We start from the raw sequence: 51,014 nt of genomic DNA, 5'->3' as shown, positions 1-51,014 counted from the left end.
AAGGGGACTCGCGGGGAAGGGAGGTAAGCGTGGAGAGGGGTTTGGGGGACAGGGATGTGAGAGACCGCCGGATGGGGGTGCGGAGGGACTTAGGGGGAAATGAGAGAAGCTTAGGCGGGTACGGGGTGATGAACAAGGAAGGAGAAGCTTGAAGGGTGCAGTCGGGGTGGGGTTAGAATAGACAAAGTAGTGGTTGGGTGTCTTAGAGCACAGAGAAAAGAGACGTTCAATAAGAACGACCGCGGACCTTGGAGTAAGAAGGTTCTAGTGTCCTCATGGGTCCAAAAAGACACACACTACTCCTGCGGCTAAATGGGCTCCTACTTTGCCTGGACTTTGCACTCTCGCCACCGGTGACCTGAAAGCCCCTTCCAGGTCCCGAGGTCATGGACTTGACTTTGGCACTGCCCTGTCTGAAGCCAGCACTGGGACTGCAGCGCTGTTCTCGAGAGCACTTTTGGTGAAGCAAGGGAAGCAAACGCACTGTGGGGATGGATGAGCGAAGGGGTGGGAGGAATGGATAGATGTACGGACCGAAGAATGTATAGCTAAGCCCGGGCTTACAGGCTGCCAGATCTGGGCTCGTAACTCAGCGGAGGAGAGTACAAGCACGCCCGCTAGAGAGAAGCAGGAGGTCACTGCCCAGGAGTCCAGTCCTGCGTAAGTGGCAGGAGGTCCGGCTGGGGGCTCCGCCCCTCCAGCTGCCAGAGGCCCGCGGGGCCTGACAAAGCCCGCCGCCCTCATTGGCTGAAGGCTGCCTCGCGGCTGGCCGCTCCGACCACGCACAGCCAATCGGTGCATTGACATGTAAATAAGTAGCTATAAAAGGGGCGGGGCCTCGCGGGCCGGAAGACTCGGGAAAAGCTCAGTGGGGCCTCCTGGCTGCGACCCACCTCGCAGAGTGGTTTGCACTAAGGCGCCGGGCGCCGGGCTCCGGGCGCTGTTAAGACCATGGCTCCGTCCCAGGCGCCCAGCCGGGACCGTGCAGGCCAGGAGGATGAGGACCGCTGGGAAGCACGGGGGGACCGCAAGGTGCGGACCGAGGCTGCGGGTGGACGGGCTTGGGGGAGGCAGCGCGGGCCAGGGGGCTCAGTAGCCGCTTCCCACAGGCCCGGAAGCCCCTGGTGGAGAAGAAGCGTCGCGCTCGGATCAACGAGAGCCTTCAGGAGCTGCGGCTGCTACTGGCCGGCACCGAGGTGCGGCGGGAAGGGTGCGGGGGTTGGGGGCGCTTCGGGGTGCAACCCAGAGCACACAGGCGGACTCAACTCCCTTCCCCTCTGCTCAGGTGCAGGCCAAGCTAGAGAACGCCGAGGTTCTGGAGCTGACCGTGAGGCGCGTGCAGGGCGCGCTGCGAGGCCGGGCGCGCGGTGAGTGGCGGCGGGGATCGAGGGCGGGGGCGCTGACCGGGCACGCCTGCCACCCAACAGCGGGACCCGTCGGCTCCCGGAGCCCCGGTCCTGTTCATGGCGAGGGCTTTCCCCAGAGCAGGACACGCTAATGTGTCTCTTGAGTGAGCCCCGAACCCGCGGAGCGGATCGTCCGAGCCACCGTAGTCACTGCTCACGGTGCGGGATGCTTGCTCTCTTCTTCCCACCCTCCTGCACAGAGCGGGAGCAGCTGCAGGCTGAAGCAAGCGAGCGCTTCGCTGCTGGCTACATCCAGTGCATGCATGAGGTGCACACGTTCGTGTCCACGTGCCAAGCCATCGATGCCACTGTCTCAGCTGAACTCCTGAACCACCTGCTAGAGTCCATGCCGCTGAGCGAGGGTAGCAGCTTTCGGGATCTGCTGGGGGACTCCCTAGCTGGGCTGCCCGGAGGCTCTGGGAGGAGCAGCTGGCCTCCAGGAGGGTCCCCAGAATCCCCATTGTCCAGTCCCCCAGGTCCCGGGGACGACCTGTGTTCTGACCTAGAGGAGATCCCGGAGGCTGAACTAAACCGGGCGCCTGCTGAGGGGCCGGATGTGGTGCCTACATCCTTAGGCAGCCTGACCGCAGCTCGTAGGGCCCAGAATGTGTGGAGGCCTTGGTGACCAACACTTCCCAGGGACCTGTGAATGGTGGGCTGCCATCCTTAAGTTTGCTTCCTCCCTGGGTATCAGATGAGGTGGAGACGGGCCAGGATGCTCCCCTGGTATGTCCTCCCCACTCTCCAAAGGATGGATTGTATGGCAACCCTGATGGCCAGCCCCTGCAGGTCCCTAGCACTATTTTTTGAGGGAACCAATTTCATGGACCCTAGAGCTCTGGATGGGGGCGTGGGAGGGGGACACTACAGAAAGAAGGGAGACTCTTGTAGAGCTGCCAGGGCTCCCTCATGTTCACCTCTCCCTTCCTTTTGGGCCTTCTGATGGGTCTAGGGCAGAAGTGGCCAATCGAGTCTGAGCATTAGTGTCCTGGGCAGGGGACACACAGGCCATAGCAATCCTGACCAGAATAGAAGTTCAGATTTGCTACTTTAGCTACGAGATGGGGGGGGGGGCAGGCATATTCTGCAGTCATGTAACACAGTTGTGTGTGTGAGTTTGGTTGCCATCGGATGCTCCAATTGAATTGAATAAAGAACTTTGGAGTTAGTTTGCTCCTGGTGTACTGTCATTGATGTGTCCGATGTGTGAATGTTCAACTGCATCCAACACTAGTGAATGCCTTTTTAAAGGGCCCACCCTTTGTCAGTAAAGTGCATTCGTGTGATAGACATGCCCCACTGGCTGCTGGCCAGGTCCTCTGTGCGCCCCCACCCCCCAGGAGTGTGTGTCCTAGGATTCCACTAGCATCGGGTTTGTCTCCAGGGTAACTAAGCTGTAGGGAGACAACCTGTCCATGTACCATTCTCTTGGGAGCTCCCAGGACTAACGCTGGGGACTAGTTGCTTGTTCTTTGCCTTGGAAGTGTCTTTCAAAGGACTTTGAAAGGCCTGGCTTCAGTTCGTGAGCATGGCACAGATGTCAATCTTTCCTTTTTTAAAAATGTTGTGGATGTGCTTATAAACATGTATAAGGAAGTCAGAGAATAATTTTGGGGAGTTCTCTCCTTCCATTATGGTTTTCCAGGATCAAACCTGGGTCCTTGGGTTTGATTGGGAAGCCTTTTTACCAACTGAGCCACACAATGGATCCACTTGTCACTTTGCTTAGTGGGTATTTCCTCTGCTGCCTCTGTAGAGGCAGGGAGTGCTTGACATGAAAGTGCCTTGGGCCCAGGCACCTTGGGCCTGAGGTTAGGTCAGACCCTGGAGGTCAGAATCCTCAGGAAGGAGGAAGTGGATAGGGTGGGTATGTAGGATGCCTACAGATACTCAGTTGGCAGCAATCACTGGCACCATTAGAGAGCCCCCTTCCCTCTAGGACCCCAAAGTACATGGTTTTCACTAGGCTGCAAGCGGGCAGGCTGGCACGTGATGCTTTAAGATTGTCATCTTAGGTCATGTGCCTTTAAGAGCATCTTTCTCAAAAGCTTCAGGTCCTCCAGTGTTTCAGCATTTTGGGGTTCATCTCTATGCTAGGTTGGAAATCTATGCAACCTAATCTTAGCATTGGGCTGAGCTGTGGGCAGCTGGAGGAATGGAAACATTATTCCTGGGATTATTTTCTTTACTTCAAACTAGTGTAGAGTTCCAGAGGGATACAGATAAGGGGCCCTCTTGCATGGCTTCTATCATTATCTAGAAACTGTGGCACTAAGCTCTGATGCTACCTGATGCTACCTGTGAGGGCATTAGCCAGGGATTGCTTGAAGGAGCACCTCACTCTGATGTCAGCACTTGCATCTTTCCACAGGCCCCTGGTCTTACTCCTTTTGCAAGGAGACCTGGAATAAATGTGCCAGTGGGCCCAGGACCCACTCAAGGTCAGAAGCCACTGACTGAGCTCCAGCCCTGTGCTCCTCCAACCCAGAGCCAACCTCTTTGGGATCCTTAGCCCACTGTCCCTCAGAAGTGGAAATGGCTTCCAGAGTGACAACTACTGTTGGCCTCAGCCAGGAACTGCCTTTATCTAGGACACAGCCTAGGAGCACAAGTTCCGTTTTCAGCTACACCATTATTTCATTCACCCTGCCTCCCCTCTCTGCAGTCCCTAGGTTCCTTTCCAGGCCCCCTGCTAAAGGATTTGATGCTCTAGTTTCCCCTGAAGATTGCCACCTTGCCCCAAACCCCTGATCCTGTATTTTCTATAATAGCCAAAACAAGTGACCACAAACTTGGTGGCTTAAAAGAGCTTGCAATACCCAGCATTTCCATAAGTTGGGAGTCCAAATCAGGGTTTCAACAGGCAGGATTGTGCAGTCTGATGCCTATTCTTGATTGCCAACTTGAGTACAGCTGGAGTTAACTAAAACCCAAGCAGCTGGGTACACTTCCGAGGGATTTTTTTTTTCTTAAAAAAATCCTTTGAAGTGGGAAGATCCACTTTTCATCTTTGGAGATAGGAAGATCCACCTTTAATCTGAGCCACACCATCTTGGTGGCAGCCTGTGTATGAAGGACATGGAAGAAGGAAGCTTGCTTGCTTTGCTTGCTGGCTCTCCCACGCGCTGGCAAGCTCATCCCTTCACTGGCACTAGAACCTACTTCAGGATTCCAGTGTATAACTGAAGACTAGCTGAGACATCCAGTCTCATGGAGTGAACGACTGCTGGATTCTTTGGCCTTCCATTGGTAGACAGCCATTGTTGGACTAGCTGGACCACAGTCTGAAAGCCATTCTTTTTTTTTTTTTTTTTTTTTTTTTTTTTTTTTTTTTTTTTTTAAGATTTACTTATTATATGTAAGTACACTGTAGCTGTTTTCAGACACACCAGAAGAGGGCGTCAGATCTCATTATGGGTGGTTGTGAGCCAACATGTGGTTGCTGGGATTTGAACTCAGGACCTCTGGAAGAGCAGCCAGTGCTCTTAACCACTGAGCCATCTCTCTAGCCCCCTGAAAGTCATTCTTAAAAATCCCCTTTATATATCTCTATCAGTCTATATAGATATAGATTCATTCTATATGTTCTGTTCTTCTAGAGTACCCTAATACAGATTTTGGTAGGAGAAGTGGTTCTAGAACAACAGGAGTATATGGATGGATTTTTGTTTGTTTGTTTGTTTGTTTGTTTTTTGTTTTTTTGTGACAGGGTTTCTCTGTATAGCCCTGGCTGGGCTGTCCTGGAACTCACTCTGTAGCCCAGGCTGGCCTCAAACTCTGCCTCCCAAGTGCTGGGATTAAAGGCGTGTGCCACCACCGCCCGGCTTTGATGGATTTTCTTAAGTGTATGGGACAGGCCTTCCAATCTGCTGACACCAAAGCCTCTCCATCTACTTTCTGCTCCTAGCAAGTTGGAGAGCGCTGAAAGCCCGTGATGTGAACTATTTTACAAACTTAACGAGACATGTGCATTTGATTATCCTGATTCACCAAATTATGAGAGGCAATAGATTTGGCGAGCCTACCTATAAAATTTTAACAATTTGTGGAAAAATAAGGACAATGATGATGCTGGCTGATATCCTGGCATCTTTTGATAAGGTGACCAAGGAAAAGAATGGGCTCCATGATCAAACTAAGCAACGTCTAACATCTCAGAATACATTGAAGGACAACCATGAACTCCAAGATAAATTGACCAGCTCTGGATGCACATAAATAATCTAAGGGTTTCTAAGTGTGCCCTGGAAGAGAATCTTCTCTCAGGCAGTGACAGAGCTCAAGTATTAGGAAAAATCAAACCAAAGCGCTCATTCTAAGGTTGGCTGAATTACAGCAAAAACTCAAGTCCCAATCTCAAAGAGTGTCAGTAGTTAATGGGAGGGTGTTAACTGGTAAAGAGTGGGCTCCTGCACCTAAGGATAGAGATGTGTGGGAGGGCCCTATTGAGGCTGAGAACACTGAACCCTCAGATTTTTACAAAACCAAGTAAAAATCAGAACCCTAGGAAGCAGTAGTCTCTCTACCCTCAGGAGATGTATGCCCACCCTGAAAAACTGTTTTTTCCACATTTTGAGGAAATTAATCCTTCACTGTCTCCTAAAATAGCAATGTCAGGTAAGATAATATTGATGTGGCCAAAGTAGCAGTGATGGAAATCTGTTGTTGTTATTGTTGTTGTTGTTTTAAAAAAGAAAGAAAGAAAGAGAGAGAAAGAAAGAAAGAAAGAAAGAAAGGGGGGAAGAAAAATGAAGGCTGGAGAGATGATTCAGTGGTTAAGAGTACTGACCGATCTTCTAGAGGTACTGAGTTCAATTCTCAGCAACCACATGGTGGCTCACAACCATCTGTAATGGGATCTGATGCCCTCTTCTGGTGTGTCTGAAGACAGCTACAGTGCACTCATATACATTCAATAAATAAATAATTCTTAAAGAGAAAGAAAGAGAGAGAGACAGAGAGAGAGACAGAGAGACAGAGAGAGAGAGAGAGAGAGAGAGAGAGAGAGAGAGAGAGAGAGAGAGAGAGAAATGAGAGCCAGATGGTGGTGGCGCACATCTTTAATCCTAGCACTTGGGAGCCAGAGACAGGCAGATCTCCCAGTTCAAGACTAGCCTCATGTACAAAGAAAGCAAGTTCCAGGACAGCCAGGGATACACAGAGAAACCCTGCCTCAAAAAAATAAACAAACAAAACAAAACAAACAAACAAGCTCTAGGCAGCTCATCAGAGAATGGTCTCCAATGTACCCCAACACACACAAGCCAGATATGCCAACTACAAGGGACCCTTCCAGTGACCCTGCCTCCCTATGCCAGGATCTTCTGGCCTGGCTCTATCCTTGCTGGCCTAGCACCCAGGTTGATCTGGCTAAACAGAACCGAGGCTGTGACCAGCTGCCCGCCATTCCTCCCAAGGGACATTTGCTACAGAGCCAGCACCAAGTCACTGTCCTTGCCACCAGTGGATTTGGGTGTGAGGCTTTGCTATGCACTGGCCAGTCCGAGTTGCAACTTGACCTGTGCCCCTTCTGTCTGTGAGGGAATCCTGCCTGCAGATATTAGTGGCATCACTGAGAGCTGAGTTGCTTGGTCGTTAAGATTCATTTGCTGTGAGATTCATTCCCTCTTCGCTCTGGGTGAATTAAAAAAACAACAAAACACCTGTCTGCATCTCTGTGACCCCCAAAGTCATGCTCAAGACACAGTCCCATCTCCATGTGCAACATAACCTCTCCTAGGTTGTCACTCTTATCTCTTCATCCTAAAATTCTACCCCTGTAAGTGTTGCAGCTTGGAAGGGGAAGGCTTCCCCTATACAAGTATTACAGCTCTGCTCCAGCTGTGGGGGAGATCCATCCCTGATGCCAATGAAACAGTTCCGGCAGGGGGAGGTTTCCCAGAGAAAAATGTTACAGTTCTGCTCAGAGTGGTATCCTGGCAGTGAGGAGCTAAGGAATACCACAAAGTTACATTGTACAGAAAAGTCTCACACAAGAGATTTGTTGGGGGCGGGGGGTGGGGGAACTGCTCAGGCAAGAAGCATCAGCGAACTGGACAGAAGGCAGGGTTTATATTGTGTTTCTGTGACAAGCTCAGGACTGGTGGGACTGGGTTTCTTGGCCTTGTCCTTGGGGTTAAGTCAGGGTCAGTGTGTTTTTTCCTTTGGCCCCTTTATCCTACCACCCTCTCAACTCTACCTTGTTGCTCCCCCTACCCATTCACCCAGGAGCTCCATCTATCTACCTTCTCTCCAAACCAGCAGCTTCCTACATCCTGACCACTTAGCACTATGTCAAATGACTATCACAAACTACCAGGAACACCATTGATGGTTGCCTGAGTGCACTTCCCAGAGTTCCTGTGGCTGGCAAGATGGCTAGTGGTAAATAAAGGTGCTGGTCAGTATAAGCCTGATGTGAGTTCCAGCTCCAGATGGAAGGAGAGAACCTACTCCACAAAGTTGTCCTTTGACTCTCACTCCTCTCTCTCTCTCTCTCTCTCTCTCTCTCTCTCTCTCTCTCTCACACACACACACACACACACACACACACACACACACACACGATAATCTAAAAAATATATTTTTTAAATCTTGAGCTGCCAGGAGTAGTGGCCCAGACCTTAATCCCAGCACTTAGGAGAAGGAAACTGTGAGTTCAAGGCCAGCTTATTCTACACAGAGTTCCAGGACACTCTGGGATATCTGTCTCAAAACACAATAATAACTAAACAAACACATAATTAAATAAACAAATAGTCTTAAGAGGCCGGAGAGATAGCTCAGTGGTTAAGAAAACTGGTTGCTTTTGCAGAGAACCGCAGTTCAGTTTCCAGCACTCACAAAGCTGCTCACAAACATCTGTAGCTCAAATTTCTGGGGATCTAGTGTCGCCTTCTGGCCTCCGTTAGCACCAATCACGCACAAGACATGCGCGCGGTGAAGCAAACATGCAGGCAAAACATGCATATATAATACTACTTTTAAATTAAAAAAAAAAAAAAAACCTTGCAGTCATCCGCGATTTCCTTTCTTTTCCTGTCATCCCACTTTCTGTCGGTCCACCATTTGTAAATTCATCTCCACTGTGTTCCTTGCCATTGTGGGAGCCCATCTTGGGGAACCCGGGGGAACTGAGAAATGGAAGGGCTTGTAGCACCACAGGCGGGGAGAGATGAACGGTAGGTTCAGAGTCTGTAGGCTGGACCCAAGTCTCGGCCCCGCCCCTCCCGAGAGCTGCCCGGGCCCTCCTGTGAGAGGCAGTTCCCGTGCGCTCCCAGAGACCTGTGCGCGAGCAGGTGCCAACGGTGCCAACGATGCCAACGGTGCCAAGGGCCCCAGAGGGACTGGCAGCCGAAGGAGGAGCAGCCGCGTTCTGCTGAGCCGCCGAGGGATCAGGCTTGTCAGAGGAGGAGCGCACAAGGCACTGCATCTCCGAAGCTCCTGAACACCCTGGAAGTGGTTTACCGTTGGTGGGTGCCCCCCTCGTCTCCAGGCCCAACCTCTTCGACTTTCAACCATCTTAGCTACGTCTATAGCTACCTAGGTCTAGAACCTTCCCCGTGATCTGCCACAACTGAAGTTCCAGCTTTCTTTCCTATCCCCCTACCTCGGAAGCTTGTTCTCACCCCCAAGGACCCCCTGCCACCCAGCAAGCCAGTCCCTACTCCCCCTCCCCGCCCCCCTCAATGGGTGAGCCAGAAGACATAGTGCAGCCCTCTTAGGGCGGGTAACTTCGTCCTGTCCTTCTGTTGCAGGCTCTGAGCAGCCACTCACTGGGCAGCACCTTAGCTGCTGTATTCACCATGCTGAAGGAGGCTGTGGGTATCCTGCCCAGAGAAGCAGGATGCCTAGGACCATGCCTACCTTCACCAAGGTGAGTGCTCTGTGGGAGGAGGGCCAGGTTGAAGAGCCTGGGAATGGGAGGTTGAATGCCCACCCTTTGTTTCTCCCTCCGGTGCTCCCAGACAGTGTCTGCTGGTCTTGAGTTGAGTGGTAGTTGAGCTGAGAATCCACAGAGACAGCCCTGGGCATCCTATCTTACAGAGGGATATGGGGATGCTGGACAAAGGCAATAAGGGGGAAGAGAAAGACCATTGCCTATGGGATGGAATGTAAGCTTCAGGATTGGCCTTGAGCTCAAACTTCTGTTTGTTTTCTGTCTAAGGATGTGGTGGGAACTTGAAACCTGAGACTTCCAGAAGATGCTGGCCACCAACTGGTGCCTCACGCAGAAACCCCACAGGTCCTGCCAGCACTGGACCCATGCTCTTTCTCCTGTAGCTTTGCCTTGGCTCAAGACCCATCTGCACCAGTTCTTTGGTCCCCAGGAGTTCCTTTGGAGGCCTGGCTGTCCCTGTGCTCTGCAAGAGCAGACAAGATGTGGGTCTGGTTGGGCCCCAAACAGGCCTGAACCTCTGCATGAAGGAGGAGACTGGAGTCTCTCCAGCCAACAAATCACCGGAGCTAGCCTGTTTCTCTTTATGACCAGGAGGAGTTTCAGCAGGAAATTCAGCCTAGTCCTGGGGAGGGGGCCGGTCACAGCCTCTCACTTAAGAATGTAGTTTCAAAGGGGATGAGACTTCCCAAGCATCAGTGTGTCAGACACAAGGCCAGGGCAGAGTAATGAGCATGGTGAGAGTTGAGGAAAAGCTGAGATGCCCTCCGACAGGCAGGCCCCAAGGAAGGCTGCCTGAGGGAAGTGGCCCATTAGCCCTGCAGGCTATGGAGGTGGTTAAGAGTGTGACAGAGGATTGGCTTTTGATTTTAGATTTCCTCAAGTCAAGAGTGTAACAGAGGGCTGGCCTTCTACTTCGTGTTTATGTACAGTCAGAGAGTGACGGGACTGGGTTTGGATTTTAGATTTCCTCAAGATAAAGCTCCTGCCCTCCAAACGTGGAAGGGAAACGGACATTCGGGAAGCAGCTTCGCCTTGGAGGGAGCTGGGCTGTGTCAGAAGGGGTCGGCAAGCCTGCCTTTCTGTGGCCCCACTGAGCTCTCCTCCTTTCCCACTGGGTACAGAGCTTGTGCCTTCTGGACCTTGATCCCGTGAGGCTTCCTGGCAGCAGCTTCCTCAGAACCGGAGGTCTAGGTTGACTCCATCCCATCCAGTTGTGCTCCCTACTGTCCTGCGGTGGAGGCACCAGTGGGGCAGTATGAGAGCAAAACTGGGAGATGGCACCCGTGCGCAGAAACCCTCAAGGGGTTCACCCTGGGTAAGAAAATCAGCCAGAGATGTCTGATGCTGTGTAACAAACTACCCCACAATTTAGAAGCTTAAACATATTACAGGTTCGGTGGTTTAGGATGCCCAGCAGTTAGTGGTGTCTCTGGTGGTGTCCCACTCACAGGCTACAGTCAGAGTGTGCTCTGGCCGTGGTCTCTGTTATGATGGCCCAGTCAAGAGGAGATGCTGTCACTCTCAAAGTACAGTTGACAAGATTTCAGTTCCTTTCCAGCAAACCCACAAAGGGTCTTATTTTCTGCTTTTTGGCTGGCCTCTTTATTGCACAGGCCTCTCCACAATGCACCCCTCAATATGATGGGTGACTCCCACCAGGTTAAGCAAGCAAGAGAGAGCAAATGAAGTGGGCTCTGCCATCCATCTGGTTTCATAAGGGGGAATTCTGGGATGTTTTGTGTTGAAGGCCATACATACTAAAAGGGAGCAGGTCCACACTGGAGTACATACACCAGGGAGGGGAACGTTGAGGACCACCTCATGGGTCATCTCCAAGCCTGCCAGGACACCATCCAAACCCTGTCAGTGTCCTCACCTGGGCACACTACTGTGTTCAGTATCTTGTTACCCTAGTGCCACATTTTTAAACCCTGAACTATAATACCCTAAGATATAACCGGGGAGTCAGAGGTACACATTTGTTAGAGCTGCCTCTGCTATCTGTGGACCCCTTTCTAAGACAGCTGATCCCCTTGAATTTCCCTGAGCGGCATAAGGCGTCTAAAGCCTGCGTTGTTAGGCTGTCACTCGAACAAGCTTGGGCCCTGCTCTGAAGTTGATACTTGAGAGATCCCTGAGACTGGGAAAACTGATGGCTAAGCACATAGAAAAGTCTGCCTGTGTCCTTGCCCGTATCCATAGGGGTCACATAGATAAGGCTTAAAGATCAGAGCCCCTATCTTGGGAGAGCACTTCTTTATCCTCCTAGACAAGATCAGGTACCCTCATCCTAGAACTCCCTAAGGTTTTGATGAGGTTGGCACTCCCCGTGCACCTGCCCTAAAGCCACCAGTTCTGCCACAGGGTGTTACATCATCCCATGGCAATCTCTGGTAACTTTGTTTTTTTATTTTAGAATTTCCCTGCTCAAGGTTTATGAAGAGCTGGCATCTTTGGTTATTTTGTCTATAGATGTAATAAACTCAAGACCTGTTTGTACTGGGGGTAAAATATACGGGGGATGAAACCTATGTTATGAGAAACAGTATCCTCTTCTGCCTGAAACTTCTCTTTACTGGTGAACCTCAACTCTTGATTTGCTTTGACAACAAAGAAGGAATACTGGAATAGCCAGAGATGGAATAAGAGGTCCTTGATTTTATTACCCTGTACCTTCCCTTGCTCAGTGCCAAATTCCTTTCTGCCTCTGTCCTCCTGCTCCTTCAGATATCTGAACCAAAATCACCTTAGCCATCGATAGACTCAGTAGGCTGGAAGGAACTTGGAGTTCCTTCACCAGCTCCTCAGTAGGCCAGCAATTGAAGCCAGACATGGAGCTGTCTTAAGCATACAGCAAAGTTGAATCCACATTGTAGATATGCCCCTGAATGGACCATTCTGCATTTGCAAGACCCAACCACTCCACATCTGGTCAGCCCCAGCACTAAAACAGTAATCACTTGTGGCTAGAAAGGTAAAATAGCATAGCACTTGTGGAAAAAATTCAGTGGTTTCTGACTACACAATGACCATGTGATCGTGTGTGACAATCCTAGGCATATATGAGAGCTCTAGCAGTTTTAACAGCTGTGTCCATAGAACTGACAGTATCCCAAAGGCGGGAGCAACTTAAGTATTCATCAGGTAACCACAGATGTAAGCAAACATGACCAGTCCATGCAATGGGACATTATTGATGGAGAATGGCGCTCCGATATATGTGCACATGAATAAAACACTAAATGAAATAAATGCTGAACAAATAGTGTGGGATTCTAACAGGAGCCTAGGAGGCAAATTCAAATTCACAAGATGGGGAGCACGACAAACTGTCAATGAGCGTTACCTGGAGCAGTCACAGTGGGGAGTGAATGTGACATTGTATGCATATCTGAAATTCTCAAAATATATTAAAATGTAGGACAGCTTTGGTACTAGATTACTATCTAGTAAGGTCTAGAGTCAGTAGGGGCTGGGAGAATGGAGATGATAAATGAGGTAGACTAGTCTGCAACAGCCAACTTTATTCAGAGCATCAGACAATTCTGAGGGTTAAGAATCACATGAGTAAAGTGTACAATCACAAGGATAAGATGTACTTGACAAAAGTGTTTTTCCATAGAGGCATATAACAGCAAGCAATATACTCTGAAGTAAACTCACCTGGGAGGAGCACAAAAACAATCCTGTGTTTTGAAGAAGGCGGTCACTTTCCTCACAAGCACTCGGAATTCTCACAGGACTCGATTCTTGGACCATGTTCCTACAGTGACTTGTGATATGATATGCCTAGCACCATGATCACACAATCAGGGCTGAACTCGATGTGCACTTGATCAAGTTCACCAGTTGAGATGGTGGCACGTGTCTGTAATCCACTTGGAAGACTGTGGCAGGAGGATTGCTGCCACCCTGGCCTACATGGTAAATTTTGACTCCATTTCAACCAAACACAAGCCAACTAACTTGACAATATACCTCAATATAGTCATAAAGATGGCTTTTGACCCAGCAATCCAATCTTTGGGCATTTTCCAATAGAAATGAAAACCCGCGCCCACCAGATGGACATAGAATACTCATAGCAGCACTGTAACAGCTCCCAGACAGGTCAGACATAGTCACTACGAGCAGATAGACAAGGAGTGGTGTGCCTACATAAGTGGATGGATTACAGTTTTGACTACGTGGCTGAATGCCACAGACATGATGGACAGTCAGTTGGAAGGACATGCTGTATGTTTTGCTGTAGTTTTCCACTCATGCAGTTCAAGTCCAGACAAATTCCAGAGCAAAGCGCTAAGAGTGATCTCCTCAGGAGACCATGCCTGCAATGTGTGTGTGCAGAGTGCACAATCTTTTATTCTGGATCTTTGTTATATGGCTGTGTTTGGCTTGTGAGAGTCATTTAGCTTTATGATTCATGCACTTGTCTGTAATTAGAATTTGACTTCAAAGTTTAACCACACACCTGTTAGAATGGTTAAGCTCCAGAAGACTGAGAACAAATGTTGGCATGCTGGCACAGATGCAGAGAGCGGGCACTCCCAGGATGGATGGGGAGGTGAAATGGAACAGCCACGTGGGAACAGACTGATTTTTTTCCAAAACAAAATATACTTTCACTGTATAACCAAGCAAACATACTCTTCTTGTCTAGCCAAAGAAGCAGAAAACTTAAGTCCACACAAATGTCTGCACATGGGCATTGTGACACTTGACCTTGGCTGATTAACTTGTCTACAAAATTTGACTTGACTGATTAACATGTCTACAAAATTAGTAAAATACATTGTATGTGTGTGGATGAGAGTGTGTGTACTTTCTAAAACAGATCACAAGGCTCTGGTCTAATGAAAGGTTTAACTCACTGGCAAGTTTAACATTTTTTAATTGTTGGCAGGTGGTGAGGCAGTGGAAAGTGGATACTGTGGAAAGTAGGTGACTGGGAACTTGTCCTTTTGGATTACATGTTGTCCTGGTCCCTTCCTGTTGCCCTTCCATTCTGTTCCTGTACAACATGAAGTGAAGAACCTCCTCTACCACATACTCCATGCTTGCTTTTCCATTGCTATGCTTTCTACCCAAGTATCTCAAGCCAAGCAACAGACTAAGGGAAAGATTTGTAGTTGAGAAAAAGTGTCAAAGAGTTGAGGTATTGTAATTACCCACAACCCATTCTTGTGACTTAGAACCCAGGAAGCCCACACAACACAGGGGAAAAAACAGGTAAGGTGGTGTTGGAAAGGTCTGGTAGGGTTTGGGTGTGCAGCCAATACATTTGGGTACCTTTAAGGAAGTGATGTCTTTGTGGGTTGTATGGCAGGAAAAGGAGTTAATTCCACGAGTGGCTCTTTTCTGAGATCAGGGAGAATACACAGCACAACTTTTTTTTTTTTTCTGAGACAGGGTTTCTTTGTGTAGCCCTGGCTGTCCTGGAACCCACTCTGTAGACCAGGCCTCGAACTCAGAAATCCGCCTGCCTCTGCCTCCCAAGTGTTGGGATTATAGGTGTGCTCTACCACCGCCCGGCTACACAGCACATCTTTGTCATTGGTAAAGCAGCAACAATTTAGTGGCTGAGATGAGGGATGGTTGGCACTTTTGTGGCTTGGCCAGTGATGGTGTTTTTTTGTTTCTTTTTTCTGGTCTCTATCCCAGTGGGACAGCTGAGACCCCGCTGGGCGCCATCCTGCTCCCAGGCGGTCAGAAGATGCTTTGCCTGTTCGGTCGCACTGGGAACAGTAGAGAGGTGCAGACCTGCCTCTCCGGCCAAAAAGCCTGTCTGAATGTCAGGCTTGGTGCCACTGCTACCTTCTTCCAGGGGAAACGCCATAACAATTCATCACGGGACCAAAGGCCCAGGCCAAAAGCGCCTGTGCGCTTGCGCAGCGCGCCCCGCCCCGCCCCCGCGCTTAGCACTCTGGGGCGGCGGCTGCGCGGCGCGCGATTGGCAGGGTCTCCCGCGGTGAGTGACGGCGCCGCCGCCGCCGCCGCCGCTGCTGCCGCCGCCCAGGGTAGCGCGGAGCCTCCGCTCCACCGCCCCGCCGCCATGGACCTGTTCGGGGACCTGCCGGAGCCCGAGCGCGCGCCGCGGCCGTCTGCCGGTAAGCGGCGCGGGGAAGAGGGCGGCGCCGGGATGCGCTGCCTCCGCCATCTTCGCGCCACCGCCGCCTCAGCCTCGGCCTGTGCCTCCCGAGGCCGCAGCGACCGCGCGGTCCCTGTCCGGGCCTCGCGTGGCACACGCACGAAGTCCCGTGCCGAAGGGTCGGGGCATTCTGGCTTTAATTTGGGCACAGCGAGACTCCCAGCCGAATGTTCTGGTCCCGGGCCTGTGTGCGTACTGGAAACCCCGAGAACTTAACAAGTTTCGACTCCCAGTCCCTCGGTGCGGGGCGGGCGCCTGCACGGCCAATGCAGGGCGCTGTGGTTGGCTAGCCCGGGGCGGGGGAGGGGGCGTGTGCAGCCCACGTTTTGGGAACGTCTTCGGCAGGGAACAGGAAGGTGGAGAGGACCCAGCCTTTGCCTTCACAGCGTTCAGTTCCGATCGCAGATGCATAGGTTAAAAACCGTGGGAAAACGCCTAGCGTCCAGAGTAACGGAACCCGAAGACTAGTGGGAAAGACCGGGGAAGGAGGGGGCCTTTTGCGAGGGCTTCGCGAGATGGTTTTCAGAGATTCTAGACAAGGAAACAATGTTCAGAAGTGGGAGGACTCAGATCTCCAGCTTGGCAGAGTGGGACGGGCTAGCATGGAACAACGCTGGGTCTTGGGATCACGAGAAGGTATTGACCTGTTGTCTTCACGACTTACGCTTTGGTTTCTTCCCTGCCTGTGCACCTCCAGACCACTGAGATGCTTTGTAGTGTCATCTTTTTGCAGTTGCTCCTGGTAGTGGCAGCGTTCCTTACTCCCACCGACCACTCTGATGGTACAGGAGTTTCTAAGTAACTAAGGCTTTGAGTCTGTGAATTTGATTCAGCCATTCTTTTTGAAGATAACCACCGTTTCAGTTGTGAGTAAAGCTGGACTCGTACAGGCAGCCTTGCATTTGTCCCTGGAGTATAACCTGTATCTGAAAGTGCATGGACCAGAGTTTGGATTACCAGGTGTGCCTGGAAATCTGTCATCATTAGAAGTCTCTGTTATTTTTTTTATCCAAAATTATTTTAGGTCTTCCCTGTGGTCAAGGCTCTCTTGACATGACATAAAACCTTATAACTCCTTACTAAAACTTGGGACTTAGCAGATAAGTGCAGAGTGCACATCCTGGTCTCCACCACCCCACCGCACCCCAGCTCAACTTTCAACCCAGGCTGACTTCCTTGTGTGGAGGCTGTGGGGTATTTACAGTTCCCTAGGAGTGGATTTGGGAGACTACGGGCACTGTTACAACGTGTTCTTGAAGTTTTAACACAAGATGGGCTTCCAGAATTTGTGGAGCACCGAAAGCTGAGGGCTAAATACTGAAGAGATTGGAAGAATTTAGATTCAGAGTTACTGTAGCAAGCTGATAAAACATCCTTAGATAAACGTGCCCGCTCTTCCCACATAGCACCTCTAATCCCAGCACTTTACAGAGGCCTAGACAGGAGGCTCTTGAGTTCCAGGCCAGTCTGGACCATATAATGAGACTTTGTTTCAAAAAACAGCAACAGTACCAACAAAATAGTTACATATCACCCTAACAAGAGGAAATTCCATTTTAATGGCTACAAGTGTTTTGCCTGTGTATGTGTCTGCACAGCCTCTTACCTGCAGAGGCTCAGGAGGGAGTAGGATCCCTTGGAGCTGGAATACAGACCGTTGTGAGCTGCCATTTCTGTGCTGGAATTGAGCAGCCAGTGCTCTTAACTGCTGAGCCATCATCTCTAGCTCCAAGATGATGATCTAAAAAGTAATACTATCTTTTAAACATTAAATCATTAATACTATGATTTAAAAGTAATTTGCTACTGTACTGTTTACCTCTAGCTGGTGGTAGGACCTGGGAGAATGGAGCTGATAAATGAGGTTAACGTCTCATGTAATATTGCCAAGTTTATTCAGAGGTTTAAGAATCACATGAGTAAAGTGTACAATCACAAGAATAAGCTTCACTTGGCAAAAAATGTTTTTTCCATAGAGGCATATAAACATTTAATTGAATAATAGCAGCAAGCAATAACAAGTAATCTGAAATAAACTCATTCCTATCCAGCACACCTGGGAGGCACACAGAAACACATTCCAAGAACAACTGTGTGTTTTGAAGAAACTGAGGTCACAAGACTTTTGTTTTCTCACAGGCACTCAGAATTCTCCTTACAGCACTTCATTCTTGGACCATGTTCAGACACCATGCTTTGCTTTAGTAAATGGTGTAGATTGTTAAGTAGTCAGAAGGATAAGACTAAGTTGCATACTGACCTTCTCATGCATGATAGGTCAGTATAACAGATTTTCCAAAATAGTACTAGTCACTTCACATGCTACAGTAAGGTGTGTGGAAAATGGAAGTGGTTGTGTCTCCAGATCAAGTTTCGCACTGCCTTTACCTTCAGGAACTGTTGGCAAATGTGTGTAACAGTGCTGCTTCCTGCAGATGCTATGTGGAATAAAGAGAACCTGTGGTTTGGTGGAATGCATGGCCCAGGTTGGATTATATAGTCGGGGATTTGTAGATGCTGGCTGCTAACATCCCTGGGATCTGCACTGAAAGAGTGACTTCAAGGGGCAGTTGCAGTGGTTCTGTAAAAATGGGTATGGCAGAAGATGAGGCCACCAGTCAGCACAACAGGATTCCTTTGGTTTGTTTTTTTAGTATCGCATCTTATGTTCATACTCACAAGACACATTTTTATAACCTGGAAAAAGTATGTAGAACGTATGCATTTTATGTCTACAGATATTGCACTGAATTCAGGCTTCACTCCAAGACTTAAAAGATTTTGGTAGTTGAGTATATCAATTTAAAAACTGATCAATCTTTTGCAGAAAGGAATTATACTTATAAAATTTTTTTTTTTCTTTTGAGACAGGGTTTCTCAGTGTAGACCTGGCTGTCATGGAAGTCCTGTAGATGGAATTATACTTAATATCATTAGTGGAACTTATAGGTACATAATATGCTGACTTAGATTGTTTGGTTACATAGAGTGGTTCACTTGTTTGCTTGTTAGACCATTACATTCAAAACTGCTACTGGGCAGACTATAGCTAGAGCACACAGTAGAACACATACCTAGCATATAAGGCCCTGGGTCCAGAACTGGTACCAGAAAGCAAAAATAGCTGACAGTCAGCCTGAGGCTGTTACTCAATGCAAGAGCACATACTTAGCATGAAACTCTTGAGTTTAGTCCTCAGCACCTCAAATAAAACTGATGTGTTATTGTCCAGGGCTATCTGCTCACTGGAGTAACTAAAAGTATGTGTTCTAGGAGCCCGTGGGCAGACACATGTCTAATCTCAGCCACTGAGGAAGTATGTGGACATGGGCTTCTAGCCTTTACACACACTTGTATACACACCCACACAGACACATACAGCACATGCCTTCTTGTGTATTTATTTGAAAAAAAAAAGGAAATACAAACATAAAGGTTAAAATAGCAGAAGAAAACATCTAAAACTTAGTGTATATGCAATAAAAAATGTGAGTCAAAGTGAACTGAGAAAAGAACTACAATATATGTTTTGAAGTGCCTCGGACCGGAATTTCTTACGGGGGGGGGGGGGGGGGGGGGGGGGGGGTTCCCTTGTTCTGCGAGACGAGGAGTTCTGGCCAGGTGGGCACGGGATTCGGCTTTTGACAAACAGACTAGACACGAGTGGTGTAAGATCTGAGTGTATTTCTTTAAAAATGACATTAGGCTTTTACAATCATTGCAAAAGAGAAATGAAAAAATCTGGCAGCTCAACAGTTGAGGTACCTCTGAGGCTATCTGAAACATACTGGGTCTAAAACAGGAGCTATCTCTTCTGAACTGGTGCTGCATCCCCCAAGCCCAAGTGCTCTGGGCCAGGGGGACTGCGAGAGATACATGAATCTGAGTCCTAGCCCATCTAAGTTCTAGTGCTAGTCCTGCATGTGAGTCCAAGTCCTTCTTCTTCCAGTCCTAGTGCTAGACTGAAGTCAAGTAGGCAAAAAGACCCCCCACACACCAAGGTCAGCAGGGTCTCGTAGCTAGGTGTGAAACAGGAGGAAGAGGGGTGGAGCCCTCCCTGTTGAGGTATTCTTATGCTAATTCTCTGGTTCTTGCTGGAGGCAGGCAGAGGGGAATCCTGACCTAACTCTTTCAGCTAATGTCTTAGAGTGAGAGAAACCTTTCAATTACTCTCTAGTACTTAAAACATTAAACTAGGATAGTTGGAAACATTGGTGAAGGTCAGAAAGCAATGTCCGAATTTTCTCTTGTTAGCTGTAAGAAAATGATATCTTGGTGAGTTCCTAGCACACTAGTACGAGGACATATCTGGGCCACCTCTGAGTTTGGGGTGCCAGGTGACAATGCGGAGGCAGGAGACTGACTTTCCTTGAAGTTTACGCCTCAGATACCGCCTTCACGCAAAATGTGCGTGGCATTGAAGGATTAATAAAGTAATGCCTAATGATTGAAAGATGCATAGAATTATTAAAAAGACAACTCCTTAGTACATATCTTTAATCTCAGCACTTAGTAGGCAGAGGCAGGCAAATCTCTAAATTCAAGGCCAGGCTGGTCTAGGTCTATACAGCAGGTTCAGGACAGTCAGGCTACATAGTAAAACACTGTCTCAAGAAAACAAAGGACAAGAAAGTCTTATCATCATATATAATATCCAGAAGGTACAGATCCTGAGTAGATAATGGGGAGGGGGGAATGGGTGATATTAGCTGTGATTGGAAAGGCGCACAGTTCATTCTCTGTTGGTGTTATGGATCAAAGCTGCATATTGTCTGGTGGTAGCTGGTAACTATAGTTCACATAGTTTAGATTTCTGTTTATTCAAAACAGTGCAAAGTTTTGGCTAATGAAAAGTTCCATAGTATAATATGTATGACCTACATCCATTGTCTAAGGTCAAATATGGTGCTTATAACCTACAGGATATTTTTTTAAAGGATCCAGATACAAACATGTTTGACCATACTGATGATATGCAGGATGACTAAAGAGGTCCTCATGAGCCAGCCTGAGGTTGTGCTGTAGAACTGTAAGAGTAAGGCATGGTCTTGGTGAAGTCCAAGGCAGGTGCCCAGCTTGGGCCCACACTGGGAAATCCGCCAGGTGGGTTTGACTCTCCATCCACTTCTCATAGCCCACTCATCTTGGGCAGGCCTTTGGCCTTGGTGTCTAAAGCTTCCTTCTCATGGAGTAGTAACAGTACCTTGTAGGATCCTAGAGTAATCAGTTGAGTTGAAACATTTAGAGCCCTTAGTATAGTGCCTTACAACTCATTCTCAGTTGTGGCCAGTGAGATGGGAAGTAGTCTCTCTGTGTTTAATCAAGTACCTCTGGTGGTGTTCTAGAGTGAGAGAGCACAACTGCACTGTCCTTTACTGACAGTGTTGTTTGAACGCTCAGTGTGATGGCTGAAGAGGGGCTAGACTGGCCTGAAGCAAGACATCTGCTGTGAGGAGTGCCAGTGAGAACTGAAAATACACCTATTACCTATACAAAGACTTTTCATATTGGACAACAGTAGTGGAAAGACCATGCTTAGATGAGGAGGGCTGCTGCTTAGGTTGGCCTCCGTGCTGTAATTTACATGCCCCTTTCCTTAAGAGGCCGGGCCTGCTGCTGTCCTAGCCCACTGAATGAGGTGTGGCTATCCTAATTTTCTAGGGTTTTTTTGGGTTTTTCGAGACAGGGTTTCTCTGTGTAGCCCTGGCTGTCCTGGAACTCACTCCGTAGACCAGGCTGGCCTCGAACTCAGAAATCTGCTTGCCTCTTCCTCCCAAGTGCTAGGATTAAAGGTGTGCGCCACCACTGCCCAGCAATTATCTAGTTTTTAAAAGACTTATGTTATATGGGTGTTTTGCCTGTACGTGTGTACACCACATGTGTGTCTGGTGCCCCCAGAGACACATGTTGTTGGATCTCCCGGAACTGGAGTTTTGGATTGTTGTGAGCCACCATGTGGGCACTAGGAATTGAACCTAGGTCTTCTGCAAGAGGAATTTTTTTTTTTTTAAATATTTATGTGTATGAGTTCACTGTAGCTGTACAGATGGCTATGAGCCATCATGTGTGTGGCTGCTGGGAATTTCCACCCCACTCGCTCTGGCGTAATTCACTGTAGCTGTCTTCAGATGCACCAGAAGAGGGCATCAGTTCTCATTACGGGTGGTTGCTGGGATCCGAACTCAGGACCTTTGGAAGAGCAGTCAGTGCTCTTACCAGCTGAGCCATCTCACCAGCCCTGCAAGAGGGAATATTGCTGAGCTATCTCATCATCCCCCAACCAAATACAGTTTTGAGTGACAGGGGAATGGATATTTTGATTGCCAACACTTGGCGGCAGAGATGGATTTCTGAAGCAAACTGGCTATAGATGAGCCAAATGAGCAAGCTCTAGCTTCAAAAGACCCTACCTCAATATATGATTTACCTCTGTCCTACACACACACACACACACACACATACACACACACACACACACGCATGCGTGCGCGCGTGGCATGTAAGGATGCTCACATGTAGATACATATGTAAGGAGAATTGATACCTATCTCATTTTTATATGGAGAACAAATCATGATCATAAATAAACCTCTTGAAGAATATACATTTATTTAAGTGAATTGACTTAATTGAGGGTATTTTACATGTGGTCTAAGAAACAGATATTAGAACAAGGTCTATGTTGGGTCTGTGGGTGCTAAGAATTGAACCCAGATCCTCTGCAAGAGTAAAATAGGAGGTAAGCATGCTGTATAGTGGTCATTTATATCTAGCTATACATTCTAAGAACCTATGTAGATGCTAAAAACTCTGTAAAACTCTATGTTCTTCCTTGTACTTGTGTGAGAGTTTAACAGAAACTAATAATAAAATAATCATAATATACCATAATAAATATGTGTTTTGGAGGCTTGAGAGATTGGCCCAGCAGCTAAGAGCACTTGCTCTTGTAGAAGACACAGGTTCCATTCCCAGAACCTACATGGTAGCTTGTAACCATCTGCAGCTCCAATTCCAAAGGCCTTCGTTTGATCTCTGGGTATCAGGCATGCACATGGTATACAGATATATGTACAGACAAAACACTTGTACACATAAAATTAAATAAATATAATTAAAAAATTAGTGTGTGCTTTGGGGACATTTTTTTAAGTAAAACAAAAGTTGCTTGAATATAGATAGTGTAATTCTATGGCAATCACTCTGATCACCTAAATGGCTACTAATCACTAATGGTTTCTGAGGGATTCAGTGACAGGCAGCATGGAGAGAGCAAAGGTGGCCTGGATGGTGGGTAGGGGTTAGGGGTAGCACAGTTTCATTACGCTAACTTAGAATGGTGAGAACGAGTTCTTTTGATAGTTTCCCATTTAATACAGCTGGGCTGCCATTGATACTGCATAACTGACTCTGGGAAGTGTAGGAAAGGAGTCTGCTCACCCCTCACCACCAGGATGGTTTTCTCTAGTCTCTTGTGTGTCAGTTCATATGTTTAATAGTTTAAGTAGAATTCTGGAAGACTTTTAGAAGCTGGGAAGTAAAGAATGATGATTATATTTTATGTGAAAATGATGATGGGACATATGACATCTAGAATTTAATCTTCAGATTATTAGATTAGAAAGAAAAGAAAAAAAAACAGAAACATTCCTTGGCTTTCTTCTGAGGCCTGTCCACCTTCAGCTATGAGATAAGTTTTCCTCATTGACTCATATTGCTGGTGACACCAAGTTATAACAGAGTCTCTCCTGTGGCACAAGTCACCAAAATAGCATTCAGTAGTTCCCCCAGGCCTTTGACGGCCTCTGCTTCCCAGCCCTGCCTGGAGGTACAAAAGTCACCTTTTCTCTTTTTTCTTTCGGTGATTCTCTTGTGATGGGAGATTTTAGAAACGAGGGTATGTAGTGTGTAGTTCAATGGTAGAGCACACACTTAGCATGCATTCCACACTTAGTATTGGGGATAGAATAGAAAGGGGAGGAAGAACGATGGTGGCACTCACACACCTTTTACCCCAACAGTCAGGAGGCAGAGGCAGGAGCATCTCTGTGAGTGTGAGATCAGCTTGGTCTTCATTGTGAGTTTCAGGCCAGGGCTTTATTGTAAGACCCCTGACTGCCCCCCCCCACAAAAGAAAAAAAGCCAAATATGTTTTAAATTTAGCATCTGCTAGGATATCCTTTCATTGTTTTTATGTTGACTGTGACTGTTGGAAACAGGCCTTTTATAGTGAGTAGCTGTCCTGAAGACATTTTTTTAAAAATATGTCTGCTTAACAGAAAAGAGAAAATTTAACTCAAAGCAACATAGTTCATAGCAGGAGTGGGCCCAGGTGTGCTCCCTGTAGAAGTTTATCCTGGGTGACCATCTGCTCTCTAAAAATTGTTTTTCTGTTTTAGGAAAAGAAGCACAGGAAGGAGCCGTGCTCTTTGAGGACCTGCCCCCGGCCAGCAGTACTGACTCAGGTACAGTCTTCAGGCTTTCCCAGGTGTGTGTCAATGTCTCCTCATCCTGGGATTGTAGTTGTCTCAATCTTTCTCCCTTTCCCCCATTTTTAACACAGATGTTTTAGGTGTTGGCTGTCTTTAAGGTTTGAACCCATGGCCTCAGGTAAGGCAGAAAGACCTGCAGTATGCAGCCCTGAGAAGTGCTGCATAAACAGGACGAGCCTTTGCTCTGCTTCAGTTCAGTGTGTTACTAGTTGAAGTGAAATTCAGCTCATTTAAGACAGAATTTCTATTTTCTCTGAAATCATAGGACTTTACAATAGGTTCCGGATATATTATTCCCTGCAGACTGAGTTGCACTGGATTGACACAAGTTCTGAATTTGTCTCAATAAGCTGCTGTATAGGTGTCCTGGTGGGATGGATTCTGAAACTGAAGCCTGGTTTGTCATCTTGGACTCACTCTGGGTTTTTCTGTGTTTCAGGATCTGGGGGACCTTTACTCTTTGATGATCTTCCACCTGCTGCCAGTGGCAATTCAGGTAGGCAAACAATTTTGAGGTGTGGCTGGAGATAATCCTTACTTTGCACAGTAAGGATTGTATGTAAACTGTGTGCACAGGTTTTAGCAGGATTTTGAATGACATTAAAGTATAGTACAGATAAGGTCTATTAAAATTGAACAGACACTCTCAGATAGAAGCAGAGACTAGAGACTTCAGTATTATATCAGCCATTTTGTTCTTGTCCTTAACTTTGCCTTCACTTGCTAGGCTGATTTTTTTTATTTTTTATTTATTTATTTTTTTTAAGATTTATTTACTTATTATATGTAAGTACACTGTAGCTGTCTTCAGACACTCCAGAAGAGGGTGTCAGATCTTGTTATGGATGGTTGTGAGCCACCATGTGATTGCTGGGATTTGAACTCAGGACCTTTAGAAGAGCAGTTGGTGCTCTTAACCACTGAGCCATCTCTCCATCCCTGGGTTGATTTTTTTAAGCTTTGAGATCCAGGCATGTGGCTCCTGCCTGCAATCTCTATTCAGAAGGCTAAAGCAAAAGTAATTTGAGTTCCAGACTAGCCTGGGCTACATAATGAGACCATGTCTCAAAATAATAACAATCACTTAAAAGGTTAGAAATTCACTCTGAACTGAAACTCTGATTTGCCTTGTGTGCCCCTCCCACCCCCAATGTTTTGGTTTGTGGCAGAAGGGAAGAGTGATAGGTATACTGTTATGTTATAGATGCAGACTAATTATTCCATCTAATTGACAGCCTCTTACGTGGAGTTGCTGTGTGGGAACTGGGGAGAGGTTGCAGGTGGTCCTATTTTTTGTGGTTAAAAGTTCCATTTGTTACCAAATAGAACATTTACTACTTTTCCAAATCGGTTTTTTTTTTTTTTAAATCCCTGTGAAATCAGTAGGATTGCTTTAAGGAAAAAAAAGGCATTTAATTGTCTTCTATGAGAATCCCAAAGTTTTCAGGTCTAGGGACTCATATCAAAAACTGCGGCATGCTCATATCAGTCATCCTTGAAAACTTTTCTAATAAAGTCAGTGCTCTTAGTTATATGAGGGTTAATATGCAAATCAAGTGGTTTTGTAGCTTTAACTTTAAAATAATTCAGCCTGGCTACTTGTTACTCATTAGAAGGCTTACAGAGCATATATCATCTGGTCCTCAGTATTTTGGATTTCTTGGAAAACTGATTCTTCTCAAGAGGGCAGGTAGTTTGTGAGAGTTGACCATGTGCTAGTCTGCAAGACAGGTCCTAATGAAGAGTCTTTAAAAGCCAGGCAGTGGTGGTGCGCCTTTTATCCCAGCACTTGGGAGACAGAGGCAGATTTCTGAGTTCAAGGCCAGCCTGGTCTACAGAGTGAGTTCCAGGACAGCCAGGGCTACACAGAGAAACCCTGTCTTGACAAACAAACAAATAAACAAAAACCTAGAGGTTGTTAATAGCAGTGTACTTCTATTTTACAATTGGAAAGGAAAACTGGAGCCCAAACAACAAGCAGCATGATGCTGATAAAGAGATATTAAGGAGACTTCTAAACGCCATGACATTTTCTCATTAAGTTGCTCCTTTTTATTCGGCCTGTCATGCATTTTGTAATGCCATTGTGGATATGTTCTTTTCAAGGAGATGAATCTCAGCACAGAGCTTTTTCTTCTTTTTGCTAACAAGTAGGTTGAATGAATGGCTACAGAGAGCACTTATGGACATTTGATGTAACAGGCACCACAGTAGATGGCTTGTTTCTTGTGCCTATCGATGTTCACACAGTCTCGGGAGAAGTCTCGGGAGATGGTATACTCTCACCATGTTATGAAGACACTGTGGCTGGAAGATTAGAAACTGAAGCTAGACTTTTTGGTCTCCAAACACATGAGTACTGCTGGAGCAACTAGATTTGCTTGACACAGAGGTAGAGGCAGCTCCAGCAGCGCTCTGCGCTTTTCACGTAGAGCTTGCCTTTTAACCTCATTTTAAGCCTTTTAGGAGTGTGTTGTTCATTTGGACTTGTTCAGGAACATACAAGTTTGCTGCAGCTTTTGGAAATGTCCCTGTTAGTCACTAAGGGTCTATGGATGTAGTACATCATGAATATGCTACAGACTAGATTTAAGTTTGTATACAAAGTTCTGCTACTGAGAAATCTCCTGGGCAGAGACTCTTAGGTTCTTGATTCTGCCTGGATATTGCCCTGTCTTCTCTATCTTTCTAACCAGAAGTTCTAGGCTGGGCACTGTATGTGCTGGTCCTTGCCTAAAGTGCATTCATGTCTCTAGGCTAGAATGGATGGAGCTTGGTCTGCTGTCAACTCTGCAGTCTATAGCTGTTTCTGTCTGGCCTTTACTTCATTTCTAGGTTCTCTTGCCACATCGGGTTCCCAGGTGGTGAAGAATGAAGGGAAAGGAGCAAAGAGGAAAGCCCCTGAGGAAGAGAAGAATGGCGGTGAAGAGCTTGTGGAAAAGAAAGTTTGTAAAGGTTTTCAGACAGTTTGAAAACAAATGTATCAGATCTTATACCTTAACTATCCCAGAGCAAAGCCAGTGTCAGCATCTGACTGTAGCACTTCTCTGAGTGTAAGAAGCAGGCTTGACCCACTTTGCAAATGATATGTAAGACTGCCTTTGCTTTTCATATACTTGCCTGAGCTGACAGGAAGCCATAATGTCCCTCAGCATTGAAAAGGACGGCTGTTCTTTCTTAGTCCTCTTCAGACATGGTTCACTTTTGACCACCATTGTTTCTGACTACCAGGCTTTGTTTACAAACTCTTGATTAGCTTTGACTAAGAGAAACAGCTGTAGACTTCCCTTTCTGTACTGATGAGAGAAATGACTGAAAACTTCCACTTCTACAAATAATTGCCTCAGTGAGAGCAGAGTGCTGCTGGGACATGGCCTAAGGCATCTCTTCTAGAAGTGCCCCAGCTCCGTGGAGAACTTACACTAGGCAGCCCCTGAGTGCGACAGCATATTCTATGCTACAGCAGACTCCCTGCCCTTTCACTTCTCAGTCGGAAGGAGAGTGGCTCTTACCACGGTTGGCAGCCTAGAGCATACAGATACATACTGGGTCTCCAGCAGCATAGTTGGCAACTCTACTGATTGGAAGTTTTTAGAAATGGGAGTTTTTATATCATCATTAAATTGTCACCAGATTAAATTTCTCCTTGGGGATCTTTTTTCCCTGATCCTTAGTCCTACCTTTGTGTGAGACAGCACTTCCTTGACTCTGATCTCCTTAGGTGGAGCTCACATGTCTGTCACAGCTCCAGTTTTTCTAGCAGAACTCTGAATTGTGGCTACAGGGAAATGCCTGGAGGGAATATTGCTTATTTGTACCACGGTGATATTGCTGAGCAAGGCTGCCATAGTATCTCTTATTTGCTCTGGGACTAGGGCATCTTATGCTGTAGCATAAGGCACAGTTTTGTATTGGCTTTTTGTTTTTTTTTCCTCAGCCTCTTCGGTGATCTTTGGTCTGAAAGGCTATGTGGCAGAGCGGAAGGGTGAGAGGGAGGAGATGCAGGATGCCCATGTCATCCTGAATGATATCACTCAGGAGTGTAATCCTCCATCATCTCTCATGTGAGTGTTTACATTCTAGCAAGCTTGATGAATGTTCATTTCTCCTCTGTTCTAAGGCTTGGACTGTGTGAAGATGCTTCTTCAAGAAAGACTGGTGCCATGAGTAACCTGCCTTTTTCATCAGTGGATCTTAGAGGGGAGAATATTTTTGAGATAGTTGTTACTATCTGAGGATATTTTTGTGTCGCAGTGGAGCAGGCCGTGGCTATTGGTATTTGGTGGGTAGAGACAAGAATATTGCTAAACACGGGACTGCCCCTCAGCAAAGATTTGACCAGCCTAAACTTCCTCGGGGTTGCACCTGAGTGTGGCTGAGTGAGAACTGCCTTCCCTGCGATGGACTTCATGTAGTGTACTCTCACAGAGACTGATCAGCTTCGGGCTGAGTGCTGTCACTCTGTGTCCTAGAGAGTGGATGGATTGAAAGCTGCTGAGTAAAGTCTGCAGGAAGTGTGAGTGTGGTGGTACATGCTTGTCATCCTATCCTGACTCCCAGCACTCAGTGGATGTTGAGTTCTTGGAAAGCCTTAGAACTACCAAAAAGGCTCTGCCTCCCTCCAGAACAGACCCAGCAGAGCCTTTGGCATTGGGAGAGGCTGTACAGACAGATAGTAAGGGCCCGGGAAGACCAAAATAGTCAAAATGACCTGGAAGAAAAAAGAAAGCGGTACACACATGGAACTAAAGCCTCAGATCAGTTCTCAGACCCAGAAGAAACAAGCAGACAGTAGCACATTGCATGACGCCCAACATCCTTTTATATACATTGCATAGTTATATATTTCATCTGTAATTTCTATAATTGAGAATTGCATAATGTGCATGTTGTGATTTTCCCTGACACTAGTTGTTCATTAACATACAGTGTGCTAACAGCTCCCATCCAGCATCATTATGGCTGCTGCAGAGCCAACAATCATGACAGGACAAGAACATGGTGGGTTCAAAGCCAGGAAAGAGCCTTAAGAAGTATCCCCAGATAACACCAGTTGCACAGTGACAGGTTCCAAGTTGTAAGCCAGATGAGACTTGTTTTCTCATGGCTCATAATGTCTTATAAGATAGATAGTAAGGGCCCAGAAAAACCAAAATAGTCAAAATGGCCTGGAAGAAAGAAAGTGGTGCAAACGTGGAACCGCTCTTACTGATCAAAGGAATGCAAAGAAGTTTGAAAAAAAAGTTGATCTTAACCCTAAATGTCATTTCTCATAGTTTTCTTTCTGATGCAGTTTTTAAAGTAAAATTATTATGTGCATTTATGATGGAGGTGGAAGGTACATACATGACATGGTGCCTGTGTAGTTGTCAGTGGATAATTTTGTGTGGTTGGTTTTCTCTATCCACCATTGCATGGGTACCAGGAATTGACCAGACTTTTTACCCGGCTACCCATCTATTATTTTTTGGAGGCATGGTAGCACTATGTAACCTTAGGTGGCTCAATATGTAGACTAAGCTGCACTTGAACTCACAGAGATCCACCTGCCTCTGCCTCCCAGGTGCTGGGATTAAAGCCGTGTGCTACCACATCTGCCTCCAATTTTTTTTTTTTTTGGTTTTTCAAGACAGGGTTTCTCTGTATATCCCTTGCTGTCCTGGAATTCACTCTGGAGACCTGGCTAGCCTCGAATTCAGAAATCCGCCTGTCTCTGCCACCCAAGTGCTGGGATTAAAGATGTGTGCCACTACCGCCCAGCTTTGCCTCCAATTTTTTTAATGGCTTTTACCATTTATGTGGGTTTCTGACAAAAGTTGGTAGGAAATAGCAATAAGAAAATCAGCATAAGCTTTGAAGATAAATATTAATCAACACTTAAACAACAATCCTGGAACTTCTCCCTTTTTTTTTTTTTAAGATTTATTTATTATTATAATTAAGTACACTGTAGCTGTCTTCAGACACACCAGAAGAGGGTGTCAGGCCTCATTATGGGTGGTTGTGAGCCACCATGTGGTTGTTGGGATTTGAACTCAGGACCTTTGGTAGAGCAGTCAGTGCTCTTACCCTCTGAGCCATCTCACCAGCCCTTCTCCCTTGTTCTTATGAACATTTTTGACAAGAGTCTTGGATGAGTAATGTTTTTCATTTGTTTAACAAAGACTGATTTAAATGGGATAAAAGTTCTGAATTCTAATTTCACTGAGAAATTATATAGCTTAGTTTATAAATTTTATTTATTTTATGTGTCTAAATTTTTACCTTCATGTATGTATATGCACCACATGCATGCTTGGTTTCCAGAGAGGTCAGAAGAGGGCTTTGAATTTTTTCTGGAACTGGAGTAATGGATGCTGGTAACTGAACCTGGGTCTTCTGTAAGAGCAGTAAGTGCTGTTAACTACTGAGCCATCTCTTCAGTCCTCTTAGTTTTTAAGATAGGGTCTTAAGATAGGGTCTCCCTCAGTAGGCCAGGCAGATCTTGAACTCACAATTTTAGCATTTCTCATGCCCCAGCCTCCTATGATCTGGGATAGCAGGTGTGAGCTACTATACTGGACTCAAATTTGAGTTTCTAACAATTAGAATGGATGAAACTTACTTAAATCTCTTAAATACCTTTCTCCACATGTCAGTGTGACTGATGACCTCAACATGTGAATTTCATGTTCATTGCTTGAGGTGAGACTTCAAAGCTTTAATGAAGCTTCCTGTGGTGAAATTACCTACGTGTAATCTCAACACACCTGCGCAGGGGCACAAAGGTCTATAATTGGAGGCCAGACTGGGCTAAATATGGAGCTCCCATCTTAAAACTCAGTAAAGCAAGGGTCAGTGAAGGGGTGTGGTCATTGTTTTAAAAATATAATTAACTTTTAATTTGTTCTTCTAGTACTCGGGTTTCATACTTTGCTGTGTTTGATGGACATGGAGGGATTCGAGCCTCGAAATTTGCTGCACAGAATTTGCACCAGAACTTAATCAGGAAGTTTCCTAAAGGTGAGCGTGAGGCCTGAATCTGTGGACAGTGGACTTGCCTCTGTAGTTTGCATGGCTGGCTCTGTCAGATTGGGTTTCTGCTTCGGCAGAAAGTCGTTGGTGGGTTTGGGATATTGCACAGTTGATAGTTTACCTGAATAGCATGCATGAGGCCCTGATTCAACCCTCAGGACCATGTAGACTGGGTATTATGGTTCATGAGGCAGATCAGGTCAGAAATCATTTTCAGCTGCACAGTGAATTTGCAGCCAGCCTGAGCTACATAAGACACTGTCACCAAAAAAAAAAAAAAAAAGTCTTTGGCTTTTAAACTTAGGGGTCCGAAGAGGATGTGTGATTAAAGCATCATTTCTTAGCTTCTTGTTAAGTGTCTGGAATATGGTTAGTGTCTTGTCTGCCTCCATGCTGGGGAAACCAGTACAACTGAGTTTTCATGGCGCTCCTACAGGTGAGGAAATAGATTGTTGACAAGGACATGCTTAGAAAAAAGTTTATATGTGAAAACAACCAACAGAACCAGAGTGGGCAGCAGCCTTCTCCTTTTGAAAGATGACTCTGTTTGACCCTTCTCTACCAGGAGATGTAATCAGTGTGGAGAAGACGGTAAAGAGGTGCCTGCTAGATACTTTTAAGCACACGGATGAAGAATTCCTGAAACAGGCTTCAAGCCAGTGAGTATAACTCCATGCAGAATGCTCAATGCGTGGTGTTTTCCTGAGCACTTCAGGTCTTGTGATAGTGTTTAGCACAATGCTTTCTGTCTCAGGAGTACCCAGCACCATGTGTGAGCTCTTACAACCATTAATTAAGAAGGATGTGGAGCCAGTGGGAAGCCAGTCAGGATGATTGCCACTAATTCTCTTGCTCTGAGTTCAATTCCATAGGGGTAAAAGGAGATACTCCCTCCACACACATGCACAGCATGTACACACATACCATGTACACACATACAATAATATTCTTTTAAGTAAATAAATTTTAAAAAGCAGAAAAAAATGATTTTTAGAAAAATGTTTGTTGGAGCCGTAGAGATGGTTCAGTGGTTAAGAAGTACAGGTTGCTCTTCCAGAGGACCCAGCTTCAGTTTCTCACACTGCCATGGTGGCTCACAGTTTCCCCCAACTCCAGTTCCAAGGGATCTAATGTCCTCTTCTGGTCTCCAGGAGCAGCAGGTATGCACTTGAATAAATGCAGGCAAGACACTCATACATATAAGAAGGGGGGAAAAAAGATGTGTGTATCTTTGCATCACAGTAATGAAAGCCCTTGACTTGGGGTATGTTAGGGAGAATTGTTTGGTGTTTGTTTTTAGTTTTGAGAGAGGGTTTTACTGTGTATCCCTGGCTGGCCTCAAACTGAAAAGTTCTGCCTGCCTCTGGAGAGAACCAAAGGTGTGTGTGGCCCCTCTACACCCAAAATAAAGAGCTTTGTTTCAGCTTACTGTTCTGGACTTGAGGCACAGCATAGTGCAGCCCAGTTAGTTTGGCCCTTTGATTCGAGTGGCATATCATGGTGTCAGTGAGTATTAGCATGTGTGCTCATCTCTGAGCCAGACAGCAAGAGATGGGGAAAATGGGCCCGAGTCCCACAGCCCCCTTGAAGGGATTTGCAGTAAGATCCCACAGCTCCTCATGTGGAACTTTCACAGTGACCTAAGATCTCTCGAATGGTCCCATCTCCTAGAGGGTCCACAGTACTTCCTAATAGTGTCACCATGGGATCCCAACCTTGACATAAGAGCAACTGGGGACACTACCCTTATCCAAACTGTGGAGTAGTTCAAAGGATACAATCTGTTTTAGCCTGGCAGACTTGCTGCTTAGCTCTATAAGTTAGTCTCTGGGCATTCGCCAGTAGTGGTGACTGCGTTTCTGATGTGTTTCCCCAGGAAGCCTGCCTGGAAAGACGGGTCCACTGCCACGTGTGTCCTGGCTGTGGACAACATCCTGTATATCGCCAACCTTGGAGATAGTCGGGTATGTGGCTCTGAGCCACCTGCTTAGGTGACAGCATGTCTCAAGGAGAGAACTTCAAGTTAAAGTGGTGGTGGCTGGTTGGGCCTTCTAGTGGGGTTGCAAAGAGTGTTCCAGTGTGCACCTGGGAAGGAATCAACAGCTGAGCAAGGGCAGTCTGTTCTCCCAGAGGACCCTGAGCTGTCTGTTTTAACACGGAGATTCTCTCCCCCCGCCCCTCAATAGGGTTTTTGTTTAGTTGTTTTGTTTTGGCATACTGTTAAGTGATGCTGTGGTTTGGAATGAAATCTGTGTGTGAGTAACTTAGATCTTCGTTTTTCTGACCTGGTTGGTATTGAATGAAAGTATTAATTCCACCTTTCCAAGGCGTTTTGACTGCACAGAGTAGCTTAAAAGCTGTGAAAGGGAAGTCCAAGGCCAAGCACATCTGCAGCACAGGACCCTAGGGTCAGACAGGTCAGGTGGTGTAGGGAGTGGCCTTATGTTCAAGCATGCTGCTTTTCCACCCAGCCCTGTGTCCTTCAGTTGCCAGTGACCACTCACACTAAGCAGCCTCTACAATTCCTCCAGTGCTTAGGGCTGGTACTCATCACTAGGAATGCAGCTGTAAACTGAGGTGACAGCCTGTCCTCGGGATGTCCCTAGGAGCCTCTGTAGACAAGTTCTTGTATATAAGTATATACGTTCTTGAACAAGTGACTCAAACCAGGAGGAAAAATATGTCATTTCCCCCTCCCCCAAATTCTTCAAACCCAGGCCCAGTATGAACCCTGGTTCTTCATGTGACTTTAGGCAAATACTCCTGGGCTTCAGTGTCCTCTGTGAAACACAGTAACCATGGTCATGGGAGCACACAGGGAGTGGTGTGTGCTTGCCCATATCCTCACCTCTCGTAGATAAACTTACAGACTTCTGACTTTGGCCATGTTATTTGTTAAATGCCTCCCGTCTTTGTCACTGATGCCACCAACAATGGCCATTTGAGAGATTGGCTACAGTCAGCCAGTAAGGCTTATGCCACAATTGATACCAAAACTGGGGATTTCTCACCCTGAGAATGAGAACAACTTTCCTATTTGCTATTTCTTTGATGCTGGATTCTCTGAGCTTCTGTATGTCGCAGGCAGCTGAGTGTGACGTCACTGCAAGTCTCCCTTCTACTGAGAGTCCTAGATGCTGCTCACTGAAGTCCAGGCTTTGTGGTCTGTCTTCCCAGGCAATCCTGTGTCGATATAATGAGGAAAGTCAAAAACACGCAGCCTTAAGCCTCAGCAAAGAGCACAACCCAACTCAGTATGAGGAGCGCATGAGGATACAGAAGGCCGGAGGGAACGTCAGGTACCAGGGCATATGGGAGTCCCGGGACTCAGGACAAATGTGCATAGTAAGGTCCATCCTGAGGTCTGGCAGTGCACATGGATAACTTAGCTCATCTGTGCCTCAGTAAAGGTAGAAAGTGCCTGGCTGAACAGAAAGACAGAACCTGTCTCAAGTCAATACTTACCACCCAACTATTTTCGGTGTGTCTGTGAAGCTTCTCACACTGTCCTTGTTTGGTTTTTGTGCAGGGTCTCATCTAGCCCCGGCTGGCCTCACCTCGGTCTATAGCCAAAGCTGGCCTTACACTTCTGATTTTCCTGCCTCCGGCTCCTCACTTCTGGAATTATTGGCCTGCCTTAGCATGCCCAGTTTATATACTGCCCTCTGTGGCACTGAATGAATTAGAGTTTCCAGAGAGAAAATCTTTGGTGGTTAGTAGACCAGAGTTAGGTATGGGAATACTTGTAGTTTCAGGTACTTAGGAGGCTGAGGCAGGAGGATATTTCAGTTCAGGAGTTCAAGGTCCACCTGTGCAGTGTGGTCAGGCACTCTCTCAAAACTCAGTTTATACAGGGAGGCCTTCAGAGTGTGCTGTTGTTGACACAGAGGGCTGGGTCTGGCTGCTCTGCTGCCTCAGTCACTCAGCACTGTCTTCAGAAGCCATGTGACCAGAGGCTAAATGTGACCACAAACGTCTTCTGGTTCTTTCAATAATTTGTCCTCTAAGTTTTTTTGTTCTGTTGGAGATAAATGGTCAAGAATCTCCTTTTAGCTAAGCTCCTGTGATGTTTTGAAGTTGAAGTTTGAAGGCTTTCTCTTCTTAAGTTGTCGGAGAGCTGGGAGGCTTTGTGCACTGCTGCTGAGGATTGAGAGGCAGCCACTGTGGAGACTGCACTTCTTCCAGGATGCATGGGCTCACACAGGATCAGATTCCTGCACAACAGCACTTCCTAAACCTTGGGTCATGATCCCTTTGGGCTGTTGAACGGCCCTTTCAGAGGGGTCGAATATCAGATGTTTGCATTAGGGCTCATAACAGTATCAAAATCAGTTATGAAGTACCAACAAAATAATTTTATGACTGGGCGTCACCACAACCTGAGGAACTGTACTAAAAGGCTCTCAACATTAGGAGGGTTGAGAACCATTGCTACAGCACCTTAACAGTAGCCACAAGGGGGCAGCATTGTGGTGTCCATTGACAGATGACATAAAGACTAGCCTGTTAGTGCGCATTCATTACAATGAAGGCAGTGTGCAGCAGGGCTTCATCTGGGAACATAAAGAGAGGTTTGCTTTTCTTTCACAAGGAAGGGTCCAGCCTGGCAGGCTTTCTGAAGACACTGACCTGGCAGTCCATCAGCATCGTGCACCTGGGACTGAGCTAAGTACTAGTGTCATGGTCCTTGGGGACCAGAGCTTATAGCTATATCTAACTAGTGTTCACACACTGGCTTTGGGCTGCTGTTCTCCAGGGTGGAGCGTTCTTCCCCTCTTCCCACATGCTAAAGGAGTCAGTGGTTGCCTACTTTCTTCAGGAGCCAGATGAGACCCAGACCCAGGAAGAGCAGGAGGCTTAGCTTTTGAGAAGTGGAGTAGGAAGGCTCTACACATTTCTAAGATCTGAGAGCTGCAGAAGGGGTTCTCTCATGGCTCTTAAGTTTGGGGCAGCTTCCTATATGGGTGCTCCCAAGCCAAGTACCACTGCTGTTCCTGCAATACTGCTCCTAGGCACTTCCATTACTCCAGCTCTGTTTAATAATTTGTATTCTAGAATGCTGTTTTCCCCAGGAGCCAGCAGAAATCTTTAGGGATTAAAAAACATACATTCAAGGCGGCTGAACTGAGTCACTGGCGGTGACTGGAATTAAGGCTGGGCTCAGTCCTGCCTCCAGAACCGTAGCACCAGCTCAGGAGGAACTTCCTGTCCCACCTATCTCTCTGTATAGCTTCTCATTTGTGACTTAGGAACCTCAAGGCTGCTAAACCTCCACACTGCTTTGGCATTTAGTAAGTCTTAAAAATGATGTCAGAGTTCAGGGAGTCTATATGAGAGCCTGGGCTAGCATGGTTCTTGGGGCAGTGGCACTCCACACTGGTTCTCTGTGATCATAGTGTCTGCCTAAGGTACCTCTTCTATTTACAAGTCATCTGTTTTTTCCTTCACTAAAAAGTTTGAGTGAGAGAGATTGTAGCCCTGCTGATGTGAATGTGCTTCAGCAGCTAGGAGTCATAGCGGTAGACAGCCTCTGAGCCTAGCTTCAACAGTTAGGATGCGTACCACCCGCTTTCCTGGCCATCTTAACAGAGGCTGTGTGTGTAGTCTTTAAGGGGCTTAGGACTCATACTGTCTTGTCAGAATAACTGGGCATGGGAAATTGGGGAAGGGGTACAGGCATTGTGGTAAGATTCACTGCTGAGTCCATCAGCAGTTAGGTTGGATGGTGCCCATTGTTGCTGCCAGTGTATAGCTGTGTAGTCCCCATCCTGGAGGGTTGCAAGACCTGAATGACCAGGTTTGTATCTGTGCCTCACCTGAGATAAAGAAATGTTAGGATAGCTGAGTGGTGGTGGTGAATGCCTTTGATCCCAGCACTCAGGATGGAGGCATGTGGACCTCTTGAGAGGACAGCCAGGACTACACAAAGAAGCCCTGTCTCAAAAAAACTAAACAAAAAGAAATGTCAGACTCAGCTATCGTGGCCTCTCAGTTTCTGCTTTCAGGGACCTGTGACCAGTCAAGTGAGAGTCTGACAGTCTGACTTATTCCCCTCATTTTAGAGATGGGCGTGTCTTGGGCGTGCTGGAGGTATCTCGCTCCATTGGAGATGGGCAGTACAAGCGTTGTGGGGTCACATCTGTGCCTGATATCAGACGCTGCCAGCTGACTCCCAATGACAGGTAAAAGCAAATGGTCACCAAAAGTGTGGGTATACACAGACAGGGACTCATTTCTCTTGCTGACTTTCCTTCAATCTGTGTTTGCATTTGCTGGGGGAAGTTGGGGGGGGTGTAGTGTGCCTGGCCCTGTGGTACAGAGACAGACACCTGTGGGTTCTGGTTTCATGGAGTCCATGGTGGTCAGGAAGCAAATGAGATAGATGCTTGCTTTATCACAGGAGTGTAGGAGTTGTGCAGGAGGATTTAGTGTTGGGGAGAGACATCCATTCCAGAGGGACTATCCAGACCATATCAGCTCATCCAAGTATAATGTGAAACAGCCAGGCCTGTGCTAGCAGTGGTGGCTAGGGATTGGTGGATGGAGGGGAAAGTGGGAAGAAGTTCTGGGGACAGATTGAGCAGAATCTGTGGGGTTGCCAGGGTATTTGAGTTTTAGTTTATAAATGTATAAAATCATAGGATCAAGGCCTAAGTGGCTGAGAAAGAGACTTCTGTTGCAGGTAGATCAAGACCAGGCACAGGCTTGTGAGGGTAGTCCAGGGAACCTAGCAAGAGTGGCTACGGGCAACAGCTCTCCTGACCTAGCAGGATGGGGAAGGCCAAGCCAAACTATGAGCAGAAGGAATGGAAGGAGCTCAGGAAAACAGAACTGAGCTTAAGGGGGGTGGGTGGCAGAGCGTAGAGGCCATGGCAGCCTCTAGGCACAGCCCCTAGGCCTGCAGGGAGGAGCCATGCTCTGAAACCTGCCTGCCTAGGCCACATTCTCAGTTATCCTGGGGTCTTGGAGTGTGTTTCTGGAGGTTTCTTATAGGGTTAATGGCATTCTCTGCCCTAGATTAGGACAGGCTGTCTGCCTGGGCTCTTCTGTGCTCTCATAGCATGGCACCATAAGGACAACTATGACAGCAGTGTGTAGTGACAGTGCTGTGCTAAGCACATGTCTGTGTGATTAACTATTCTGAGTCTGACTGAAAAATACTGGAAAGAGTAACCTGCTTAGACTTGTCCCCACCATGTCTCAACCTCAGGTTGTGTGCTCACAAAATATGGCTAGGTATGTGCCCTGCCAGAAAATGGAGGCTCTAGACAGGCTAAGAAACAAAAGCAGGTAGCTATTTTTTTTAAGTCAGGCCAAGGGAGCAGTGGCTTTCACAACAAAACATAGATGCTCAGAGGCTTCCTCTGGACATCTCAGGAACAGTGAGCTGTGTTCAGACCAGAAAGTGGGGGTACCACTCTGAGATCTCAGACCCTCAGTGAAGCACCACCAACAATGGATGCTTCCCAAGGGTGCTTGCTCTTAGCTCTCCATCCGAGTTCACTACACACCTGCTGCCATGGTGGTCCCTACGGTACCAGAGTGCAGCATCTCATTCTGAGATCTCTGTGAGTCTACTTGGGTGGGGAAAACGTCCCTCTTGTGGTAGACAGCTTCCCTCCTTAAACCACAACTCACTTTAAAGAGCTTCAACTTCCTTACACAAATTCTATTGCTTTAAAATTTTTCTTAGCCATTAAGTTGTTGGACAGGCACAGTGCTACTGGATTGGTTTTGAGGATTTTGCTTAATTTGGTTTTTTAATTAATTAGTTAATTAATTAATTTTTTATGTGCATTGATGTTTTGCCTGCAATATGTCTGTGTGAGGGTGTCAGATCCTGGAGTTACAATTGTGAGCTGCCAAGTGGGTGCTGGGAATTGAACCTGGGTTCTCTGTAAGATCAGTCAGTACTCCCAACTACTGAGCCATCTCTCCAGCCCCTTGTTTTACTTTTTGAGACAATGTCTCACTATATATACCAGGCTGGCCTTGAGATCCTCCTGCCTCTGCCAGCTGAGCACTGGAACTAAAGGCTTCCCAATCAAGCCTGGTTGGTTTGGGTCTTTTGAGACAACATATCCTGTAGCCCTACTGGAGTCAAACTTGCTGTGTAGCCAGAATGACCCTCTCTTTACCTCCAGAGGACTGAGATTACACATATGTGTGCCATTATTCTTTTTATTTTGGGGGTTCTGAGTGGACCAGGGTTTTCCTAACACTGGGCAGCCAGCCACTCCTCACTGAACTCTCAGGTCACCTTTTGTTCAGGAGCTTGTGGCTGAGACCCTTCTTTCTTCCTTGTATCTTAGGTTCATTTTGCTGGCTTGCGACGGGCTCTTCAAGGTCTTTACCCCAGAAGAAGCTGTGAACTTCATCTTGTCCTGCCTTGAGGTGAGACATCTTAGAGGGTGTGCCACTTGTCTCAGCTGCTTTGTTTCCATAGCCCCGTGATCCCTGTGTCAAGAGTAATCTATGGCTCTGTCAGCATAAGCCCTGTTGTGGAGCTCACCGGTCACTGTCCTGCCAGCCTGTGCTAGGGACAGGCTGGTGCCGTTTACTCAGATCCCATCCCTTTGGTAGGATGACAAGATCCAGACCCGAGAAGGGAAGCCTGCTGTTGATGCCCGCTATGAAGCTGCATGCAACAGGCTGGCTAACAAGGCAGTGCAGCGGGGCTCGGCAGACAACGTGACGGTGATGGTGGTGAGGATAGGACACTGAGGCCAGCACACTGACTGTGCTCTTCACTTGCAGGTTCAGTTTGTTTGTGCACGCTGTGTACTCCTGTGGGACTTCCATGGTTGTAAATAAAGGTTTCTTTTTTTCCTAGTTATTTGAGTGACTGGTCCTGGTTAACTGTGTTTGCTTTAGAATGTGCTCTGAGTCTGTCCTTGCAGAACCATCATGGGCATCTTGGACAAGCTCATGATGACCTGTTAGTAGTTCACAGGCTCTTGCTCTCATTGTGACCCTTCGGGGAAGTGGGACCTTGCAGTAGGATGACAGGATGATCATCAGGCTCTGTGCAGTTTTCTGTACAGAACACATTTCTGGCAGGAGGTGAGGCTGAAATGGGGTCCTTGCATCTGGGACCTAGTGAGATCCTGTCTCCATAAAACAAAGTGCTTGGCTCCTGAGGAACACCCTAGTTGACCTCTGCATGTACTACACACAAAGAGGAATAAAGCCTTTTCAAAATAACACCGTGGGCCCAGTGAGCTTGTTCAGCTGCTAAAGGTACTTCCTGTCGGGCCTAAGCACCAGATTCAGTCTCCAGGACCCACAAAGGAAGAGAGCCATCTGCGTGCTTGTCATCTGATCTCCATATCTGCACCTCCCAAATAAATGTAGTTCAAATACATTTTAAGTAACTTCAATCAGTCCCACCCCATCCACAGGGAATGAGAGATAGCAGTCCTGCTTGGAGATCAGGCCTGGCATACAGAGAACACCAACTCATCAGAAAGCGAACAGTTTAATTTAGCAATTTCTTATAGCAACCCAGGAATCATTCAGTGCCCCATACGCCGTGACCCATGTCCCCAAGTGCTTCTGTCTGGGCATCTCTTGGCACTGTGGCCTTCCTGGTTAGTGAGAGCCTCTCCTACATTCAATGAGAGTCCCAAGACTAAAGGTATTTCTCCCTGACTTTCCAGAGCTTACCCCTCATGGTCTTTGGTGAGGTGAACTGGAAAGAGAAGGTCATGCTTCTCGAGTCTGCCTTTCGTTGTTACGGCTTTGTGTAATCCGTTACATAAATACATTCTGCCTAGCAGTATAACTCAATAAATACTTTTAAGTTGCTGGGTAGCACAGTTGTTGGAAGGTAAGATATGTGCGTATGTGGCTTTCTCAAGGGTAGAAGATAACATCACTAACATGTCTGTGCCCACTGGATACAAAGTGAAATCCAGAGAAGGGTGGGGTGTGTCCACCTTATGTCCTTATCAGAGTGCCAGGGAGTCAGGACCCAGGCCAGCACAGTGCTTCCTGGTAGGGTGGGTACCAGCCGTACTGAGAATCAGGCCAGGCCTGCTCACGGACAGTCCCCCAGGCACCTTTGCTCTGTGTTGGCAGCCTGATTTGGGGACAGGTCTGATTATAGAAGGGTGTTCTGGCATGGTAGCCTCATTTTGGCATCAGCTGAAAGATGAAGCAACTGGAGCTGTCCCCTCTGTCCTGGGCTTGAGCACTCCCGCTAGGCCAGGAGATCCCAAAGCCAGTGGGTGTGGTGTGCTGGTTGTCAGCTTTTTTACCAGTTTAAGTTGCTGGGTAGCAGTTGTTGGAAGGTAAGATATGTGAAGATATGGCCTTCACCAGTAGGCCATCGGGACTTGGAGGGCCCAGTCCTCTCCACTGCCTATTAGAGGCTGGTCCCACATTTTGTTAAGAATGGGAAAACTGCACTGAAACAAGCTGCCGGCTGGCAGCCCTGCAACTTCTCATGGGGAGAGCCCTCTGCCAGCTTCTCCCTCACCAAGCTGCCCATTCAGCCAGACCACCCCCTTTGCAATGGAGTCTCAGGAGAGAAATTTGTGAGCAGGTGCCCTGTGTGCATAACTGCTCAAACTTTGTTTAGTGTGTGGGCCCTAGCAGTGAGCCAGAGCCTCAGGTTGGGAAGTTGGTTGGTAGCCTTTGTAGAGGATAAGGATGGCCTTGTCCATGAGAGGGATGGCAGAGGAGTACAGCTCCAGTATGTTAGGGTGCTCACCAGGCGTCTGCAGTTCATCTTGCTCACCCCAGACACAGAAACTGGTGCCAGGCCTAGGATCACTGGCTTCTGAAGTCCCTAGGTCCCTGAGGCTGTACTGTAGACAGAGACATAGAAAATGCTCCAGGATAGGAACCCAGGTAGACAGTGTATGGTCCAAGAAGATCTGGGCTTCCCTCTTACGCACTAAGGACCTACAGTCATTTCCCTATAGCCCTGCCCTGTGCAGGCTGAGTTGTTCCAGTAGTGAGTGGCCTGGCTAGTTTGCTGGGCCACTGGAAGGAATTTCAGCCTGTTTAGAGCTACAAGGATGCCAGCTCTGCAGCCGGGGTTAGAGCAAGTACTACCGAGTATGCCAGATGGCCCCAGAAGAGCCAAGCAGGCAGGGCTTAGGATTTTCACAAATGCTGCTGTTTCTGGGAGAGCCAGCTTACATCACTTCTGCAGGAATGCAGTGGCTGTGCTAAGAGGTATTGCGATGGCCAATGTGTGCAGAGGTCAATGGGCTTCCTTGTGCATAGGGCCACTGTCATGACTCTGCTTGGTACGGGTAAGAGCCTGCAGCAGCTACTCACAGGCCCAGGAGGATAGCACTGAAGTGAGAGCCACTTCGAACCATGAGGGAGGAGCCACTGGCATTGTCCAAGAAGACGGAAGTGTAGTGTCCTGTCTGGAGGGAAGAGCATATGTCAGTTACCTGGCTGGCCCTGCAGCAAAGACCCTAGGAAGCCTGCAGTGCTCAACATGAGTCACGTCCATACTGTGGCCTACTCTGCCCCACATGGGAGAAGACCACACCTTAGTTCAGAGCCAGTGTTGGATAGTCTCGCACTCACACCCCATACATCTGGCTCTTACTCTATTGCTCTCCAGTGTTCCTGTCTCAGTGTATGGGAGCAAGCTCCTGCTCAGGGCCCAAGGCAGGTTTAAGAGGCCAACAGGTTCCTCTGCCACAGAGCTTGTGTCAGGCCTGCTGTGGCCTGTAGGGCCATCATGAGCATTACTCTGCTCTGGCTGCCCCAATGTGGTCCACATATCCTTGGCATCATGTTCCCTGGTAACTGCCAGAATAAGGACTGAGATCCACCCACGGAAGTCGCTTCTGAGGACCCACATGTAGTATGTATCCTTTGAGTTCAATGGAACTCATGCTAAGAGCACTATAGCTGGCTTGAGCCATGCCACCCACCCTGGAGCTCAACAGAACTATGTGAGCACTCCATACACCTCTTTACTTTCTAGTAAATCCCAACCACAGTGATAAAAGAGGCCATCACTGAGGTTCCACATAGAACATAACTCTTGGGCCTCCCACAGTCCCAGGGGCTCAGGCCTCATCAAGTTCTGTGCCCCCACCAACACAGGCTGGGGGACAAGAGTTGGAGGGAGAATGTGACCTGAAGCTCTGCTCTTCTCAAGCCAACACCAGCACTTGGGTGTGTCTGAAGTGCTATGCCAATGGCCCAGAGCATCTACCAATACCCCCCCCACACACACACACCTCCTCCCCACATTGTCACCACAGCCCCACACACCTGTAGGTAGAGGACACCATTTACTGAGATGGTGAAGAGCTCGCTGCTGTTCTCCAGCCCCATCACCGTCTCCAGGGAGCTGCACCCAAGACAGAAAGAGTCAGCCTGTCCCCAGGCCTCACTGGCTTCACTCAGTGCACTCAGCAGCAGTCATTCAGTGGTCAACACCATAAGCAGTAAAGTACTAGGTCCAGAGCCATCATCCCTAGGAGGTAGTGCTTGAACCTGGGTCCTCTGGAGGAAAGACAGGAAAGGCCAGAACCATGCAAGGCCAGAAAAGCCTGGTTCTCCGATGGGAAACCAAGATGGGAGGCAGCAGGTGACACAGAAAACCAATAGATTCAGGAAGTCTAAAGACGACCCCCCCCCCCCTTCATTCACACCTCCTCCAACTATGCAGGGCATCTGCCCTGTGCCTGTTCCAGGTACCAGGCAGAGGGCCACAGTCCCTGTTCTCATGGACCAAATGAGGCACACGGGGTGGGCACCAACAGCGATAAGCAATAAAAGTCATGGGGCAAATTCACAGGTGAGGAGTGGGAGAGTGGCCAAAGAAGGACTCATGGAATTCCACAGAAGGCCCCTACAGATATGTCTGTCCCTCTGTCCTCTGAGTGAGAGTCCTGGAATCAAGAAGGACCTGTGTCATGTGTCCTAGGAAGGAGTTAGGGTAGGATGGGGGTCAAGGTCCCCCATGCCCCAGTGGTAGTAGAAATGAAGACATCTTTACACTAGAAAGGGCCAGGCTGCAGCGCTCACTCACGCGTTGTGCTGGCAGAGAGACTGGATGCAGATCAGCAGGCGTAGACGGTCCCGGGGTCGTGGTGGTCCCTTTCTTGGCTGCTCGGTGAGTGCTGTGGGGAAGACGGGTCATAGTGGTCACGTGTACCCTGGCATGGCCAGGGCAGTGGGCGGTCCCCCCCATTGCCACGCCCCAGACCTCACCCACGTGCAGCGTGGCAGCGAGCGCATAGAAGCCAGCCACAGGTGCGGTGTACTGGCCGCTGGTCAGGTTCAAGCCTGGGCCCCGGCGGAAGGCTCCCTCAACTTCGGGCTATGGGAGCACACAGATGAGGTCACCCTAGGTCCCACCCTGCTCCACCCAGCCAGCTGCATCCCCACTTACCAGGTAGTAGACCCCAAGCTCGTGCAGCGCACGCCGTTCCACCTGCACATCCCGGCGCAAGCGACAGTGGAACGCGGCCTCCACACGTGGTGCCCGCGGGCCCTGGGCCAAGGTCGCAGCCAGCAGAGCTAACACGGCCCCTGGGTCCTGGCTATCAAGCTCCCGGGCGGCTGGGACACGGGAAGGGCTCCCCGAGGCTAGTGTAGTGAGATCTCTGGTGCAGTGCTCTGGATCGGTGCTCTCTCGCTGCCGTACTGCACCTGACATGAAGCGGAGTGGACCACTCTACTCACCAGCCCGTGGCGTTAGAGTGTGGTGACTAAGACTGGAGGTCCTGGGGACATTAATGCCTGACCTGGCAGCTGCCAGTTTGCCTTCAAACCATCGGACACAAGCTCCAGCAAGTGCATATCCAGCACCCTTGTTTGCCAAGCTCACCCTCTGCCACACACGTATTTTTTGGGAAAGTTGTATATAAATACTTATTGTGGCTACACCGGAAGAAACGTAAAGGTTCGTTACCCTCTGGAGGCTTATTTAAAACCAAACAAGCCGTGGCATGGAAGCAGGAAAGGGCTCCTGGAGTTCCCTATAGTACAGTCACTTGCAGAAGATAGTGACAGCCACTCCCCAGCAGCGGGCTGCAGGGCTGGTTCCCAGTCAAGAACAATAAAAGGCCTTCCTCCCTGAAGCTTCTACCTGCCACATTTCTCCTACCCACGGGTTCCCCCCAACCCCTCATGGCAGGTAGGGCTGCCAACAGGGAAGCAATATAGCAGGTGTTGGCTGGTACTGAACTTTATCCTCTAGAGATGCCCTGCTGGTTGGCCTGCACCAGAACATGTGCCCACCGGGTGGCACCCTTACCTGTCAGCAACAGCTGGAACTCCTTCAGCAGAACCTCAGATGGGATAAAGGGGCCTGGGGGGCCCTGAGGACCTGGTGGCCCTGGGGGTCCTGGCAGGCCAAGCTGGAAGGGAAGGTAGGTGTTAAGAACATTTGAGGGGCAGGCATGGATGATTCCGCTGCCGGGTCCTACAGCGAGGCAGGCAGGAGAGCTCCCACCTTGGCTGTGGGCTCTTCCCTCCTTGGTGGAAGTCCTTAGGGCTCTCATACTCCTCTGTCATCAAGCAGGGAGTGAAAGCCACAGGCAAGGATGGGGTTGTGCAGATGTGGAGTTCCTTAGGGGTTGCACAAGGCGTGGCAGGCTCTGGATGCAGAAGAACCCTACAGCTGCCTCTCTGGATGTGATTCCCAGATAAAGGGCCACCCTAGGCTGCTTCTGGGGACTTGTATCTCAGTCTGACATGGGACAAAACAGGAAGTCTCCACTGTACTTGGCCCAGAAGGAGTTTATACTGGTCTGGGTCAGGACCTAAGGAAAGGAGGCAAAGTCCAGCATAGAGAAGCCTGAGCAAAGCCAGGTGGCCTAAGGGTGCAGGGCTGACTCCACCCCTCCCACCAACCCCACCCCACCCCCACACCTCTCAGGCCAAGGGGGCAGATCCTGGGCAGGTAAGGCTGACCCTCAATAGAGGAAATGGAGCACATAGTGAAGGCCAGTCTTGATCCAGAGTTTCTTAGAGGAACTCAATGCAGGAGTCAGCCATCAGCTTCCAGCCCCGGGCCAGGGCCATACTGAGAGGCTCCCATCCCTGATCATTCCAGCAGCCCGAAGCTACCCCAATTCCTAAGCATATGTTGGACAAGCCTCTCCCTCTGGCCATGAAGGAAAATCTAGGGAGGATCTGGCATCCTGACGGTACAGAGTGAAGGGGACCAGGCTCCTAACTCCTGACTCGCTGGTTCCAGTTTCTTTCCATGGCTTCTACTATTGGAGAGAAGGGTACTAGGGGGATCATGGAGGTAGTGGGGACAAGCTGCTCACCTTCAGCCTCCTGGCTTTGGTCCTGCTCCTCCTCTTACTGTTGATGCCCTTGTCACTCTGCTTGACAAACAGCATCCAAGCATCCCGGGGATCCACACTGCGTGCATGCGCAATGGTGGGCTCCTGGAACACAGACAGCCACAGTTGGTTTGCTTGGTAGCACCTGGCTCTTGTCACCTGTGTTTGTCACCTGTGTTTTCAGAGGTAGTGTCCCACCCATCCCCAACCCATGAAAGAGGAGAGCCCAGGCTCCAGAGCAAGTACTCTGGGATACTTCTTGATACTGCTTTTCCTTGAGTGTCACTATCCTTTGACAGTCACAGACACCCATAGGAGGTGACTACGAATATGTGAATACTGGCTGGCAACAGGTCCTTTTGTCCCTCTCCACAGTCAGAAGTATGGAGGAGATCAGCCTCAGGGCCACTGTGGGTCACAGGTTGTGGGGAGCCGTGGTGGGGCAGAGGAACCAGACTCTAGACCACTGCGTGGGACCTTCACTTTTTTCAGTATTTCTAAAGCACTGGCCCAACGATCCAAGCTCTGAGAGTGGCCTTGTTTCCTGGCAGAGGCCTTTGGCAAATAGGACAGTCAACGAGCCTCGAATGGTCTGAGTTCCATGTAGGGCTACCAGCTAGGAAGGCAATTAATGGTTCAAGAGGCCTTAGAAGCCACGGGCATAGACTCCAGTGTCTGACAGAAAGACCCAGGATCTCAGAACTACCCAAATGGGTGTCTTGTGTGTCGCAGGCCAGGGTGCTGTGGGGAAGATGGAGGCTTCTGTGCTTCTTGCTGTTTGATGCCCTCAGTGGAGACCCATGATGGGTTTCCATTACAGGTCAGGACAGGTGTACTCAGCCTTCCAGGGCACCAGTGTATGGACTCAGACCACTGTTGGCTTGAGGGCAACCCCGGAAATACATGGAGCCATGTTGGTCCGGGACCCCAGGAGTTGGAGTGGGAGCTGGGTTCCAGCTATCGGGGAGCTGGTGACACCTCTCAAAGAGGGTCCAAGGCCAAAACTTCACTGGGAAGTTCCCGCCTACTCCCCACTTCCTGATGTCTGAACCTCGTGAAAGTTTTGAAGGCTGATGACTAGGGTTGCGGAGGGGCTGCCGACAACAGGGACATTTGTACTCCGACCCAAAGGAGGCAGAAATGGGATGGTGGAAGGACCCAGGGATACCTTGCAGAGGGGGGTATTGTAACCATCTCCAGCTGTCTTAGTGGGTGTTTTGTTGGCCCCTGGAATGCTGAGGACCGAAGAGCTCTGGCCTGGGGTTTCCATGTGCCTGACCCACAGCATGAGCGAACAACTAGACCCTGAAACTCGTCTTGAGCCCTCACCAACAGGACTCACCCGCTCCAAGGAAGGCTACCAATCCGCCCTCCCCAGGCCTCTGGCCACACCCTCCCTAGCCTGCGTCTCCACCCCAGCAGTTCAGGTGGAGATCCTGGGAGGGATCACAGGCAGAGCCTGGTTACATCACTCCTTTCCCAGACGCAGTCACTTACAAAAAGGAACTAGATCTGAGAGCCCTGCTCTCCCATCAGTCTTCCAGTCTCACGAGGAGCAAGTTAACTGCATTTCACACCTTTCCCAATCTCTCCTACCGGCCTGGTGGAATTTTGCCGCCAAAGCCACGGTACAGAGAGCGCATCCACCCAACCCTGGGTCTCACTGAGCCCCTGAGAGCGGCGTATCCCTCAGTATTGGACACTGCGCAGCAAGGGGTGCCACCTTCCCCACCGTCTCAGGACCCCCCGGAACAGGAAGATGTGGGGCACGGCTGTGTCTTACCGGCGGGCTGTGGGCTGGCGGGGAGGGCAGCTCGGCCCCGGGCGGCTGCGGGCGCGCATGGGTCTCCACGGGCTCGGCGGACTCCGGGACCCCGAGGCCCATAGCGGCGAGCAGGCTGGCGCAGGCGAGCAGCGTGCGCGCTCCGACGGGGCTGCGGGTCAAGGCCATGCTGGCGGCGGCGGCAGCAACGAGCACGGCCGGTCAGGTCGGCGCCTTATAACGCGCTTGAATCCCCCGCCTCGCGCGCGCCGCCCTCACTGCCGTCGCCCCCTCGCGGCTAGGGCGCGCTCTGCAGGCACAGGGGACACCGAGAGGAGGCGGGCACCCGATCCGGTCCTGTGCACGCCTCCACTTGCTGCCTGGAGCCCAGGGTCAGCTTCTCCTCTCCTAGCCCTGCTCCTGTGGCTCTCCAAAACCCCCTTTAAGGACACCCACTTCACCATCCTGCGCGTCTCCGTAGCTCCCTCCCCCCAGGCTCCCTTCTAGTCTCCTGGTTCCAGGCCTTGGGGACAGGTTGAGTACCTGAGAGTATGGCAGCACTCATGGCTCCCCCTTCTCAAGCTGGGAAACCTGGGGCACTTGTAAGGTTTTCCTGCTCTTCCCCACCCCGGATGTAGCTGCCCAGCTGGAGCCTCTCGGGCTCCAGCTACTGAGTCCGCTACAGAGCAGCGGACAGAGAACTGACCCCGCCTGGCTGAAAGGACGGATCTCTAAGCTAGGCAGATGGAACTCAGACTGCCCACTGCCCGCCACGGGGCATTCAACCAGGACAGATGTGGTAAATCCTGAAGGCCAATCTGGGAGGAGGCCTTCTCTGGGTGGCTCTCCTCCAAAGACGCAGGCCTGTCTGCCTTGGATTGCTGTCATTACATTGGCTGTAGATAAAGCAGTACACCTGGGTTTCTTTGGTTTTTTTTGTCTGTTTGCTTGCTTAATTTATTTTAACCTTTTTTTAAAAAAATTATTTTTAGGGGTTGGGGATTTAGCTCAGTGGTAGAGAGCTTGCCTAAAGGCCCTGGGTTCGGTCAGCTCTAGAAAAAAAAAAAAAGAAAGAAAGAAAAATTTATTTTTACTTATATGAATAATTGTAGCCATCTTCAGACACCCACCAGAAGAGGGCGTTAGATCTCATTACAGATGGCTGTGAGCCACCATGTGGTTGCTGCGATTTGAACTCAGGACCTTCTGGAAGAGCAGTCAGTGCCTTTAACCACTGAGCCATCTCTCCAACCCAACTTGTTTTAGTCCTAAATTGTGTGCACAAGCATTCATGTGAGTCCAGGTGCCCTTAAAAGCTAGAAGAGGGAATCTAAAAAAGGGACTTGATTTGGGAAGCATGACCCTAAGATGTCAAGTGACCCTACTGCGCTCACAGTGAGTGCCCCAGCTGCAGCAGCGCTAACAACCAGATCTGTTGCCATGTGAAAGTAGTTATTTTTCCCAAACAACGGACTGTCCTAGTGATGTCATGGGTTCTTCCAGAAGGCCCAGATCCAAACAGTTCTGGTACTGGCATGATTTCCTGGACCCTAGCTCAAGATAATGACGCAGTCCACTTCAGGCGTGTAGCCCCAGAACTCTGGCCATTCAGGAAAGGCTCCTGTATGTTTGCAGGGTCCCATTTGAAAACAAGGTCTTCCGGAAGACAGGAGTGCACGACAAAGCTCACAGGGCACTAGGCATAGGGTCCACAGCCTTGAAAGAGCAGCAGCTCTTACTCAGAAGTGGGACCCTTGAGGGTGATGCCTGCATCTGAGTGGACATGCTGTGTGAGTAGAACCGGGCAGGCAAAGCAACAAGTGACCTCCCTTGTGTCTTCTTGCGTGGCAGAAGTCTAATCCTCATTCCTGGGCCCTCATGTCATGGCATTGACCCAGCTTCCTGGCACTTCATACGAGCCAAGCTTTCCCCTTGTCCCTCTTTCTTCAAAGGCAGGCTGTAGGCTGGTGAGGTCATGGGCGTGAAATCTCCCTTTACTCAAAGACAGTGGGAGCCTGCCTGAGGCCGACTGGCTGTGTGGCCTCAAGAGTGTCTGCAGATAGCCATGGATGGTGTCATATGCCTTGCACACACATGGATGGACCCTCGGTACTCAGATCACATGACTGTTCCCAACATACAAATGAAGAAAATAGGGGATAGAGCTTGGGAGCCTCAAGGAGTCACCAAGCAAAGGCATATTCAGGCCTAGTTAGCATGCCTTGCAGTCAGCAGCTCGGTACGGTCTGAGTGCTTCTATGGGCGCTCAGTACTCCCAGGGTGTGGTGCTCTGAGTAAGAATGGCCCCCATTGGCTCATATATCTGGATGCTTAGCCATAGGGAATAGAACTGTTTGAAAGGATTAGAAGGATTAGGAGGTGTGGCCTTGTTGGAAGATGTGTGCTACTGGGGGTGGGCTTTGAGGTTTCAAAAGCCCATGCCAGGTCCAGTCTCTCCGGGCTGCAGATCAGGATGTACCTCAGATGAGCTCTAGCACCATTAATGACACTGTGCTCGCTTCCATGGTGCTAAGAGACTAAACCTCTGAAACTGGAAGCAAGCCCCCAATTAAATGCCTTTTTTTTTTCTGTAAGAATAGCCATGGTCAGGGCTGGAGAGATGGCTCAGTGGTTAAGAGCACTGGCTGCTCTTCCAGAGGTCCTGAGTTCAATTCCCAGCAACCACATAGTGACTCACAACCATCTGTAATGGGATCTGATGCTCTCTTCTGGTGTGTCTGAAGACAGTTACAGTGTACTGATATAAATAAAATAAATAAATCATAAAGAAAATTGATTTGGTCCCTGGTGTCTCTTCACAGCATTAGAACACTGACTGAGGTATAGAGGCTCAAGTGCTCTCAGATTCTAAGTGCTCCTGCAGGGTCTGAGTGCTCCTGCAGGCTGTAAGTGCTCCTGCAGGGTCTGAGTGCTCCTGCAGGGTCTGAGTGCTCCTGCAGGCTCTAAGTGCTCCTGCAGGGTCTGAGTGCTCCTGCAGGGTCTGAGGGCTC

General features: G+C 48.5%; 3 protein-coding genes and 1 long non-coding RNA gene across 12 annotated transcripts; 3 read left to right on the top strand and 1 right to left on the bottom strand.

Annotated features, from left to right (window-relative positions):
- Nucleotides 1–90: 90 nt before the first annotated feature.
- Nucleotides 91–2,580, top strand: Hes6 (hes family bHLH transcription factor 6). Of its 2 annotated transcripts, none has more exons than XM_031368924.1 (4): nt 91–660; nt 1,110–1,196; nt 1,286–1,367; nt 1,607–2,580. In XM_031368924.1, exon 4 carries the CDS (start codon nt 1,666–1,668, stop codon nt 2,029–2,031), a length of 366 nt encoding a protein of 121 aa, XP_031224784.1. In that variant the 5' UTR covers nt 91–660; nt 1,110–1,196; nt 1,286–1,367; nt 1,607–1,665; the 3' UTR covers nt 2,032–2,580. The 2 variants fall into 2 exon arrangements, with proteins under 2 accessions (XP_031224784.1, XP_031224783.1); XM_031368923.1 differs by lacking the exon at nt 91–660 and adding an exon at nt 837–1,032.
- Nucleotides 2,581–8,681: 6,101 nt separating this feature from the next.
- LOC116088769 lies at nt 8,682–11,945 on the top strand. Its single transcript, XR_004118008.1, has 3 exons — nt 8,682–8,878; nt 9,164–9,282; nt 9,574–11,945. It is a non-coding gene; the product is annotated as an uncharacterized LOC116088769 (long non-coding RNA).
- Nucleotides 11,946–15,213: 3,268 nt separating this feature from the next.
- Nucleotides 15,214–39,796, top strand: Ilkap (ILK associated serine/threonine phosphatase). 3 transcript variants are annotated; one of them, XM_031368423.1, is made up of 12 exons: nt 15,214–15,413; nt 23,854–23,919; nt 24,386–24,442; nt 26,782–26,901; nt 27,884–28,010; nt 30,842–30,948; nt 31,526–31,619; nt 32,837–32,924; nt 34,138–34,259; nt 37,023–37,142; nt 39,273–39,354; nt 39,544–39,796. In XM_031368423.1, the coding sequence occupies exons 1-12, from the start codon at nt 15,359–15,361 to the stop codon at nt 39,682–39,684; spliced, it is 1,179 nt and encodes a 392-aa protein (XP_031224283.1). In that variant the 5' UTR covers nt 15,214–15,358; the 3' UTR covers nt 39,685–39,796. The 3 variants fall into 3 exon arrangements, with proteins under 3 accessions (XP_031224283.1, XP_031224285.1, XP_031224284.1); XM_031368425.1 differs by lacking the exon at nt 15,214–15,413 and having other exon boundaries at nt 23,873–23,942; nt 26,782–26,891; XM_031368424.1 differs by lacking the exon at nt 15,214–15,413 and having other exon boundaries at nt 23,875–23,942.
- Nucleotides 39,797–40,419: 623 nt separating this feature from the next.
- Erfe (erythroferrone) lies at nt 40,420–48,243 on the bottom strand. Of its 6 annotated transcripts, none has more exons than XM_031368427.1 (9): nt 48,025–48,243; nt 46,224–46,346; nt 45,203–45,305; nt 44,336–44,595; nt 44,155–44,263; nt 43,973–44,063; nt 43,210–43,288; nt 42,250–42,344; nt 40,420–41,771 (listed from the first exon to the last, which is right to left on the bottom strand). In XM_031368427.1, the coding sequence occupies exons 1-9, from the start codon at nt 48,190–48,192 to the stop codon at nt 41,753–41,755; spliced, it is 1,047 nt and encodes a 348-aa protein (XP_031224287.1). In that variant the 5' UTR covers nt 48,193–48,243; the 3' UTR covers nt 40,420–41,752. The 6 variants fall into 6 exon arrangements, 4 of the variants coding, with proteins under 4 accessions (XP_031224287.1, XP_031224286.1, XP_031224289.1 ...); XM_031368426.1 differs by having other exon boundaries at nt 42,250–42,340; XM_031368429.1 differs by having other exon boundaries at nt 40,420–42,344.
- Between the last annotated feature and the right edge of the window lie 2,771 nt (nt 48,244–51,014).

The sequence above is a fragment of the Mastomys coucha genome, unplaced genomic scaffold, assembly GCF_008632895.1.
Source record: "Mastomys coucha isolate ucsf_1 unplaced genomic scaffold, UCSF_Mcou_1 pScaffold14, whole genome shotgun sequence".
Classification (NCBI taxonomy): Eukaryota; Metazoa; Chordata; class Mammalia; order Rodentia; family Muridae; genus Mastomys; species Mastomys coucha.
The sequence above is the reverse complement of the archived record's forward strand: the minus strand, read 5'-3'. Positions and strand labels throughout refer to the sequence as shown.

What these genes read in the sequence shown, in the direction of transcription:
- Hes6 (XM_031368923.1), top strand. Translation starts at nt 952, where the DNA reads ATGGCTCCGTCCCAGGCGCCCAGCCGGGACCGTGCAGGCCAGGAGGAT. An exon ending in AAGCACGGGGGGACCGCAAG is followed by an intron (nt 1,033 to 1,109) that starts GTGCGGACCGAG and finishes CGCTTCCCACAG; the next exon opens with GCCCGGAAGCCCCTGGTGGA. An exon ending in TGCTACTGGCCGGCACCGAG is followed by an intron (nt 1,197 to 1,285) that starts GTGCGGCGGGAA and finishes CCCTCTGCTCAG; the next exon opens with GTGCAGGCCAAGCTAGAGAA.
- Ilkap (XM_031368423.1), top strand. Translation starts at nt 15,359, where the DNA reads ATGGACCTGTTCGGGGACCTGCCGGAGCCCGAGCGCGCGCCGCGGCCG. An exon ending in GGAAAAGAAAGTTTGTAAAG is followed by an intron (nt 26,902 to 27,883) that starts GTTTTCAGACAG and finishes TTTTTTCCTCAG; the next exon opens with CCTCTTCGGTGATCTTTGGT. An exon ending in AATCCTCCATCATCTCTCAT is followed by an intron (nt 28,011 to 30,841) that starts GTGAGTGTTTAC and finishes TTGTTCTTCTAG; the next exon opens with TACTCGGGTTTCATACTTTG.
- Erfe (XM_031368426.1), bottom strand. Translation starts at nt 48,192, where the DNA reads ATGGCCTTGACCCGCAGCCCCGTCGGAGCGCGCACGCTGCTCGCCTGC. An exon ending in CCAAAGCCAGGAGGCTGAAG is followed by an intron (nt 45,306 to 46,223) that starts GTGAGCAGCTTG and finishes CTTCCCTTCCAG; the next exon opens with CTTGGCCTGCCAGGACCCCC. An exon ending in AGTGCTATCCTCCTGGGCCT is followed by an intron (nt 41,772 to 42,249) that starts GTGAGTAGCTGC and finishes CTCTGTCTACAG; the next exon opens with TACAGCCTCAGGGACCTAGG.